General features: G+C 34.9%; 3 protein-coding genes, 1 long non-coding RNA gene and 2 pseudogenes across 11 annotated transcripts in view; 1 reads left to right on the plus strand and 5 right to left on the minus strand.

Annotated features, from left to right (window-relative positions):
• LOC132625104 (WPP domain-associated protein-like) overlaps positions 1-4,762 on the minus strand; it is a 6,802-nt gene extending 2,040 nt beyond the window's left edge. The window contains exons 1-5 of one of the 3 annotated variants that reach the window (XR_009576643.1): positions 4,493-4,760; positions 1,631-4,024; positions 886-1,012; positions 418-519; positions 81-214 (exon numbers count right to left, since the gene is read on the minus strand). Coding sequence is in view for 1 of the 3 variants with exons in the window: in XM_060339895.1 (XP_060195878.1) it covers positions 418-519; positions 886-1,012; positions 1,631-4,011 (2,610 nt within the window). In the remaining 2 variants the exon portion in view is untranslated. Of the gene's footprint in view, positions 1-80; positions 215-417; positions 520-885; positions 1,013-1,466; positions 1,538-1,630; positions 4,025-4,492 lie in introns of those variants that run through there. The other 2 variants (XR_009576644.1, XM_060339895.1) reach the window with 2 other exon arrangements.
• Positions 4,763-36,136: 31,374 nt separating this feature from the next.
• Positions 36,137-39,250, minus strand: LOC132623451 (WPP domain-associated protein-like). The gene is made up of 2 exons (XM_060338205.1): positions 38,965-39,250; positions 36,137-38,851 (listed from the first exon to the last, which is right to left on the minus strand). The coding sequence occupies exon 2, from the start codon at positions 38,836-38,838 to the stop codon at positions 36,295-36,297; it is 2,544 nt and encodes an 847-aa protein (XP_060194188.1). The 5' UTR covers positions 38,839-38,851; positions 38,965-39,250; the 3' UTR covers positions 36,137-36,294.
• Positions 39,251-41,920: 2,670 nt separating this feature from the next.
• On the minus strand, positions 41,921-45,689 carry LOC132622926 (uncharacterized). 3 transcript variants are annotated; one of them, XR_009576044.1, is made up of 3 exons: positions 45,446-45,653; positions 42,694-44,776; positions 41,921-42,175 (listed from the first exon to the last, which is right to left on the minus strand). It is a non-coding gene; the product is annotated as an uncharacterized LOC132622926 (long non-coding RNA). The 3 variants fall into 3 exon arrangements; XR_009576043.1 differs by having other exon boundaries at positions 42,694-42,771; positions 42,867-45,648; XR_009576042.1 differs by having other exon boundaries at positions 42,694-45,689.
• Positions 45,690-47,687: 1,998 nt separating this feature from the next.
• Positions 47,688-51,448, plus strand: LOC132624472 (2-succinylbenzoate--CoA ligase, chloroplastic/peroxisomal-like; annotated as a pseudogene).
• A 214-nt stretch (positions 51,449-51,662) lies between these two features.
• Positions 51,663-52,918, minus strand: LOC132621102 (caffeoylshikimate esterase-like; annotated as a pseudogene).
• Positions 52,919-54,626: 1,708 nt separating this feature from the next.
• Positions 54,627-61,780, minus strand: LOC132621101 (WPP domain-associated protein-like). Of its 4 annotated transcripts, XR_009575415.1 has the most exons (7): positions 61,611-61,780; positions 59,054-61,372; positions 58,439-58,565; positions 57,967-58,068; positions 57,436-57,514; positions 55,101-55,205; positions 54,627-54,987 (listed from the first exon to the last, which is right to left on the minus strand). XR_009575415.1 is itself a non-coding variant. In XM_060335252.1 (6 exons), exons 2-5 carry the CDS (start codon positions 61,315-61,317, stop codon positions 57,437-57,439), a joined length of 2,571 nt encoding a protein of 856 aa, XP_060191235.1. In that variant the 5' UTR covers positions 61,318-61,372; positions 61,611-61,780; the 3' UTR covers positions 54,627-54,987; position 57,436. The 4 variants fall into 4 exon arrangements, 2 of the variants coding, with proteins under 2 accessions (XP_060191235.1, XP_060191236.1); XM_060335252.1 differs by lacking the exon at positions 55,101-55,205; XM_060335253.1 differs by lacking the exons at positions 54,627-54,987; positions 55,101-55,205 and adding an exon at positions 55,212-55,667.
• Between the last annotated feature and the right edge of the window lie 10,309 nt (positions 61,781-72,089).

A 72,089-nucleotide genomic window follows, 5' to 3' on the forward strand; every position in this document is an offset into this window, starting at 1 on the left:
TTTGCCCGATAAATGCAATTGCATGCTTCAGAAGTGACAAGTTTATGTTGGAAGTAGCCTTCCCCCCCAGCCCGAAATACCCGATTATCTTCAATGGAAGAGCAAGAGCAGTAGGAATATAGTCTTTAATCTTTATCCCTCGTCGTTTGACCTTTAACCACTGCTTTGTAAAAGTTGCACATGCTAACAACTGGATACCCAGCTAACAAAAGTCCTACGACAGGAAGAAGTGAAAACTTTATGTTCAGAGGCGAAGGACAAATTCTCAATTTTGGAGCCTACCTTAACATACTTGAAGAATATTGGAACTTGGAGATGACTATTAAACACATATAGCTGAATCCTTAAAAGCCAGACTAACACTTGTCTCACAGGAAAATTGATACAATATATCTTTTAAGACATGAATCATCTTACCCCAGGATAATGCTGTAAAACTGGCGAGTAATGATCAAGTGCTATGTAAATCTTCTCAAGTAAGCCTAAAAGTGTATCCACCTCATCTCCCAAAAGATCAACCTGAATGTACAAGAAACCCCTTTGAAAAACTTCGTAAACCGTAGTAAAACATCAAGAAGTTAAAGCATGATGCAATTTTTGTAATAGGTTAGAACAGTGGTGGATGTAGCATTTGAGTTATGGGTTGATCTGAACCCAGAAAACAGACCTATATTTTAAATTTCAATAAAAATTAGATTATGAGCCCATAATTTCAAAAGTAGAGTGCGTTCAGTGCTAAGAACTTTAAAGGTCGAACCCATCAAGTTCAAATCACGGATCCGCCTCTGGGTTAAAAGCTTAAATTTCAATCAAAAATATTGCATAGTTAATTGCTATTTATCTGCAAAACAGAAATATAAAGAAAGATGCATTCTGTGTAATTGCCTCAGCCTCCGCCAATTGAAGGTCTGAACATCTTTTTTCAAGCCTTTCTTGGTACAGTAGCATTGTTCTTCTCAGTAAATTGGCCTTCTTAACAAGAGAATCCAATTGAGAATACGAGTGCTCAAACCTGAAAGTAGTACCAGCAAATTGCATTAGGTCTGAGTGCAGATAATTCAATGTAAACTTCGCAAAAGTCATGTCTTCTAAGCCGAAGAAGGTTTTGAGTGTATGTGTCTGTATGTACCAGTTAAACAAAAATGTTTACATAATATAATCCCACTTTTTTCCCTACTGAATGCTTACGCCAATTGCTACGAACAAAAAAGTATAACGGCTACCATAATAGTGTCCAACAACAACAACAACAACAACATACCCAGTGTAATCCCACAAGTGGGGTCTGGGGAGGGTAGAGTGTACGCAAACCTTACCTCTACCTTGGGAGGTAGAGAGGCTGTTTCCAATAGACACCATAATAGTGTCCTTTTAGTGTGTTTTTAGGTCCTCATGGCAAGAACAGAACAGTAGGCATTCTGAAAGCAAGTCATATTAGTGTTTGTATTGGTAAGTAGTTGTCTTACAAAAGTTATGTTCTTGGTGTAATTTGCAGTTCCTTTTGGATGTAAATTCTTTTGTCGACTTTCTGGATTCTCTGCATATTTGAAGGGACAAAATGTATTTTTTCTGTATATATTAGCGCAGTGATATTCCAATTACTTATCCAAAAAGAAAAGGTAGCACAAACCTCGCACTATTTGTTGTCAACCTTCCTGTCACCGAGCCATCAAAATCAGCAAGCATCTTTGACGATTCATGTAAATTACCAATTATTGTTTCCACCTGCTTCCTTAGCTCCATTTCTTTTGCTTCAAGCGAGGACAAAAGAGTTTGCCTCTCTTCAGAAATAGCACAGACCATATTTTCCCTGTGATTAGCTTCTTTTAACTCCTCCTCCTTCTCCTCAAGACTTTTATTTATTTGGGCTGCCTCCTCTTTCAATACTTCAATTTGCGCCAATGCTTCTGCCAACTGGCCCTTTACTACATTTACTTCTTTGTTGCACCCAGAAGCTAATGCTTCTTGTTGACTTGCAAATTCTTTCACAGCATTTAACTCTTGAAGCACCTGCTCAAATTGACCCATCTTTTTTGCTAGAGCAGCCGATGCCTCTGTTGCTAAATTCTCCTTTTCAGTCACACATATTTCCAGCTCAGAAACCAGTTGCTTTAGTCTGTCCTTCTCTTCAACCTCGAATTTTAATTTGTTTTCCATCTCAATAACTTTTGTTTCGAGAGAAATACGAATGTCTTTTTCATTCAAATACTCTGGATACAGTTCCTTAAGCATGTCTTTAGCCTCCTTGATGCCTTCACCGGAAATCACTCCACAAATTTCTTGCATAATGAGGCACTCTATCTCTAAATCTTCAATTTCAAATTTTGTAATTTCAGCATCAGTATCATTACTATCATTATGCATATCAAATCCCAAGTTTAATTCCTCCACTTCATTTCTTGTCCCCCCACTAAGATCCCTTAGAAAACAGGTATACACTTCTTCCCTTACAGAAGCTTCTATCAGTGAGTCTTCCATGGCTAAATGGAGATCTCCTATCTGTTTTAGCATGTCTGCTTCCACCAAAGAATGTTGCACCCTCTTCTCATTGGCGTCCGAAACTTGGGACAAAAGGGACTTAACTTCAACTTGCTTATGTTTAAGCAAGTCTCTAAGCTGGTGATTTTCAGAAAGAAGGCTATCAAGCCTATCCTTCAAGTTACCGAAACTTAGAGTCTCCTGGGTAAATGCAGGATGTTTTTCATTCTCTACAAGGATATCATCCAATTTGAATATAATTTCTGGGATCTTCTTCCTTAGAATGTCAGATTCACCCTTATCCTTCTTATGTGGCACAGCAGAGCCTCCTCTAAGCTTTAGATAATCTGCTCTTAGATGAAAATATTCATCGGTTCTCTTTTGCAAAATGGACTCATGGTGTCTCTTCATCTTTGTCATTATATTATTAAAATAGGTCACCATTTCCTCTTTTGACATGTGCTTCAACGTGGCAGCATCAAAGTTCTCAGGTATATCAGTCTTAGAATCTTCCATCTTTTCATTTCCATCCCAATTTGAAGAAGTCACATGCTCACTTGATGTCTTGCGTGTAAAGACATCTGCATCATGCGATCCATGGAAAGTCATATACCCTGTTTCTGAACTTGACAATGACTTCAAAACAGCATCCAACTCCGTCCGTAAACTAGAGATGTCATTCAACTTCCCATTTCGGTCACCACAAAATTTAGCATACTGATCACACAATTTGTACTCAAAGTCTTCTTGCACAGTCCGAATTACACTACGCATTACCATGGCCTCAATCTCCACTTGGGTAAGATGCTCCTCCTGCCACTGACCAAGTGATGTCTTGGACAACTGCAGCATATCATCCATTTGTTTAAAGACGGTATCCACCATCATTTTCAAGTTATTTACTGTTTTGTCCAACCGAACCCAAATTCCAGATTCTTTCTCCTGTAGAATACCTTCTAGTCCCACCATCTCAGAGCGAGAGCTGATGTTCCTGATAGACTTGGATCCTCTAAACTCATCAATACTCTTCTTCAGCTTCTTGAATTCATCTTTTGCCGAACTTCTTAGCTCATCAAGAAAGTCTCCCATCTTGCCATGCTCCATAAAAACATCTGATAAAGTCATATGTTCTCGAAAATTCATGCTTTCTAACTCATCCTGCGACATGGGTGACCCAAGAGATTCAGTTTTGCTAAGACCCCCATCATGAAATTGCAAATACTCCTTCAACTTGGCTAATTCCGTTTCCTTAGCCACTAGTCTCTCAGCTGCCTCTTGTTCCACCGCGCTCACTATTCCCTTAATCACCGAGTCACTTACCATTCTTGATACCATTAATCGGTCATTGACATCTTCCCAGTATGTATCGAAATCCTCCAAAATCTCATCACCCAAATTCTCATTTTCCTTTGAACCATTAACCATTTGCTCAAAGCTACCATTTGTCATTCCCTCGCGGTCATCCTCGCCACATGATTTTATACCATTATCATTTCTCGCCGCCCCATTCTCTAACACCTCTGAACTGCCCATAACAGAAGCATATCTGCATACATTTTTCCAGATATTAGAAAACCCACAATTGGAAAAAAAAAAAAAAGACTCCACTTAAACCCAAAATAGAAAATCATAAATTAAGCTGGAAAAAAAAAAAAGTTTCAACATTTCAACCATCAAACAGACATACCCATAAATAAAACGATTAAAACAAAGAAAATGAAAACGAAAAATCAAAGCAAAATGTGCTGAAAGAAATCCCTAAAATTTCTCAACCCAAAAATCAGAAAACTATAAAGATGGAACAAGTGAATACACTCCTAGCTAAATTAACACAAAGAAAACAACTTTCCAAGTAAACAAAAAAAAAAAAGGAAAAAAAGAGTAAGCATAATAAGGAACTGCCCATAATAGAAGCATATATTTTTCCCAATATTATTACAACTACTAAACAAACAATTTACTAAAGCAATACTTCTATAAGAAAAGAAAAAAAAGCTTAAATGTGTGAGCTTACAAGGAAAGAAATGGTTTTTCCCTTCAAGCAATAAAGTTACCAAATGGGTGTTTGGTAAATATCACAGCTAAATGCTAAGCTAAAGCAGCTCTTTAATTTTTCTCGGAACTAAGTTATTTAGTGTTAGTTTTAGGGTTTTCTGAGAGGGGAAGAATAAGCAAATATGAGCGGGAGTAATTACATAGTATAAAGAAATGAAGGCTTAAAATTAATATGATTTGCATATAACTACTGTCGTTTTCTTTTTTCTTTCTTTTTCGCTGATTGTTACTGGAACGTTGATTATGGACATTGATTCCAATAACCAAAAAAGTTTGATTCCGTGTCAAAGCACGTCAATTATGAAAACAATCTATTTATATCTATTAGCCATTTGCGCATCTCTCCGGATTAAAAAAAAAAATTCACTTAGTCATTTATACATTTAAAAATACTAATTGGACAAAAATAAATAATTTAATTAAATTGTTCCAAATTAAATAAGTATAGGAATTTGATCACAAATCACTTAATAGGGGCAAATCTAAAAAGATAAGATTAATTTTTTTTTAATTTCATAAATGGACACTCTTTTTGATCCAGAAAAAATATAAAGCTAAGCATATATAAGGTGATGATGTAACTTTCTAAGTCCACCATTCACATTTATCTTTTTTTTCTCCTTTTTTTTTCGCTTTTCACTATTTTTTATTTTTTATTTTTCCCACTACTTTTATGTATCTTTGTAACAACCTTTAACAGCTCAATAATAAATACTCCGGTTTTTCTTCTCTTAAAGTCCCACTAATGACATTAGCCCACTACACTCTTATCGGTTAAAGATTAATATCCAACCTTTCTATTTGCTTTCTCCACTCAAGGTCTGATTGTCTTCTTTTTCTAATTCCTAATTCCTAATTTTTAATTATTGCTATAATAAATTAGGATAATGAAGAATAATAAGAGCAATTATGAAGAGTTTACGAGAATGGACAAGGATCTATATATATCAAATAATTTGTACGTATCTATAATAAAGTTAGATATAGACAAGGTGATGTGACATTTGTATGACCAAGAATTCTATTTATCTTTTTTCTCATTTTTTTGGCTTTTTTCCCTACACTTTCCTTTAATCCTTGCTCCTTTTCTTCTTTCATGCATTGCATTCAATTAGCCTAAATGTTGTACTAAATTAAATAACATTTCAGAGCACAACCGTTTTGCAGAACAAACAATCTACACTCTTTATTACCACACTAATTCTCAAAATCCCAAGAATTACCTTCTTAAGAGTAATTGATTTGATTGATAACCGATAACTTTTGATGCAATATAATAGATGCTTTACCGTTACCCTCTCCATTTTCTGGCAAAAACTTTCTTATCAAGTTCATTTTTCTTGCCTAATGCTTGACAATCTCCATTTTCCTTTGTTATCTTTTTATTTATGTATTCATATTTATCTATATTCCATTCTTTACATATTTTTGCTACTCATTATTTTCTTTTTCCCGTGAAAGCAATGATGATAATCAGGTAAATTCTCCTTTCCTTTTCTTTTTTGTGTTGGAAATTTTGAAAATATTTTGTAACCATTGTATAATATTATTCTTCATCTTTGTCCCTTTTCCTGTATCTTAGTAGATCTTTATTGATATTTTCTTGCTTTCAAACTATCTTGATTTGTTGATGTGGCCAGCTTTGATTTAGAAAGCTAACTAGGCGATCTACGTTTATGGGACGCTCAGGAGTTGGTATATCATTAGATTTCTATAGTCAAAATTAAGTGTTGTTGGATACTCACTTTCTTTATTCTGTAGTAATGATCAAGATCTTTGTACTTTATAGTTATTTAAGCATTTTTCGGACACTCACTTTTCTTATTTTGTAGTTATGAATGTTAGTATGTTTTTCTAAGCCTTTGAATTTACAAGGTTTTCAAGTTGAGACAAAATGAAAGGCTTTATGAAGTGAGAATTGGACCACATGTTTGCACCGGATGAATTAATTATTCTATTTGAACATACAATTGGGTACTTTAACCCTTTTTTTTTTCTTTTCATTTTATACTATGTGCAGTTTATTTGTTGCAAGGTCTTGCATCCAAAAAAAAAAAGTAGAATTTTTAGATGGTGAGAGATGGAGCGTTTTTATTTAATTTTATATCATTACTATTTGACGAGAATTGAATCTTAATTAAAGCACATCTGTTTGTGATAATGATTACTCCTTGATACCAAATTGTTTTTTTTTTCTTTACGTGAACTATTTTTTGGTAGTTTCTTTTTTTTATTTCTCCACATTCTTTCTATTTACTTGCGTTAACAAATTCATAATCCATTGTTAGGAAGCAGCAATTTTCATGTATTAGAAAGCCCAAAGTTTGCTCGCACTAAGTGATATCTTTTCGCCTTCTATAAGTCGGTTAAATAACAATACGTTAATATGTATGTGCTGAAAGTAATTTTTTTTGTACTTAAACCTTTCATTTGCTGTTACTATACTTTGATGGAGAATGTGTTACTTTAAAAAAAAAATGCATTTATTATTGAAAACAGGGGCATTTGTAGCGATGGCTATACTAGGAAAGTATACTACCAAACATTGGCACCAAAAGTATTATTTACAAGTGTTGCTCATGAAATGTGAGGTATTTTCAACATAACCCGATCACAACGAGTTCATTCTTCTTATTTTTTTTGGTTTCTCACAGGTGTCTGATACCCGCATTGGAGCTCGAATATCAAAATTCGCGCTGCGTAGGGCCCCATTTGGGGGGAAGCACTCCCTATCAAGAATTTTTTCATACTCAGGACTCGAACCCAAGACCTCTCGTTAAAAGATGAGCTGTCTCATCCGCTGCACCACATCCTTTGATGGTTCATTCTTCTTATTTACTTGTTATTGCAATTACTCATCAATTTGGTCCTATATACAGTTGTCACATGAGCAATAAAAAGCTTAAGGGTCTTCACGTATAAATTGTTGTAATTAGTTCCGATGGATGTTCTTTTAAATCTTATGTTCATGCTCATGATCGTTAGTACATTTGCTTTCATTTAAGATTAGATGGAGTTTTTTCCCGTCTTTTTTTTTTTTTTGAAGTAATTATATTTTTTAATAGTCAACATTAGAAAACTAATAGTATTAGATTGTAAATTCAATGAAAATTTTCATGACCGTGCAAAGCGCGGATATATTCACTAGTTTAAGTATTAGTTATCGAAAAATACGTGGCACTGATTTAATAATTATAGAGAAAATGGTCTCCCATGGTTATTTACAATTTGAAATAAAAGAAAATGATCTTTGTAAATTTTACATCATTTGTGTGCTATTTTGAAAAAATTGTAAAAATAATATTTCTTGGAAAGACATAAACTTTAAATTAAATTTATAAAGACTAAAAGATCAATTGAATACTGTAATAATTATAATAGTAATAATAATAATTTTGTTTGGAGAAAAAAAAAAGTGGCTGAAGATATGGGAAGGCTAGAAGTCCGATCAAGTGGTTGACCACATATATAATTTGTTTGTATTTGAATGAAATAAATGGGGATAATACATGAATACCCCTCAAAATTCGTCTCTCTGTTTTCTTTTTGTTAAAACTACATAAGCAAGTTTAGCACTCCTAAACTAATTTAAAGTGGTTTACTGGTTTAATACTTTTTTTGCTGCGCTCATGTGAGCACTATTTGCAGTTTTACACGTTTAGAAAGCGCATGAGAGGAAAAAGTAAGTTAATTTTTTATAACTTTTTTTCATTATTTTTTTAAAACTTTTTTTACCTTAATTTTATTCTTTCGTTTTCTTTCTTTTTGTTTGTACATATTGGATCTTTTTCTTCTTCTCTACTCATTACTTATTTTTTGCCAAAAATATATCTGACCTACAGATTTTTTTTTCAAAGGATTGAGGAAAATGAATACAATTTCTAGTGCATACGATTTTTTATAACCAGATTGATTAGTACAAGTTTTTATCTGCATAACAATATTATCCTCTACACTTCTAAATTTATCTATTGCCACAAAAATTATCGTTACACCACCATGTTGAAATGATCTCTAACCCACCCTCTTCCCTACCCATCCTTACTCGAGTCATTCTCGCTTTAACTTCTACAATTTTGTGCATCCATGTGTAACATTTTTCTTCGCTTTTTTACGTGTTCAAACTAATATACAAATTTAAATTACTTGGCTTTGTATGCAAGTTAATTTTACACATCCGCCTGCAAATTTTCTAAATTAATAAACAATAATCAATCACGTACATAATCTTTTACAATGAGTATAACAAAATGAGGAATTTTTTGGCTAATATGAACGGTGTGTGGCAAGAGGAGGCCACCGACGATTCATGCGACCCAAACAAGAGTCATGTTGTGATTTTTTAAGGTTGTCATCAAAATTGTTTTGGGAAGAAGGAATAAGGGGGGTTAGTGGTGGATCTAATTTGGAGTTGTTGGATAGTTATTTATGAAGTGGAGAGAAAATGGTGAAAACAAGTAAAAAATACGTTTTTGCATTAGAAGAATGATTTGAAAAATTGAGGTAGTGTGTGGGTTGTACTACCTGCGTAAATATGAGTTTGTCTGATAATAAGTATGTTTCTAGCAAGTTTAGTAGGACCTCTGCAAAATTTATGTATATATAAAATAAGTTGGAAAGGAACTTGATGGAGCAGGAAAGAAATATAATTATGCGGTGGAGTATTGCCTTGACATGGTAGAAATCATTAATTCAAGCTTGATTTTTCTAATCCTTTTGAATTCAACTTTTATATTCTTGAAAGGTTGAATTTGACATGACCCTACTGCTAAGACATGCTCATGAAACCATTAACTAAAAGTAAAAAAAAATGAAAAAGAAAATAATCCAATACTAATTTTTGTCAAAAGAAGTTTTCTTAATTACGAAACAAACATATTACAAACTCATTTGTTGAGTTTAATCGAGTGTTGAACGAGAAGTAATCACATAATATTTTTTCTATTGCTGAAATTTAAACTTAAGACCCTCATAATTCAATCTACTAAATTAACCACTAATTTACGACCTTGAGTATTTGTTAGAAATTTTGCTTTTAACTATTTTCTGAAAAGTTTAAACTCAAAAAAATTGATCTCTTAAAAAAGTAAAAAATTTACTCTAAGCTTGAAAATCTTCAAAGGAGTTAATTTTGAAAGAAAAACATTTTTATATACAAAAGAGAATTGAGGGGTAGTTTTGGAAACTCAATAGTTCATTGAAACGCCCCTTGGTTTTTATATATCCCCTAAGGGTTTAAGAACGGCTAACTCTCTTTATGTATGCAGCCCCCTCTCCAACACAGGTATGTTGCTAGGGGCAATTAATTAAGGGTGATAAAAAGTCTCAAATTTGAGAATAGGTAACTTAAGTTTTTGGCTTAATACCTAGATGGATCCTTAAACTTGACATGTTTTGTAAGATAGGCATATAAACTTACAAGGTGACCAGATAGACACTTAAACTTACTCAAAGTGTATTTTTCAAGTTTTTCAGTTATTTTGAAAACAAAAACTATATTTTTCAAACACTCACAATTTTCATGGCCAAACAAGCCCTAAATATATCACAAAATATATTTTTTTTAAAATGCAAAAATAAGGCAATCGCATATACATGAGACTATAAATGTGCACTTAAACCAATAAATACTCGCTAATCGCAATTTTGCAGCTTTCAATTAACTCGGTTTTTTTTTACACTTGAATAATTAAAAAACAATAACTTTAACCAATAAAAATCCTTAAAAAAAGAAATTTCAAATTAAGAAATTTCTTTTTTTAAGGATTTTCTTCTCGGCTTTACAGTTTTCTTAATTTGAAATTTCTTTTACACTTGAAATACTGAACTTAGAAATTTCTTAATTTGAAATTTCTTTTTTTAAGGATTTTTATTGGTTAAATTTATTGTTTTTTAATTATTCAAGTGTAAAAAAAAAACCCGAGTTAATTGAAAGCTGCAAAATTGCGATTAGCGAGTATTTATTGGTTTAAGTGCACATTTATAGTCTCGTGTATATGCGTTTGCCTTATTTTTGCATTTTAAAAAAAATATTTTGTGATATATTTAGGGCTTGTTTGGCCATGAAAATTGTAAGTGTTTGAAAAATATAATTTTTGTTTTCAAAATAACTGGAAAACTTGAAAAATACACTTTGAGTAAGTTTAAGTGTCTATCTGGTCACCTTGTAAGTTTATATGTCTATCTTACAAAACATGCCAAGTCTAAGGATCCATCTGGATATTAAGCCTAAGTTTTTTAAATTAAGTGTAGGTGATAAATTTATGATTAGTGATTAAGGAGTTTTTGACTTGCCCCAAAATTTTATTTTTAACACTTTGACCCTAAACTTTATTTTTAACACTTTGCCTTCAAGTTTTATTTTTAACACTTTCACCCAACCAATATTAACCATAAATACCCCCACCCCCTCCCTGCACCCAGCTCCCCGCCCCCACCAAATTTTTTTTAAAAAAAAAAAAGATTTTGAAAAGTTTTTTTTGTACCACCCACGCCCCCACCACCCCCACCCTCACCAAAAAAATTAATGTTATTTTAAAAAAAAGTTTTGAAAAGTTTTTATTTTTTATTTTTGCACCACCCCAGCTCCCTATCCGCCCCCTGCCCTTGCCCCCACTCCCCATCCCCATCCCCAAACCCCACCGAAAAAAATGTTGTTTTAAAAAAGATTTTGATTTTTTTTTGATTTTTTTTTTGTTTTTTTGCACCATCCCCTACCCTCCCAAAAAAATTAATTTTATTTTTAAAAAAATGTTTTGAAAAGTTTTTGTTTTTGGTATTTTGCACCCCCCCCCCCCTTGAAAAGAATTTTTTTTCTTTGGTTTCTTACTCCACCCACCCACCCAAAAAAAAAAAAGTTTTGAAAAGTTTTTGTTTTTTGCACCACCCACCCCCTAAAAAAAATTCTTGAAAAGAAGTTTTGAATTAGAGAGAGATACCTCCTCCATATGTTGATCCTATCAAACCCGGGAGAAGGCGGACAAAGAGGAGGCGTGGAATCGGGGAATCATTGCGAACGAGGAAAAACAAATGCTCCTTATGCAAAACAGCTAGCACAAAAAACAACATGTCCAACCCGAAATGCTCCATAGTTGTTAATTGCGCTGTGTTGTAATAATAGTTATTTGTTGGAACTTTATGACATTTTCATTTTTTTTTAGAATGGTAATTTATGTTCTTGGTGTTTGTGAAGTTGGTTTATATGATATGTTGATCGTGTTCAAATCACAAATGTGTGTATTCTTGTTAATAAATTGCTGAACAGTTTCCAACAAGTAATGAATCTGTTGCAACAACTCTATAACTTGTTGGGTTTTATCCAACAAGTAACAGGACTTGTTGCAGCAATTAGTATCTTGTTGGGTTTTATCCAACTGCTAAAAGATTTCCAACAAGTAAGTAATCTGTTACAACAACTGACAGGCCTTGTTGCAGCAACTAAGTTACATGTTGGGGGTTTTCTAACAAGTGGAGTGACTTGTTGCAGAAACTGGGTAACTTGTTGTGTTTATCCAACAAGAGCAAGGACCTATTCAACAACTATGTCACTTGCTGCAACAGATACTACAATTGTTGCAACAGATACTACACTTGCTACAATAGATATTACAGTTGTTGCAACATATACTACTTGATTCACCCATATTTAGTGATCAACAAAGGGAATCAATGATATTTAGTAATAAACAAAGAAAATCAACGATATGTAATGATCAATATATAATACTTAATCAATTTAATGATATTTTGAGTCAAGAAAGATGATCTACTAAGTTAGTATGCACTAAATCCAATGATCATTGGAGTGAATTGATGTGAACTACTTGATTCACCTATATTTAGTGATAAACAAATGAAGTCAACGATATTTAGTGATTAATATATAACACTTAATCAATTTGATGGTATTTTGAGTCAGGAAAGATGATCTACTAAGTCAGTATGCACTGTGAACTACTTAATTCATCCATATTTAGTGATAAACAAAGGAAATCAACGATATTTAGTGATCAATGTATAATACTTAATCAATTTGATGTATTTTGAATCGGGAAAGATGATTTACTAAGTCAGTATGCACTAAATCGAGTGATCATTAGAGTGAATTGATGTGAACTACTTGATTCACCCATATTTAGTGATAAACAAAGGAAATCAACGATATTTACTGATCAATGTATAATACTTAATCAATTTGATGTATTTTGAGTCAGGAAAGATGATCTACTAAGTCAGTATGCACTAAATTGAGTGATCATTAGAGTGAATTGATGTGAATTACTTGATTCACCCCATATTTAGTGATAAACAAAGGAAATCAATAATAGTTAGTGATCAATGTATAATACTTAATCAATTTGAAGTATTTTGAGTCAAGAGAGATGATCTACTAAGTCAGTATGCACTAAATCGAGTGATCATTAGAGTGATTTGATGTGAACTACGTGATTCACACATATTTAGTGTTAAACAAAGGAAATAAATGGTATTTAGTGATGATATATATATCTACTAACATCCTTAATGGATTAGATAGTACTTTTATGTAATTTCATGGATTAGATGGGAAATTCTAAGTGTATTTTTCCTAAATCAAGTGATCATTAGCGTGATTTGATGTGAAGTACTTAATTCAACCATATTTAGTGATAAAAAAATGAATTCAATGTTATTTAGTACAAACAAACGAGTTCAATGTGATCAATATCGTGAATATGTTGCAACAATGGAGGAGTTGTTGCAACATATGAGATACCTGCTGCAACATATGAGTAAGTTATTGCAACATATGAGATACCTGCTGCAACATATGAGTAAGTTGTTGCAATACTTCAAATAAGGTGATTAATCTGTTGCAACAACTACGCAACTTGCTTAAACATCTGATCCATCTGTTGAAACAAATTAGTAACTTGTTGCAACTTCTTCAACAAGTGTATGATCTGTTGCAACAATTAACTCATCTGTTGCGACATATTTTTTTAGTTTTGCAATAATTTAAGCAATTGTTTGATTTTTTTCCAACAAGGTGAGTAATTTGTTGCAACAACTAAGAAACTTGTTTAAAAACTTCTTTTTGGTAATAAAATTCGTTAGTTGCCAAAAAAAAAAACTTGTTGAAACAAATTAGTAACTTGTTGCAACTTCTTCAACTACTGTATGCATCTGTTGCAACAATTAGTAAGCAAAATAAATAAGTTCATAAACAGAAATTGTTCAACAACCACCTTGGCTCCAAATACTACAACTAATCAAAATAAATAAGTTCATAAACATCATTCACAAATAACATAAAGGACAAAAAAAAAATTGTTAAACAGCCACCTTGGCTCCAAATACCACAACTTAAGTAATAATTTGTTCAGCAACTGCCTTCTGGGGTGTATCATTTCCTTGATCTACTCCATCTCCTTCATTTCCATCATCAGTTTCTTCATCTTCTAGTTCTTTTTCACTTTCTTCCTTTGTATCTACTGCTTCTTGGCTCTGTTCTTCATCTCTTTCTAAGGATTGATTGTTAGTTTGACTGTCAATTTGACTATATCTTTCCTCAACATTTACTGATTCATAAATAGATTGTCTACTTGTTGCAACAAGTGTAGAACTTATTGCAACAACTACAAATTTGTTGGATATCTTCTACAAACAGAACCAAATAACTGAAGCTATGTCCAACAGATTTGTATTTATTGCAACAGATTGTCTACTTGTTATAACAAGTGTAGAACTTGTTGCAACAACTACAAATCTGTTGGATATCTTCTACAAACAGAAGCAAATAACTGAAGCTATGTCCAACAGATTAGCGAGTCGTTGCAACAGATTGTCTACTTGTTGCAAAAAGTGTAGAACTTGTTGCAACAACTACAAATATGTTGGTTATCTAATCTTCTACAAACAGAACCAGATAAATACCAGGACAAGAACAAAAAAATATATGTTGGATATATTTTCCTAAACCCTGAACCATACCAGGACAACAACAGAAAAACCATCTATTTCACTACAAACACACAACAACAACAACCTGAATTTTATTCAAACTTTTCCTAAACCCCCCCCCCCCCCCCCCCAAAAAAAAAAAAAAACTTCCTTTCAAAACCAAAAATAAAAACTTTTCAAAACTTTTTTTTAAAACAATTTTTTTTTGGGGTGGGTGGGGGAAGTAAGAAACTAAAAAAAAAAAATTCAAAACTTCCTTTCAAGAATTTTTTTTTTGTTGGGGGGGGGGGGGGGGGGTGGCAAAATAACAAAAACAAAAACTTTGCAAAACTTCTTTTTTTAAAACAAAATGCTTTGTTATACTCAATGGACGAGGTAGTAGTAGATCCAGCCATTACTATAAAAGCTTTTTTTTTTTTGGAAGCGTGGGGGGTGCAAAAAAAATAAAAAGAAAACTTTTCAAAACTTTTTTTAAAAAAATAAATTTCTTTTTGGGGTGGGTGGAGGAGGAGTGGGGGCTGGTGAAAAAAAAATCAAAACTTTTAATTTTTTTTTTTTTTGGGGGGGGGGGGGGGGGGGGGTGAAAAAACAACAACAGCAACAACATACCAGTGAAATCCCACAATGTGGGGTCTGGGGAGGGTAAAGTGTACGCAGACCTTACCCCCACCTTAAGAGGTAGGGAGGCTGTTTCCGGAAGACCCTCAGCTCAAGAGAAAACAAGACACTTGAAACAAGACCCTGCACCAATACGATGAGTGACATCATTGTTGATATCCCCATTTCCTTGTATAATAGACCCAAGGTACTTGAAACTTTCTTTCTTTTGGACAACCTGGGTACCAAGCCTTACTTCCACGTCAGTCTCATTTGGTACGCCACTGAACCTGCAATTCATGTACTCCGTCTTGGTCCTACTCAGCTTGAATCCTTTAGACTCCAACGTCTACCTCCAACCCTACTCTAGCTTAGGGTTAACTCCGCTACGAGTCTCATCAATCAATACTATGTCATCCGCGAACAACATACACCATGGCACCTCACCTTAAATTTGTCGCGTCAATCCATCGATTACCAAGGCAAATAGAAACGAGCTAAGAGCTGATCCCTGATGCAAACCCATCAGACGTGGGAAGTGCTTCGAGTCTCCTCATACTGTCCTTACCATGGTCTTGGCTCCATCATACATGTCCTTGATCGCTCTAATGTATGCCACATGTACACCTTTAGCCTCCAAGCATCTCCATAAAATCTCTCTTGGCACTCTGTCGTAAGCCTTCTCTAGGTCGATGAATACCATGTGCAAGTCCATCTTCCACTCCCTATACTGCTCCACCAATCTCTTAACAATATGAATGGCTTCTGTAGTAGAGCGCCCTGGCATGAATCGGAACTGTTTCTCTGAAATAGACACGTCTCGCCTCACCCTCATCTCTACCACAAATAACAAATAAAGAAAATCAAAACTTTTTAATTTTTTTTAGGGGGGAGGGGTGGGAGGAGGAGGCGGGGGTGGCTGGTGAAAAAGCAAATAAAAAAAAAATATTTTTTTAAATATGTGGGGGGGAAGGGGAGGGGTGGGAGGAGGAGAAGGGGGGCTGGTGGATTTTTTGGAATTAAGTTGGGGTCTTTTTGTATTTTGTAAAATATTAAGAAGTTTTAAAAATATGTAACACCTCGTAGCTTCGGGCGAAAGTTTGACTCATAAGATGATAATATAATGGAACCAATATGAGGGTTATATGAAGTGTTTTGAAAACCAATTAAGTCATAAGAAATGGCTTTGGGCAAAGAAAAGTTGGAAGCCACTCTACGGGGCATGTTTGCAAGTGAGTTTATAAAAGGTCTTACTTCCAACGACCATAACCCCTTTATTATTTGGAATTTGGAAAAACTTCCTTGATGAAAGTTGTAGCCCTTTGAAATAGATTTCCAAAGGTATATTATGGGTCTTGAACAGAGGTGTGTACAAGAAGTTATGCCTATTTTACCGAACGCTGTTCAGAACCGACACCCGTCGCTTGTGCAGGCGCGTGCGGGCGCCTCGCGCCGCACGCCGATCACACAAAAACCCCTACTCTGATTAATGATCCGAGTATGGTCGTGCGCTGCATGTGCGTCGCGCGACCATCGCATAACAGGGTCAGTTTCGGGTCAAAAGTCGGATTTACGCGTTTTAAGCTATATTTAGGACTTGGGGTTTATTTCCCCAGCCTCCCCATTCACGAAAATTCTCTCCAAACTCATAGACACCAAGTCCCAAACCTCAATATCTTCCAAGGTAAGTTTTTATCATGATTCTAGGTTGAATTTAAGTCCCTAATCCCTTTCTAACTTGAGTAAACTCTTCTAATCCATAGAGTTAGGATTGGAACATTTTTTTGTTGGATGTGGAAACCCTAGAACCCGAATTCAAGAGGATTGGATTTCAAAAAGGTAATGTTTCTACTCTCTAATCATTTATAGTTGTGAATTGATGAGTTCTTGGGAGAATAGTAAATGAGTTTGATAAAGAGAATTATATGAGCTATGCTAGAGTTTTGGATTGTTGACTTGGGATTGTTGTATTCATGTGGGTGATGAAGAATGATGTTAATTACACCTAATTGAGATTGTAGAATCACCTAGAAGTAATAGAATGGGAATTGGGTGAAGAAATCACCATTAATGGAGACTGTGGAGCTTCATGCCCACTAAGTGTTTGATAAAATGCTTAGATGACCAAAGCATGAATATTATTGCTAATATAGAATTCCTTTGACTTGTATTGATATAGATCAAAGTTGAAAGGGTTGACGAACATTGTATTACGCTCAAAGCCTGGAATTAAGGTATGTGAGGCTAACTATCTACGTTAGGGAATATTCATGATTCTCCCTACGCCTCATTCTTCGTACTTGTCCGCAATTTGACTCAGAATATAGTTTAGCCCTAATTTCATGATATGATATAAAACTGTTATCTTTTAGGGTTGCAGTTACAGAATTCGTTCATGGTTGTCACTTTGAACATCATGAACTCAACACGTAATATTTATAGACTTATGCATTGTTATCACATGAGTCTTGTTGACACCCAATTTTGTCCCGCATCTCCTCCGAAATACCTATTTATACTTCTGGTATTTCGAGAAATTAAAAAAATATGCATTTAAGTTTTACTATAATTATTAGTCTTTTATTAACACCCACGTTTTATTTATTCTTCTGCAGTTTATTATTATCATTATTATTATTATTGTTATTATTATTATTATTATTCTTAAATTATCATCTTTTGTCATTAATTATTATTTCTTGTTATTTCCATTATCATTATCATTATCATTATTACCATTATCATTGTTATTTAGCAGTATTACTACCGTTATTTATTTGCTACTATTATTTAGTATTATTGAAACTTGCATTTCTCGACATTTCTACCAACTTCCTCACACACATCGCATTTATTTAGCACATTTAAATGATAGCGTTTGTTATTAAATATTATTGCACGGTCATTTGCAACATCATATAATTTTTTACCCGGGTCTTTTTATAATTACATATTTCCGTATTAGGTGATATTCTGGCACCCTTAATACATCGTTAATCAAAATGTGTCTCTTATTTAGAAGCCAAACTATTTCTTGCACTCGGTCCGTATTTTGACTTACCGGACCCCAAATCAAAGTCCGATTAACTCCTAATATCTTTTAGACTAAACCATATTTTTTATCTCAATTTTTTAGACCAGGCTATGTTTTTAATTCTAGACATTTCTTTCAATACTCAGTCCAAAATTTGACCCAGTCCACAAATGGACGGGGTCCGGCCCATTTTCACTCAAATTAAGGGAAAACCCTAAAGGGTTTCCCCCTTCACTCTTTCCTTTCCTTTTCCCTCCTTCTTTCCGCCTCCCACTCTCCTTTCCCATCTCACTCCGCTCCCTTCCACTCGCCGCCTCACGCCGCTCCCACTCACCCCCTTTCCCTCCTTCTTCTCCGCTCCCCACTCACCCCTGTCCCCCACTTGTCTCTCTCTCCCGCTCTTTTTTTTTCAGTATAAAAACAACGAAAACAAACTAAGAAAAGAAAAGGACGGATTGAGTTTGTTTGGGATACAACAAGAATCACCCAGAAATCTTTAGCATTTTTTAGGACTTTCATTTTGATTACGATTCTAACTTTAAGATTGGTAAATGTTCGTTCTGTCTTGGTGGACTTTGGCTGCGATAGAACTCTTCGAATCCATTTTTTGTCGATTCCTAATCTGTTAACGTTCGAGTGTAGATTCGACGACTTCGACACCCTAGTTCATTGCGCACAAAAAAGGTAAACTTCGATGCCTTATCACTCGTAAGCTTTAATTTCTGTTTTGGTTAAGATTTTTAGTTTATCCTGCTGTATGTTTAGTGATTATGTAGTTTCGTTGTTGTCGCATTATTTGTTTGATGTTTGGGAGCTGTTAGGATAGGATATTAATCGTTAGTCGAATTTGAAAGGTGTCTGTAGTAGTTTGGAGGCTTAGACTGAACTTTCCATGATTCATAATTTGTTCCAGAGTCAGATATACATATGATATACAGTAGGTTACCGGGATAAGAAGAAAATATACATTCAATATATATTCGATATACACATCACTGTGTGTATATCTTAGGTATACTCCGTATGTAATTAGAACAGGCCAGCATTGCCTTGCTTTTACTCTATTTTTTTCAGGTAATATACCCTATCATAAATGTAATCCGCTTAGATTTAAATACAATGAAAGATTACCTAACATGTCGGTATTGGTTGTTGAAATGTGTTTGTTTCCAAATCTGAATTCTATGTTTAGTTTCCTTAACAAGTCGTTTATCAAACCTTGTTCCATTTTCAGTTGGTTAGATTAAGTTCAGCATCTTAGTAGTATTACGCAGGCTACTGTTTACTTCTAACTAATTTAGTCTTGCCCTGGTCGTTAATGATTATCTCTCATTGCGTTTGTTTCTTGGAACTGAATTTGCATTTGAACTAATAGCTAAATATATCTACATTGTTTAATTTGTCCTGAATCAAGTTTAGTATCAGTCCACCATGTAGAATACTAATTCTTTATCTCCTTTTTCCTTGTAATGTATGTATGAACCTTCACTCCTGTGATAACACTGCATTCTGTTTTTCTCTTGATTTGTTGCTGGGCCTGGATGTGAACACCCTCTATCTATGCTTAAGTCAGTATCTCCTAGTATGTTTTGTATCTCTGTACTGTTTTCATGACTAGTTTGATCACAGAGTGCATGTTAATCTTAGTCAAATTCTGAAACTTTTGTGCACTAGTTGAGCTTTACCATGATCTGTGTAAAAATTTTGGGTATGCAACTGTGTTTAAATAGATTAGTAATTCCTTGACATGCTTCTGCTAGCTATAGGGTATATCAGGTATTTCATTTTTCATATTTGCCACTGTCCTATGCTTTCTTTTTGTGCCCTCATGTCTGAATGTCACCCTAATTATTCTTGCAATTGATAGGCTTCTCATCTTTTCCTCTGTGGCTACAAAATGAGACGCAACTTCTATGGACCAGATATTGATCTTATGTTGTATGTTGTCTCAGTCCTGAAACCTGAAACTCTTGGGAACACACACCTTTTCCTTCTGTTTTACATTATCTGAACTATTGGAAATTGTTCTAATTCTGTTATTCCATGGATTTTTTTTATTCGAGTGCTATGTTCGTTGTGCCCTCAATAACATTGGGCTGCTGTTTCTCCCATTTGTGACTTTATGCTTTGTTCCTTTCCTATACTTAAAAGAATAGAAATGCTTAACTGTTTTGTCTAGTTGAAGTCTGACTGTACACTATCATCCATGCTATTTTGAGTAATTTGCTTGGTTTAACACTCTTGCCTAGACCAGCTTAAGTCATGGACTTAATTTCTATGCTTAATATGTGTGTGTCATGCTAATAGGTCGTTTCCTCTTTCCTTTCTGGAAATCCTATATGCTCGATACTCTTTTGAATGTTGCTGTTATCATTTGAGTTGTTCTGAGTTTTGTTTCGAGTTCCCTGCGCTCCCTTGTCCCATTTTTGGACATGTTTGTTTTTTTTAGATGGACCATGACAGTTTGGGGTCATCCAAGCCTTTCCCGGTGTTAGCCATGCCTGGGATTCATGAAAATTCCTTGGAACTTGTGCGGCATCGGGAAGATGGAGAGGAAGTTTTCCAACCTTAACCTTTTACACATCCTTATGAATATGTATGCATGAGATATATTTAAATATACACAGAATACATACAACCTGCTGATCTGGTTTGAGTGTGTATTTTACATATTCGTTGATCATATACTAATCGTTTCCTCTCGTTTTATGCATGATCATCTCGCACACGAGTCCGAGAGACTCGTTTTCTTCCGTATTTTGGCGTTGGGCTAAAAGCCCAACATGATTCCATTCTCTATTCAGCCCAGCCTGCAGCACCAATAGAAGATAAAATTTGGGCCAAGCCCAACATCAGCAAACAGACCCGCAGCAGCGCATAAATCTGCTGGGCTTCAGCCCAGCAGTGGCCCAATAGCAAACAGCAACAACACGAAAATGGGCCTGAGCCCATTTGAATCATTTTGCCCCTTTTTTATGTGTATTTAATTTATAATTACCTGATTAACACTTTACTTATTTTATTTGCTTAGATTAGGTGAACCTTAGCGAAATCAGTGGGGTTTTGATTTTAGTAAAATAGGTAGAAAGAACCAATAATTAATTTCATAGTTTCATTTTTCATATTAAATTAGTTACAATACCTACAATATTTATCTATATTAGAACAATCGGTTTTTCAAGGACGTGAGGTCGTAAATATATATTTTGAATTAAGATCACGTTTCTAGTCTTACATCACGGATACACAAAAAATATAAACTCAAATACATTTTATGAACACACTTTTTAATCATGCATATTTTAGCGCAAATAATGTTAAATAAAGAGATAAAAATATAGAAAGAAATTCATGGACTTTTTATCATATTTAAGTCTAGGCGTTTTTATATTATCATATTCATGTAATATCATTTTTTACTTGAAGATCACTTTTGTCAAACTATCCTTTAAAAATGCTATTATTCATAAGCAAATCATCCCATTTTACAAATCTTATTTTTGAATGACATTATTATATTTTTATCTAATGCCTTAGCAATATCTTCCAGTCTCATTTAACATTTAAAATCTTCTTTTACGCAAATTATTATGTTTTTTTTTTTTATATAAGTATTACTTTAAACAACACTATTATACTTTTATTTAAAACTTTGACAATATTTATAAATTGTATTTCTAAACAGCATAAAAAATAGTCTTTTATACAAATTATTATTATTTTTACAAGTTCTATTTTAAATAGCATTCTGACATATCTATCTTTGGCCATACTTACAAACTGCTTTCCTTTTCCTATAATACTATATTTACACTCAGCCTAATTAATCATAAGTCCGGTCGGTTAACCATTGTTAATGGGTCTTAAAGGGTGCCTAATACCTTCCCTTTAGACTAATTGAACCCTTATCCAGAATCTTAAATTTCGCAGACCTTAAACAGAATTAACTTTAGACATAACTTTAATAAACTTCAGGTGTCCTAATTCACCGTAAATAATTAGGTGGCGACTCCTTAATAAAACAACAAAAAACAGGAATCACCAATATGTCGTACCTCTAACTTTTAACTCTCCGGGTTAAAATGGGGTGTGACAGCTTGGCGACTCCGCTGGGGAATCACTTAGGTTCTAACCATAACGGACTTAGTTTAAATAGGTTTTGTGTGCTTATTTTGATTACTTTATTTGTTTGTTAACTGTTTTTACATGCTATTAATTGTTTGCTTGATATAAACTGTTTGTTTGATATAAACTGTTTATGTGTTATTGCTTTGATAAACTGTCATTCCGTTCATATTTCCTCCACTTCTGGAAAACTCACACATATTCACACACTTAAAACGGCTTCGCGGTTCGCGCCCGTTCACTACTAAATTACCCCTTTAGTTGGATTGATCTTGTGGATTTAGTCGATCAGCGGTGCAGTCGACGGCCACGGACTTTCCACTCTCAAGTTGTCCGCTTGGGAGAACCTTGTGTCATAGGAAGCCAACTCTTAGTCAGCCTAAGATAGAGCTAAACCAACACCCTTTATTAAGAGCATACATTTTATAACCTAGGAGGTTTAATACCCTTGGTGTATTAAACCCATTAGACAACTTTACCCAAACGTCCAAGCGGGTTCACGACCCCAAGTGACACCAATCATACTTTATGTGCATGTTTGAAGGATAACTGTGCCTAAATATTGACTATTTGCTTTAATTAATTAAACTTTAGGAGGGAAGGATGATTAACGTTTCTATGACAGGTATGGATTTGCATTGGAGTACAATGAATGACGAAGATCAATGACATCACAAAAACGGAGCTGAGATTTAGACATAGGAAATTGTGTTCACTTCATTTAGATTAGGAAACACTTTATGTTTTATTCATTTGACATGTAATAAATATTACATTATTTTGTACTTTATTTTTGAGAAATAGAATCTGTTTAATTAATCAAAGCAACGGGATGACATATTATGGCACACTTTACCCTTCAAACCACGTTAGGCCCACCTCTGGCACAAAGAGGTCACATGCATATTAGGACGCGTTATTATATGATCGTTTACATTTGTTTGACAACTTGGTGACTCTACTTGATAAATTATTTGCTACATGCCTTACTTGACTTTACGTGATCATGACTTTACCTAGATATGTTCATGAAACTAACATCATTTATACTGTATGTTTATTTTATCTTATTCCCAAAAAAGAGAGTTGATTCGTGTTGACACTCAATGGCCGACCATCCTTACATCACGAGGTCAAAGACGTCATCGTTACCTGAACGTAGTTGGGCTGTCCAAGGAAATGAAATTACTATGTCTGATCCGGCCGCATCTGTTCCAACTAGTGTAGAAAACCTCGTGATCGCTAGCGATCCGCCTGAAACTTCCGAACATGGAACTGCTATTCAACGGGATGAACATATCGCCCGCCTGACTCAAGAAATTGAGAATCTACGTGGAGAACTAAATCGGGTTAGGGACTTGACCAATTTATCCATCACACTCCAAAATTCACCTTCTGAACCTAGCAATACTGCACCAGAACCACCTCGTTTCCCATCACTCGAATCCCCAGTTCCTGAGCATTTTTCTCCCCAAAACGATGCACCTACCAACAACAACTTACCTCCGATCACCCCCGCAAATCCACCAAATCCGTCATCCGCCTATACTCCTCCACAAAGTCAACCACCCACTTACACTAACTATACTCTTCCGCAAAGTCAACCGCCCACTTACACTAACTATACTCTCCCACAAAGTCAACCACCCACTTACACTAGCTATACTCTTCCACGAAATCAACCACCCACCTACACTACCTATGCTACTCATAATCCACCACCCGTCAACCCCCCAAGTCAATCGCCAGTTCGCACTCCCTATGCTCCTTTACCCACCAACACCAATCCACTACCCACAACCATTCATCTAAACCCACCAAATCAACCACCTATAAACACTACTTATAACACACCACCACCGGTCCAGAACACCCCCATCGCCCAAACTTATCCAACCCAGCATATACACGGGGCACACTTTGTCACCCCTAATGCACAATGCGTTCCTCCGGTATATGCCGCAGAAACACAAACCTTTACCAATCCAATAACGGTCAGGTTCCAACCCGAAGTAGATCAATACGAAGAAATGGAAAAAGATGCAAAGGCAGGGGCAGATAACATATTGCTAAAAGAGATCCACAGTCTCAAAGAAGCAATGAGGAACCTTCAAGTTGCTAGAGGAACTAAGAGTGTAGAATATGAGGATCTCTGTGTCCAACCTGACGTCGATTTACCCGTAGGCTACAAACCGCCAAAATTTGATACATTCAATGGAACAGGCGACCCTCATACACACTTAAGGGCTTATTGTGACAAACTGGTTGGAGTAGGTAGAGACCAGAACATAAGGATGAAGCTCTTCATAAGAAGCTTATCTGGCGAAGCACTTACTTGGTATACACAACAGGACGTCCGTAAATGGCGTGGTTGGAGTGACATGGCGCAAGACTTTATGGACAGGTTCAGTTTTAACACCGATATCACACCAGATAGAGTTTACATGACTAAGTTAACCAGGAAGTCAACTGAGACGTTCCGCGAATATGCGTTACGTTGGAGGTCAGAAGCAGCCAGGGTTCAACCTCCGATGAATGATAGAGAAATGACTGCTACCTTCATTGAATGCCAGGCTGGCATATTTTACGAGAAAATGATAGGTATGATGGGACAAAAATTCACAGAAGTTGTTCGAATGGGAGAAACACTGGAAGAAGGAATCAAATCGGGGAAAATTCAGGATCTTATTGCTTTACAAGCAATGAACAAAGCTATACAATCTGGTTCTATCAACGGGATTAAAAAGAAGAAGGAAGATGTCGCTGCAGTCATGAACGCTCAAGGACATGAGCCGAGCCAAGCCATTCCATACTTTAACCACCCACAACAAACTTTCCACCCTTACCACTACCCTGAACCCTACCAAGCTCCACTACCTCCTTACCCCGTTTACAACACCCAAGCAAACTACTACCAACCCCGAGCACCTCCGCATCAAAACCCACGCCCGTATCAACCCAACCAAGCTCCAACTTACCAAAATCGACCACATACTATACCTAGAGCTCGTCCAAACCCTGACACCAAAAACACCCGCAATTACACTCAGATCGCTGAACCCTTGGCTCAATTGTTCGAAAGAATGAAAGCAGCAGGCATAATACAACCGATTGAAGGAAAAATTCCCGAGCCTATCCCAAAATGGTTTGATGGTTCCAAAAGCTGCGCATACCACTCTGGAGTTGTTGGGCACGCCACTGAAGATTGCTATGGGCTTAAAAACAAAATCGAAGCCCTGATTAAGGAAGGAGTAATTCAGCTCGCTGAAGCTAAGCCCAATGTGGTCAACAATCCTTTGCCTGCTCACGGAAATACCAAGATTTAGAGGAGTCCAGTGCGGAAAGAGTCAGATCAACAACTTTGTCGCTCTCGTGGGAACAATCCAATACAACTACTCGCAACACCAAGGCACTGACAATATGGGGCGCCGAACCAGGAAAGACTCTGAAGAATTGGACTACTCCGTCCTCGATCCGTCGGGAGCCTTGGTAGCATGAACATGTAATGAACTTGTTTTCTTTTATTGATGCTTGAACCGTACTCAAAATTTTGTTTGTTTTGCTTCACCTTGTGGAAGCTTGAATTGCAAAACTATGAATGCATTTCTGATTTTTCTTAATCATCTATTTTCTACTTTATTTATCAAAACTGTCAACTCTACGATTGTGACATGAAATGTACGAATAGACAACACACATTCCGAGAGAGTAACAAAGAAACTAGGGGGACAAGACAAGATTCCACTCACAAGAATTGAAATAGCCGATAGGTGATAACATAAGCCTAAAAGCTAGCAATTCAAGAAGAAATCAAAGTACGACATTAGGTTAGACAACCTAGTTTGCAACCTTTTACCATTTATATGCGAACTACGCTTGACCTGATTCCTCGGTGGATACGTAGGCAGCCCACATAGAGACTCGGTCATACTAGGTTAGAATTTTTCCCATTGGCATGCATACGAACTACGCTGACCTGATTCCTTTGGTGGGATACGTAGGCAGCCCACAAAGGGTTCGGTTGCTTTTAAAAAAAAAAAAAAAAAAAAAAAAAAAAAAAAAAAAATATCTTATCCGTACGAACTACGCAGCCCACATAAGGTTCGGTTGCGCTATAACAGAAAATCCAAAAATCCTTACACAAAGAAAACCACATAGGGCCTGATTCCCCCGGAGGAATTCGTAGACTATCAACATACAGATCCGTCACACCTAGATAAAATCCAACAAACCCTTTACCATAGATATAGTAGAACTACGCCGACCTGATTCCCTTGGTGGGATACGTAGGCAATCCACATCGGGTTCGGTCCCTTTATTAGAAAACTTCAGACCATTTTTGTTATGAACTTACGAACTACGTTCTGACCTGATTCCTCGGCGGATACGTAGGCAACCTATATAAGGTTCGGTCACACCGCAACATAAATTTAGTACACCCCTCAGAACCAAAACTGGGGCATATTTTTTTTTAGAAAAAAAAATATAGGCAAAAGAATAATTGTGCATCGACAAGATTAAGACTACCAGACAGGAAGTATTATGAACCAATTACTTTAGAAGTGTCACAATCCGAAGTTGGCAGAATATTTTACAACTTACATACATAAATTTACATGTATATCTTTCCTTACGTACATACATTTACACATACATATTTCTCAACTTATCTACATATAGTTACCTTTCAAATGAAATACTTTCTTTCAATCATTTTCACTACTGTTCATCTACCGAGGCTTAAACGGAGATCACAAGATCCAAACGAACAAGACGAATGGAGCGCCAACAACGTCAAGCTTCGAGTCAACACGAATCAACTTCCCCCTCCCAAACTAAGAATTTTTCTTTGAGTGCAGGAACTTAAGACCGCGAGATCAACAGTCAAGTTTATCAATCATGGCAGAAAAGCATCATCTGGCTTAATATGGCCTTGCCTAAAAGGCCAAACGGCTTTATTTCTAACTCTATCTTTAATTTTTATTTTTATCACAATCACTTTATGACTTTATATACCTGTTTTGTAGGTTGACGAAGTTGGAGGCGAATTAAATCAGGATCGCACGTCATTAGTTCAGCCTGTCACAATACCGTCGACATCATCAGCCAAACGGCTATGCTATCACTTTACTCCATACTTTATTACCTTCTTTACCTGCTTTAACCACTTTGCCCTGAACTTAACAGGAATCAACATTAAGTCCCCGAAGACAACCGGAGACACAACATCAAGTCCCCGAAGACAACCGGAGACATAGCATCAAGTCCCCGAAGACAACCGGGGGCATCATTCGGCTATACAGCCTCACATGCATAAGCCAGACGGCTACACTATGACTTTACTCTCTACTTTATCATTCACTTTACCAACTTTAACGATTTTACCCTGAACTTTACAGGAATTATCATTGGAGCCTCCGAAGACAACCGGAGACATCGTCCACTTTACAACTTTATCCTGGACTTTACGGGAATCATCATCAAATCTCTGAAGACAACCGGAGAAGTATCATCAAGTCCCCGAAGACAACCGGAGACACGTCATCAAATCTCTGAAGACAACCGGAGATGTATCATCAAGTCCCCGAAGACAACCGGAGACGCATCATCAAATCTCTGAAGACAACCGGAGATGCATCATCAAGTCCCGAAGACAACCGGGCATCACTTGGCTATACTGCCTCATATGCATAAGCCAGACGGCTACACATCATCAACTTTAATGATTTACCTTGAACTTTACAGGAATATCATCAAGTCCCCGAAGACAACCGGAGACACATCATCAAGTCCCCGAAGACAACCGGAGACACATCATCAAGTCCCCGAAGACAACCGGAGACACAGCATCAAGTCCCCGAAGACAACCGGAGACACAACATCCAGTCCCCGAAGACAACCGGAGACACAACATCAAGTCCCCGAAGACAACCGGAGACACAACATCCAGTCCCCGAAGACAACCGGAGACACAACATCAAGTCCCCGAAGACAACCGGAGACACAGCATCAAGTCCCCGAAGACAACCGGAGACACAGCATCAAGTCCCCGAAGACAACCGGAGACATCGCATGGCTACACGGCCTCACTTGCATAAGCCAAACGGCTACACACTTATTTTTCTCCTTACTTCATTCCTTTATTTCATCATCTACCTTACCGCTTTAATGAATTTACCTTAAAATTCGCAGATATCATTTATCATCGAGTCCCGGAAGACAGCCGGAGACCTTATCACTATCATCTTCCAATGCAGCGGGAGATATTATTACATCCCTAGCATGCGCATCACACATTCATTCAAGTCCCTGAAGACAACCAGAGAGAACATTGGCCACACGGCTTCATTTTTCATTCCCCCAATCATATTTACGATCATTTACACTCTTTATAGTTTTACATTTTTTAACTTTATTACTAATTTTGACATGAATTTCAGTTTTGGCAGAAAATACAACCTGCAGCGACACAGCACAACGTGGAACTTTATCTTACGCAGTGAACTGGGGCAAATTTGCTAAAGAGGAATACCAAACTCACAAGCAAAGGTCACGAATCTACTCTCGAAGTCAATTCCGCCTATGTCCACAAACACGTGATACGTAGGTTAATTTCTCTTTCACATCCTCCGCTAAAACTCTACTAAATCTACTCTTCTCACCATCTCATATTCCTTTCTACATCCCCAGTGTTTCCATAACTCAACACTGGGGCATCTTTGACGAATTTACACCGTGTCTAGTAGAGTCCTACTTATGGGTGTGTTGTGCATCACATTTATAATTAGGAGGCTATAAACACGTGTTACATTCTTGAACGTCTCGTCACTTGTCTACAACCCCCTGCAAGATTGTGAATCCACAAAAACTTTCGAACTACACATGGCCTGATTCTCGTGCAACCCGAGATATGTAGGCAACTCGAAACTGAGATTCGGCCATAATTTTTCATAATTCCTTCGGCCCTCATAATATTTTCAATCAATTTTTCCTAAATCATACTTTCTTACAAACTCATACTCGTCGGTCCAAACAAAATTGGCTACTACGTCAACTTCTTCGCCCGAAGATTCTTACATCACCTCCGGTCGAAGAGGGGCATCTGTTGACACCCAATTTTGTCCCGCATCTCCTCCGAAATACCTATTTATACTTCTGGTATTTCGAGAAATTAAAAAAATATGCATTTAAGTTTTACTATAATTATTAGTCTTTTATTAACACCCACGTTTTATTTATTCTTCTGCAGTTTATTATTATCATTATTATTATTATTGTTATTATTATTATTATTATTCTTAAATTATCATCTTTTGTCATTAATTATTATTTCTTGTTATTTCCATTATCATTATCATTATCATTATTACCATTATCATTGTTATTTAGCAGTATTACTACCGTTATTTATTTGCTACTATTATTTAGTATTATTGAAACTTGCATTTCTCGACATTTCTACCAACTTCCTCACACACATCGCATTTATTTAGCACATTTAAATGATAGCGTTTGTTATTAAATATTATTGCACGGTCATTTGCAACATCATATAATTTTTTACCCGGGTCTTTTTATAATTACATATTTCCGTATTAGGTGATATTCTGGCACCCTTAATACATCGTTAATCAAAATGTGTCTCTTATTTAGAAGCCAAACTATTTCTTGCACTCGGTCCGTATTTTGACTTACCGGACCCCAAATCAAAGTCCGATTAACTCCTAATATCTTTTAGACTAAACCATATTTTTTATCTCAATTTTTTAGACCAGGCTATGTTTTTAATTCTAGACATTTCTTTCAATACTCAGTCCAAAATTTGACCCAGTCCACAAATGGACGGGGTCCGGCCCATTTTCACTCAAATTAAGGGAAAACCCTAAAGGGTTTCCCCCTTCACTCTTTCCTTTCCTTTTCCCTCCTTCTTTCCGCCTCCCACTCTCCTTTCCCATCTCACTCCGCTCCCTTCCACTCGCCGCCTCACGCCGCTCCCACTCACCCCCTTTCCCTCCTTCTTCTCCGCTCCCCACTCACCCCTGTCCCCCACTTGTCTCTCTCTCCCGCTCTTTTTTTTTCAGTATAAAAACAACGAAAACAAACTAAGAAAAGAAAAGGACGGATTGAGTTTGTTTGGGATACAACAAGAATCACCCAGAAATCTTTAGCATTTTTTAGGACTTTCATTTTGATTACGATTCTAACTTTAAGATTGGTAAATGTTCGTTCTGTCTTGGTGGACTTTGGCTGCGATAGAACTCTTCGAATCCATTTTTTGTCGATTCCTAATCTGTTAACGTTCGAGTGTAGATTCGACGACTTCGACACCCTAGTTCATTGCGCACAAAAAAGGTAAACTTCGATGCCTTATCACTCGTAAGCTTTAATTTCTGTTTTGGTTAAGATTTTTAGTTTATCCTGCTGTATGTTTAGTGATTATGTAGTTTCGTTGTTGTCGCATTATTTGTTTGATGTTTGGGAGCTGTTAGGATAGGATATTAATCGTTAGTCGAATTTGAAAGGTGTCTGTAGTAGTTTGGAGGCTTAGACTGAACTTTCCATGATTCATAATTTGTTCCAGAGTCAGATATACATATGATATACAGTAGGTTACCGGGATAAGAAGAAAATATACATTCAATATATATTCGATATACACATCACTGTGTGTATATCTTAGGTATACTCCGTATGTAATTAGAACAGGCCAGCATTGCCTTGCTTTTACTCTATTTTTTTCAGGTAATATACCCTATCATAAATGTAATCCGCTTAGATTTAAATACAATGAAAGATTACCTAACATGTCGGTATTGGTTGTTGAAATGTGTTTGTTTCCAAATCTGAATTCTATGTTTAGTTTCCTTAACAAGTCGTTTATCAAACCTTGTTCCATTTTCAGTTGGTTAGATTAAGTTCAGCATCTTAGTAGTATTACGCAGGCTACTGTTTACTTCTAACTAATTTAGTCTTGCCCTGGTCGTTAATGATTATCTCTCATTGCGTTTGTTTCTTGGAACTGAATTTGCATTTGAACTAATAGCTAAATATATCTACATTGTTTAATTTGTCCTGAATCAAGTTTAGTATCAGTCCACCATGTAGAATACTAATTCTTTATCTCCTTTTTCCTTGTAATGTATGTATGAACCTTCACTCCTGTGATAACACTGCATTCTGTTTTTCTCTTGATTTGTTGCTGGGCCTGGATGTGAACACCCTCTATCTATGCTTAAGTCAGTATCTCCTAGTATGTTTTGTATCTCTGTACTGTTTTCATGACTAGTTTGATCACAGAGTGCATGTTAATCTTAGTCAAATTCTGAAACTTTTGTGCACTAGTTGAGCTTTACCATGATCTGTGTAAAAATTTTGGGTATGCAACTGTGTTTAAATAGATTAGTAATTCCTTGACATGCTTCTGCTAGCTATAGGGTATATCAGGTATTTCATTTTTCATATTTGCCACTGTCCTATGCTTTCTTTTTGTGCCCTCATGTCTGAATGTCACCCTAATTATTCTTGCAATTGATAGGCTTCTCATCTTTTCCTCTGTGGCTACAAAATGAGACGCAACTTCTATGGACCAGATATTGATCTTATGTTGTATGTTGTCTCAGTCCTGAAACCTGAAACTCTTGGGAACACACACCTTTTCCTTCTGTTTTACATTATCTGAACTATTGGAAATTGTTCTAATTCTGTTATTCCATGGATTTTTTTTATTCGAGTGCTATGTTCGTTGTGCCCTCAATAACATTGGGCTGCTGTTTCTCCCATTTGTGACTTTATGCTTTGTTCCTTTCCTATACTTAAAAGAATAGAAATGCTTAACTGTTTTGTCTAGTTGAAGTCTGACTGTACACTATCATCCATGCTATTTTGAGTAATTTGCTTGGTTTAACACTCTTGCCTAGACCAGCTTAAGTCATGGACTTAATTTCTATGCTTAATATGTGTGTGTCATGCTAATAGGTCGTTTCCTCTTTCCTTTCTGGAAATCCTATATGCTCGATACTCTTTTGAATGTTGCTGTTATCATTTGAGTTGTTCTGAGTTTTGTTTCGAGTTCCCTGCGCTCCCTTGTCCCATTTTTGGACATGTTTGTTTTTTTTAGATGGACCATGACAGTTTGGGGTCATCCAAGCCTTTCCCGGTGTTAGCCATGCCTGGGATTCATGAAAATTCCTTGGAACTTGTGCGGCATCGGGAAGATGGAGAGGAAGTTTTCCAACCTTAACCTTTTACACATCCTTATGAATATGTATGCATGAGATATATTTAAATATACACAGAATACATACAACCTGCTGATCTGGTTTGAGTGTGTATTTTACATATTCGTTGATCATATACTAATCGTTTCCTCTCGTTTTATGCATGATCATCTCGCACACGAGTCCGAGAGACTCGTTTTCTTCCGTATTTTGGCGTTGGGCTAAAAGCCCAACATGATTCCATTCTCTATTCAGCCCAGCCTGCAGCACCAATAGAAGATAAAATTTGGGCCAAGCCCAACATCAGCAAACAGACCCGCAGCAGCGCATAAATCTGCTGGGCTTCAGCCCAGCAGTGGCCCAATAGCAAACAGCAACAACACGAAAATGGGCCTGAGCCCATTTGAATCATTTTGCCCCTTTTTTATGTGTATTTAATTTATAATTACCTGATTAACACTTTACTTATTTTATTTGCTTAGATTAGGTGAACCTTAGCGAAATCAGTGGGGTTTTGATTTTAGTAAAATAGGTAGAAAGAACCAATAATTAATTTCATAGTTTCATTTTTCATATTAAATTAGTTACAATACCTACAATATTTATCTATATTAGAACAATCGGTTTTTCAAGGACGTGAGGTCGTAAATATATATTTTGAATTAAGATCACGTTTCTAGTCTTACATCACGGATACACAAAAAATATAAACTCAAATACATTTTATGAACACACTTTTTAATCATGCATATTTTAGCGCAAATAATGTTAAATAAAGAGATAAAAATATAGAAAGAAATTCATGGACTTTTTATCATATTTAAGTCTAGGCGTTTTTATATTATCATATTCATGTAATATCATTTTTTACTTGAAGATCACTTTTGTCAAACTATCCTTTAAAAATGCTATTATTCATAAGCAAATCATCCCATTTTACAAATCTTATTTTTGAATGACATTATTATATTTTTATCTAATGCCTTAGCAATATCTTCCAGTCTCATTTAACATTTAAAATCTTCTTTTACGCAAATTATTATGTTTTTTTTTTTTATATAAGTATTACTTTAAACAACACTATTATACTTTTATTTAAAACTTTGACAATATTTATAAATTGTATTTCTAAACAGCATAAAAAATAGTCTTTTATACAAATTATTATTATTTTTACAAGTTCTATTTTAAATAGCATTCTGACATATCTATCTTTGGCCATACTTACAAACTGCTTTCCTTTTCCTATAATACTATATTTACACTCAGCCTAATTAATCATAAGTCCGGTCGGTTAACCATTGTTAATGGGTCTTAAAGGGTGCCTAATACCTTCCCTTTAGACTAATTGAACCCTTATCCAGAATCTTAAATTTCGCAGACCTTAAACAGAATTAACTTTAGACATAACTTTAATAAACTTCAGGTGTCCTAATTCACCGTAAATAATTAGGTGGCGACTCCTTAATAAAACAACAAAAAACAGGAATCACCAATATGTCGTACCTCTAACTTTTAACTCTCCGGGTTAAAATGGGGTGTGACAAGTCTCCGTCAGTGTATAACCAGTTATTTGCATGAGTCCCATAATCAGAAATAGTTATCATGCTATCAGCTATAGCCAATCTCAGTCTTGTAAATTGTTAATGTTGAACACATGTATCTGTATTTTTGGGCCCTAGGCCACAGTTTATGCATACGTATTGCTTGGGCCAGAGGCCACAGTTTTTGTGCACATTATTTGGGCCCTAGGCCACAGTTATATTTACAGTTTTACAGGTGATTCTTCATCCAGAACAGGGAGTACTTCAGCTTCTTGCTTTCCTATTTAGTACAGTCTCAGTTTCAGTTCCAGTATTTTATTGCTTCAGTTGCTTTACATACCAGTACAATTCAAATGTACTGATGTCCCTTTTTATTGCTTGGGGGCCTGCATCTCGCGATGCAGGCAACGATATGCAGGTTAACGACTCAGCTATTTAGGAGTGCACATATCAGCTACTGGTGAGCCCCAAATTCCTTCGGGGCGTTGTCAGCTATCCAGTTATTTCAGTTTATAGACAACTCTATTATTCAGTACTCTTAGAGGCTTCATAGACACAGTTCAGATAGTCAGATATTTATTATGTTAGCCTTGTTGGCAGTTGTTCCATCGTTTTGGTTTAGCCATGTTGGCTACTGTCAGATATATTTCAGATTGTCTAAGTATTTCCGCATTATGATTTCAGTCAGATCTTTAGTATATCAGCATGTGTTTAGTTGTTTCCACATTCAGTTATGTTTTGATATCACATGTTGATTCAGTCAGCCAGTTGGTTCGCTCGGTCACATGCAGTCAGGCACCGGGTGCCGTGTTACGTCCAGGCCCAGGTTCGGGGCGTGACAAAATACATTTTGAATCCCAATTTCCTTAATATCAAATTTAATTGGGTTTTGAATTGGAGTGGTCCCCACATGTCACCTAGAGTAATTTCAAGACTTATTAGTCACCCCAAGTTAATTCTTCGATATTGCTACTCATACTTCGCTTCTACTTGTTGAAAGTTGAATTTATTTTGCTGATTGAAATCCAATTTATCTGCTCAAGCTGTGTTTCTTTCTACCTTTTTAATAAGGAAACTCGTTAATTGTTGTGAATCACAGTGTTTACTGGTAAAGAAAAACATAGGCGGATCTAGGATTTGGAGGTTACCGGTGCCATACCGTTTGTTTTAAATACATGTGTTGATAAAAAATTTACCCTATTTTCGACCTTGTAAAAACAAAGTTACTATTTACAAGGTCGAAAATAAGGTAAATTTGTTATCAACACATATATAATTTGTCAATTTATAAAGACAAATGGATCGAACAAAAAATGAAATAATTATGATACTTTGGCGCAATGGAAAAAAATTAGAATAATATTAGTAATTGCATAACATATTTATACATCACTCATTTATAATTGCACTCGATGAGTTATCATATTCTAAAACACTCACTGATGGCATAATTATTTAAAAAGACCTTATAATTTCACATACATAATTTCAATAACAGAGACGAAGTCTTATGTGAAAGTCTCGACTCACAATAATAGAAAATTTTAAAAAAAAAGCCAAAGACATCAAATTAGATTTCAATATAGTTCTCACATCATCCTTTGTCGCAACATGCATTTTATTTTGTAAATTAAAATTTTTAACAGGATTTAAATCATTTCATTAAGAGTAAAAGGAGAATTTAAAAGTTAAGTTATTTCTAATTATTAGAAAGATGATATTCTTTTTTAGATAAAATAAAAAAGAAAAGTGCGTCACATAAATTGAGATGAAGAGACTAATATTTAGTGCTTAAAATAAAAAAGAAGAAAAAGAAAGTCAGCAAAAATTAAAACTAAAAAATGTAAACAAAAATTCAAGTTAAAAACTTCAACTTGGCATCAGATATGTGTAATGAAAACATATATAGTAATGTGAAAGGTTATTATGGCGCTTGTGGCCTAATGGATAAGGCATTTGGATTTTAATAATGAGGCAGGTTATGTGTTTGAGTCTGGGCGTGATCCCTCTTTTTGCAAAAGAAAATAAAAACGCAGCATAAAAAAGTCAGTACAAAGCGAGCCAAAGGATTTGAACTCGCGTCCCTGTAACAGAAAGCTTAACCCTTCACCATTGGCATCATGCCCTTCGTTCTTATGTGGGTGGCAAGTTTAATATTTTAAGATATCTTATAAATATTACAGATATATACACAAAACTTATACCGAGGTGTCTGGGTGCCGTGGCATCCCCACCATAGTGCATAGATCCGCCCCTGAAGAAAAATATCAATCTATATGGAAGAACTTACTTTAGTTTATACTTATTTCTCCTCAGCATTTTTCTTAAATAGTTTGTACTTTGTTGTAGCTGCCCAAGTTACAAATTCTCTTTTTTTCCTTTTTAGGCTGAAACCCTTTTTCTCCTCAGAATTATTAGCTTCTTTTAAGTCCTCCACAAGACTTTTATTTATTTGGGCTGCCTCCTCTTTCAATACTTCAATTTGCCCCAATGCTTCTGCCAACTGGCCCTTTACTACATTCACTACTTTGTTGCACCCAGAAGCTAATGCTTGTTGTTGACTTGCAAATTCTTTCACAGCATTTAACTCTTGAAGCACCTGCTCAAATTGACCCATCTTTTTTGCTAGAGCAGCTGATCCCACTGTTGCTAAATTCTCCTTTTCAGTCACACATATTTCCAGCTCAGAAACCAGTTGCTTTAGTCTATCCTTCTCTTCAACCTCGAATTTTAATTTGTTTTCCATCTCAATAACTTTTGTTTCGAGAGAAATACGAATGTCTTTTTCATTCAAATATTCCGAATACAGTTCTTTAAGCATGTCTTTAGCCTCCTTGATACCTTCACCGGAAATCACTCCACAAATTTCTTGTAAAATGAGGCACTCTATCTCTAAATCTTCAATTTCAAATTTTGTACTTTCAGCATCTGTATCATTACTATCATTAAGCAACTCGAATCCCAAGTTTAATTCCTCAGCTTCATTCCTTGTCCCCCCACTGAGATCCCTTAGAAAACAGGTATACACTTCTTCCCTTACAGAAGCTTCTATCAGTGAGTCTTCCATGGCTAAATGGAGATCTCCTATCTGTTTTAGCATGTCTGCTTCCGCCAAAGAATGTTGCAGCCTCTTCTCATTGGCATCCGAAACTTGGGACAAAAGGGACTGAACTTCAACTTGCGTATCTTTAAGCAAGTCTCTAAGCTGGTGATTTTCAGAAAGAAGGCTATCAAGCCTCTTCTCATTGGCGTCCGAAACTTGGGACAAAAGAGACTTAACTTCAACTTGCGTATCTTTAAGCAAGTCTCTAAGCTGGTGATTTTCAGAAAGAAGGCTATCAAGCCCCTTCTCATTGGCGTCTGAAACTTGGGACAAAAGGGACTTAACTTCAACTTGCATATCTTTAAGCAAGTCTCTAAACTGGAGATTTTCAGAAAGAAGGCTATCAAGCCTCTTCTCAGTGGCGTCCGAAACTTGGGACAAAAGGGACTTAACTTCTACTTGCTTATGTTTAAGCAAGTCTCTAAGCTGGTGATTTTCAGAAAGAAGGCTATCAAGCCTATCCTTCAAGTTACCGAAACTTAGAGTCTCTGGGGTAGATGCAGGATGTTTTTCATTCTCTACAAGGATATCATCCAATCTGAATATAATTTCTGGGATCTTCTTCCTTAGAATGTCAGATTCACCCTTATCCTTCTTATGTGGCACAACAGATCCTCCTCTAAGCTTTAGATAATCTGCTCTTCGATGAAAATATTCATCGGTTTTCTTTTGCAGAATGGACTCATGGTGTCTCTTCATTTTTGTCATTATATTACTAAAATAGGTCACCGTTTCCTCTTCTGACATGTGCTTCAACGTGGCAGCATCAAAGTTCTCAGGTATATCAGTCTTGGAATCCTCCATCTTTTCATTTCCATCCCGATTTGAAGAAGTCACATGCTCACTTGATGTCTTGCGTGTAAAGACATCTGCATCATGCGATCCATGGGAAGTCATATACCCTGTTTCTGAACTTGACAATGACTTCAAAACAGCATCCAACTCCGTCCGTAAACTAGAGATGTCATTCAACTTCTCATTTCGGTCACCACACAATTTAGCATACTGGTGCCACAATTTGTACTCAAAGTCTTCTTGCACAGTCCGAATTACACTACGCATTACCATGGCCTCAATCTCCACTTGGGTAAGATGCTCCTCCTGCCACTGACCAAGTGATGTCTTGGACCACTGTAGCATATCATCCATTCGTTTAAAGACGGTATCCACCATCATTTTCAAGTTATTTACTGTGTTGTCCAACTGAACCCAAATTCCAGATTCTTTCTCCTGTATACTCTTCCTCAGCTTCTTGAATTCATCTTTTGCCGAACTTCTTAGCCGATCAAGAAAGTCTCCCATCTTGCCATGCTCCATAAAAACATCTGACAGTGTCATATGTTTCCGAAAATTCATGCTTTCTAGCTCATCCTGCGACATGGGTGACCCAAAAGATTCAATTTTGCTAAGACCCCCATCATGAGATTGCAAATAATCCTTCAACTTGGCTAATTCCGTTTCCTTAGCCACCAGTCTCTCAGCTGCCTCTAGTTCCACCGCACTCACTATTCCCTTAATCATCGAGTCACTTACCATTCTTGATACCATTAATCGGTCATTGACATCTTCCCAGTATGTATCGAAATCCTCCAAAATCTCATCACCCAAATTCTCATTTTCCTTTGAACCATTAACCATTTTCTCAAACCCACCATTTGTCGTTCCCTCAATATCATCCTCACCTCGTGATTTTATACCATTCCCATTTCTCGCCCCATTCTCTAACACCTCTGAACTGCGCATAATAGAAGCATATCTGCATATATTTTTCCCAATATTATTACAACTACTAAACAAACAATTAAATAAAGCAATACTTCTATAAGAAAAAAGAAAAAAAAAAAAAGAAGTTTAGGCGTGTGAACATACAAGGAAAGAAATGATATTCTCCTTCAAAGCAATAAAGTTACCAAAAAGTATAATAGCTTAAATGGGTATTTGGTAAATATCACAGCTAAATGCTAAGCTAAAACAGCTCTTTAATTTTTCTCAGAGAGAGGAAGAATAAGCAAAAGAAGGTTAGGGAGTGAGCGGGAGTGATTACATAGTAGTATAAATAAATGAATGCTTAAAATTAAGATGATTTGCATAAACTACTTTCGTTTTCTTTTTTCTTGCTTTTAGGCTGATTGTTATGTTATTGGAACGTTAATTATGGAGTTTTATTCCACTAACAAAAAAAAGTTGATTCCGTACGAAGATGATCAAAGTACGTCAATTATGAAAACAATCTATCTATATCTATATATATAATACTCCATGCGGATAAAAAAGAGTGTCTACTTAGCTATTTATACACCACTTAAATGATTAAGTGAACACTCTTTTTATACATAGCCATTTGGATCAAAAAGGCTAAATGGACACTTTTTTTTATCCGAAAGAGTATAAGACTGACATATATAAGGTGACGTGACACCTTTCGAAGACTATCATTCACATTTATCTTTTTTTTCTCCTTTTTTTTTTGACTTTTCTCTATTTTTTTATTTTTTATTTTTCCGACTACTTTTATGTATCTGTGTAACAACCTTTAATAGCTCATTAATAAATACTTCACTTTTTCTTCTCCTAAAGTCTCACTAATGATATTAGCCCACTACACTCGGTCGGTTAAAGGTTAATATCTAACCTTCTATTTGCTTTCTCCACTCAAGGTCTGATTGTCTTATTTTTCTAATTCCTAACTACATAAGCAATTTTCGCACTCCTAAACTAATTTAAAGTGGTTTACTGGTTTAATACTTTTTTTTATTGTGCTCATGTGAGCAATATTTGCAGTTTTACACGTTTAGAAAGCGCATGAGAGGAAAAAGTAAGTTAATTTTTTATACCTTTTTTTCATTATTTTTTAAAAACTTTTTTTTGCCTTAATTTTATTCTTTCATTTTCTTTCTTTTTGTTTGTACATATTGGATCTTTTCTTTTTCTTCTTCTCCACTTATTACTTATTTTTTACCAAAAATATATCTGACCTGCCGAATATTTTTTTTTCAAAGGACTGAGGAAAATGAATACAATTTCAAGTGCATCCGATTTTTTTATAACCAGATTGATTAGTACATGTTTTTATCTACATAACAATATTATCCTCTATAGTTCTAAATTTATTTATTGCCACAAAAATTATCGTTACACCACCATGCTGAAATGATCACTAACCCACCCTCTTCCCAACCCATCCTTACTCTCGTCCTCCTCGCTTTAACTTCAACAAATTTGTGCATCCACGTGTAACGACTTTTAGTTAATCGCTTATTTATTTTTCTACCCTTTTTTACTTGTTCAAACTAATATACAAATTTAAATTACTTGGCTTTGTATGTAAGTTAATTTTACACATACGCCTGCAAATTTTCTAAATTAATAAACAATAATCAATCACGTACATAATATTTTGCAATGAGTATAACAAAATGAGGACTTTTTTTGGCTAATATGAAGGTTGTGTGGCAAGAGGAGGTAACCGACGATTCATGCGATCCAACCAAGAGTCATGTTGTGATTTTTTAAGGTTGTCGTCAAAATTGTTTTGGGAAGAAGGAATAAGGGGGGTTAGTGGTGGATCTAATTTGGAGTTGTTGGGTAGTTATTTATGAAGTGGGGAGAAAATGGTGAAAACAAGTAAAAATTACGTTTTTGAATTAGAAGAATGATGTGAAAATTTGAGGTAGTGTGTGGGTTGTACTACTTGCTTAAATTTGGGTTTGTTTGATAATAAGTATGTTTCTAACAAGTTTAATACGACCTTTGCAGAATTAAAATGTATCATATATGTATATATAAAATAAGTTGGAAAGGAACTTGATGGAGCAGGAAAGAAATATAATTCTGCGGTGGAGTATTACCTTGACATGGTAGAAATCATTAATTCAAGCTTGATCTTTCTAATCCTTTTGAATTCAACTTTTATATTCGTGCAAGGTTGAATTTGACATGACCTACTGCAAGACATGCTCATGAAAACAATAAACTACAAGTTAAAAAAAATGAAAAAAATAATAATCCAATACTAATTTTTACAAAAAGAAGTTTTCTTAATTACAAAGCAAACATATTGCTGACTCATTTGTTGAGTTATAATTCAATCTACTAAATTGACCACTAATTTCCGACCTTGAGTATTTGTTAGAAATTTTGCTTTTAACTATTTTCTGAAAAGTTTATACTCACTTAAAAAAGTAAAAAAAATACTAAGCTTGAAAATCCCAACTATTCTTTTTGCATTTACACACCCTTGCTTCTCAGGTAAGCATGATTATTTATTTATTTTAATAATAGAAGCCAAAGGTAAGTTATGCCTTTAGCACCTTTTTTGTAAAGCTACGGAGAGTGCGTTGAGCACTAATTTTTAAAGGTTACAAACCTACGGAAAGGCATTAATTGCTCCTGAAGAGCAATATGTAACACTACAAGAAAAAAGGCCTTCAGTGAAGGAAATTCGGTCGCAATATATCAATAACAATTGGAAAAAATTCGGTCGTCATCGGTCACTAAAAGCCCTGTCATTAAAAGTTAACGACCGGATTTGAGATCCGGTCGTTAAGATCCTTTAGCGACAGCAAAGATTCGGGTCGTTAATCTTGCTTTTAACAACAGAATTTTCCTTTCGCTAATATATCATCCGGTCGTTAAAATATTGAATGACAACACCTAATTTGGTTGTTATTAGTGCTTTTAATGACAGAAGTTTCTTTCGTTAGTTATCCATTACTTTCAACTACTGGACAACAAAATTTTCTTTCGCAAATGGGAAATTCTATTAAATATAATTACAAAAATTTCAGAAAGGAATCATTACTTCATATGCTTCCACACATCCAAATATACCAAATAATAAAATAACTATATCAAATTTCACAGCCAATACAAATAACTAAAGCATTACATTGCCAAAATTGTATCCATCCAAATTGTATGACACTATTTTTATCAACTCCTAGAAAGAGAGGATAGAATTCCAGTATATGTACATAAGACATCTTTAAACCACCCCTAACAAAACTTAATCAACTTCTTGTACTTTAACTTGCTTTGCACTTTCTTCGAGGATAGGCTATTCAGGCTTCATATTCATGATCTGTTTAAAGAACAAGTTCATGTCAGTGTGATAATAAAACTCTTACTAACAAATAAAAAGTAACAAATCATATGGAACAAGTGAGATTAATAGCTTACAAATAAGATTAGTCGGTACAAGATATTAAAGTACAATAACGGTATAAAGTTTCATGATCGAAATTGACTTATGATGAATAAATCTTACACAAGAAATGTAAACATCGTCCAAAAAAGGATGATTTTTTAAACGATCCTACCAAAAGCAAAATAAAAAGGATGACCATGAAAAAGATGTGCTTTTGAATGAACCTCATATCCTCTATGTGAGCAAACGAAAAATAATAAGCAAAGCAAATTTATATTAAATGATGGGGGTACTCACATTGTTAGGCTAATAAAAGAAGCATGCGAATAAAGATTCTTTTAACAATCATATTAAATAAACAACTAGAGAAAATAGCTTCAGTTTTCAATCACAAAATGTTGAATGAATGGGCTAACAATCAGGAGTTCTAGTAGATGAAAAGAAAATATTACCAGAATAATAGTAACAGTTGTGTATAGGTCATTTCTTTCTCTCTGTATCCGGACATGAGGAGCTGTGCGAATGCAGAACTATACAAAGATATAATAAAGACAGAATACAAGTCACAGGAAAATCATACATAATAATGAAGTCCATTTTGTGTAGCATGGGATAAAAGTCAAACCTTCAGGTCTCCAGGTCACCATCTATCTCAGGCTCACCATCTTCATAAAATACTACTTCCTCACAAAAGAAATATCTTATTGATTCAAAAAAATGTTCAAAAGGCTTACTGAAAGGAGAAAGACAATCAACAATCAAGAGTAGTTTAATGATGTTCTGGCTTTGATGTAGGATGACATGACAACAGAAAAAACATTTTGAATTAGCTACTGCAACTCAACACTCCTCAAGACTTATGAAAATTAAGAAATAGTAACATCTATAATTCTGAAACCTCTTTACAATGAAAGAACATCTATCACCAACAAGTGTTGATGATTGCAAAGCCGTCAACCCAAAAAACTAGAAAGACCTTTGATAGTTAAATAAGTCAGAGATAACATTAAAAAAGTATACAGGTCAATTCAAGCAAAATATTATCTGAAACAGTGAAATGTATGTCATAACAAACAGCTCATCAGAGTAACTCTAAGAAAACAATATTTAAAGGCATTAGTCGTTCTTACATTTTGTTGCGCATAGTTCTACACTCAAGAAAGAAATGAATAATTGACCAACTTTTGATGTTTCCTACATTTCTGCTATATTTATCAAGTCCTTGCAGAAAAAGGTCTACTATATACTGCCATAAGGCCATTTAGGCTGACCTAAAGCTGCACCTCAAATCAACGACAAATTCACTAGTATTGAGTAGAAATTGCAGAAATGAAGTTTTATATTTATCAACATTAGGACGACCGTGAGGAGCATCTCAAATAAAAAATCTAGCAATGGATAATATCAAGGTATTCATATCAAACCTTTTTTTAATTCAATGGTTACCTAATCTAATTATGCTTACTAATTCGCTAGTCACAGAACAATTTATCGAACTTTTGCAGTTGAAATTTGATGCCATCGAGCTACAATCTCCTCAGATTCTTGTGAATCACGCTAGAGATCAAATAGATGGAATAGTATGATGAAACTAGTTAGCGTGGCCTTAACAAATTGACAAATATAAGGGACAGATTTTAGAAAGATGCAGCAATGTAAAATCTAGCAAAGAGAATATAATAAGAGATATGCAGAAGGTGATGATACCACATTATGAACGGATCCCGACCTTTCCAGGTAAACCATATAATTCGTTCAAAAAATCAGAGGGTGCAGAATTTAGATCTAAAATTTAGGCTCCAGACAGTTATCTCAGGGGATTATATACAAAGTAAAGATCTTTCGTTTTTCTTTTGATACGAAATAATGAATCTGAACAAAGAAAAGATCTTTCCTTGATTTAAGAAATTCCCAAGTTTGAGATAAAAATCAAGGAACAATATAATCCATCGTTGTAGGGGCACACTGAAAGAATTGAGCCATTCACTTCAAAGGTAGACAAAGCAAGATAGATAGAAAGTTTAGAAGTTCAAACATCTAAAAGTGTTCCCCTTTCCTATGTTACTACCAATTTCATTGATTTCTTCCTTGTAGGTACTGTAAATAGCTGATGGAGTAAAAAGCAAATACACATTTTATATTTAGCCCAATTATGACATTGAAAAATGCTAATTCTATTTAACTTTAACTTGTCCGCATAGACAAAAAGACAGGAGGAAAAAGAACCTATAGCATGTAAGTTTTTCATAAGTCTTGACTACTAAACAAAAGATCTCCAAAACAAATTGTACAAAACAAATTAAACAAAGCATAAGAAACCATCAAACAATTTGTTCCAACAAATTGTTGGAAACACAATAATTTGGTGATACAAAAACTCAAACACACTGTTTTTTTTTTCTGAGTTGAGGATCTATAGGAAACAACCTCCCTACCTTTGAAGGTAGAAACTTGTTTGCGTACACTCTACTCTTCCCAGACTCCACTTGTAGATTTCACTGGGTATGTTGTTGTTGTTGTATAAAAACTCGAACCCTCCAAGCAAATACTTAAAACTCAATAGATATATTTTATATGGTAGCACCCAACACTATGCAAATTACTATGAAACTTCCACCTTCAGCACCACTATACAACTTTCAGGCAAAGAGATTTCTTCGCCTAACTTTTTAGAAACTAATTGGAAAATAAATGAATTTTGTAAACCAAGTTATTAATAGCTAATTTGCGTATTAGGAAAACAAAGATATCCCAAATTTGATATTTATAAAATTCTGAAAGTGTAATTTAACAATGATAAAAGAAAATAAAAGAAGGGATGACATTTTCAAGGATAAATACCAAAGGCAAATTAATAGAAACTCTAGTAAGATTCGTATCACTTACAAATTACAATACTCATTGTTTGATTTTATAATTCTTATCCTAATTAAGCTTATTAATTAGTGTCACATTAAAATTTGCACACAAGCTTTGTTTTTGAAGCAGTTAAAACTCTTTCAGTTTCTTTGGTTGCTCGTACTTTAAGATTTGAGAAGCAAATATTTTCGCTGTATTTTTTTGGCTGTGATGGAGAATGAGTAGGGTATTATTCTGATTCTTCTTCAACAAAGCAAATCCAACATCCATTTAGTTACAAGTGCAATCACAACCCTACTAATTTGACCAAAATTAACATGTAAAAAGATCATTTTTTAACCTTACCTTGATGAGAAGGAACTCTAAGATGAGAAATTGATGCCGACGAGGGTGACGATCAGTTATTTCTTCTACCAAAAATTTACTCTTGATAGCAATTGCAAGTTCTGGATGAGAGCAGACGGTAGTTTCTAGGGAAGAAGTGTTTTTTGAAAGAAGGGTAATGTTTCTTTTTTAGAGGAGGTAGTGGGGGTTGGGGGAAAAGCTACCGCCAATTAATTTATTAAACGACGGGATTTGTATTTTTTTTAACGACCAAATATTATCTCCTCGTTATTTTGGAGCTAAAAATTAGCTTTAACCACCGGAAAAAAATATTTGTCGTTAGAAATACATTTATAACGATCGGATTCATGTCCCTTCGTTAAGAAGTGGTCGTTAAAGATTAAGTTTCTTGTAGCGTAATAAGACATCAAAAATATAATTGATGCGATTTTGATAACTGTCTATTAATATGTAGAATTTATTCTACAATAATTTTATGAATTGGATATTTCACGGTGCTTCATATTAGCTCCTAAAGCATTAATTGCTATGAAATCAGGTATACTCTGAAAGATATGTTAGAGAAAAATTGTCTACATTATATGTATGCCTCGATTTAATCATGAAGTAAGAAACGTGAATTTGTTGCCCTGGATATATATCAGGCAAAAGCTCGTCTTGAGGACTTGATGTTGAAATTTATCTTGATATAACGGGTCTGGCAGACATCATCAAAGATAAAAATAAGGCATCAAATCAAGACCGTGCCAAAGCAATGATATTCCTTTGCCCCTTGATGAGGGCTTGAAATTGGAATATCTCACCGTTAAAGATCCTCTGATACTGTGGAATAATTTGAAAGATAGTTATATGTCACGCCCTGAACCATGGCCTGGACGTAACACGGCACTCGATGCCTGACTGCATGTGCCCGAACGAACCACACGGCTTGCTGACTCAACAACTGACACAGAATAACCGATGAACATGCATAATAAAAGTAAAGCGTGGGACCATTATGATATAATACATTATATTATAATGTATTATATTATATAATTAGGTGCTAATGTCCTTGTGATATTAGAATAAGTTTCAAGTGTGATGGCCAGATTTATATTTTGTATATGAGTGTTAATTCAACTGACCAACGTAGAAATAAATTTATTCCGCATATAGGTTAGTTTTGAAGAATAATATGCTAATCATAATTCTAATAAATTTGAATACTTCAAATCGCAAAACGCATGGTCACAAATTTGTAATGTTGGACTACATAATGTCGATGATATGTTTTCTTAAATGACTAATGATATATTGAACTTTTAAGATGAATATTCAATGTCGTCGGACTTTTGTCAGTATAGCTGTATAGGTCATTGAATGGCGACAAAAAGGAACATACACCAAAAGCATCATCTATGAAGAGATATTAGGATAGATATGCAACTATTATAACATATTATTATTTCATGTCATAAATAATGTATAATTAAAAATATTATATATCTGATTTAACTGAATTATTTTTCTTTGCAGATTTTGAAGGCACCCATTTTTTTTCCCAACTATTGCATTTAGTAATACTTTTTTACCCTTTGAATGTATGTTATATTTGTTTTAACACCAATTTTTATTTTATATAGTTTAATCTTCTCGTGCACAATTTTTTTTATTAATACTCAATTGGTCTTAGTGTGAAAAAGAAGGAGTTTCAGACTTAGACATAAAGTAGTCAAAGCGATAGAAGAAAATATATCAATAATATCGTTTATAAAGAGATGTTATGTGTGACACAACATAATATATTGGTACGTCATGTTATACTTATTTTCGTCATTTAAATAAATATTGCATTTATTTTAAAGCCAATTGTTGTTTCTAACTTTTTATATTTTTTAATTGAAGCGATACACACGTGCAACGCACGTGCGCTGAAACTAGTATGTATATATATGTACTTTACCCTTAAAAATAAGGATAATTTAGGCCCAATAGATTGACGACAAGAACATTTTAGAGCGTAAAGGTAAACGGAGAGCGTAAAGCGTTTTTGTATCGAATTCCAATTTAGGCCCTTTTCCTATTTGTCTTTTATCCGTCCCTTTCTCTAATATTTGAACAATCTCCTCTTAAAGTAAAACAAGAAACAAAAATACTTTAATATTTCTTAATATTATCAGTTTACTTCGATATTTAACCAAATTGACTCTTCAAAGCTATAAATGGCCAATATTTTTCTATGATCAATGGAGTATTTCGGTATAGACAAAATGGCTATCCAATTACTGTAGTTCAATGACAACCAACCGATACTGTAACTGCAAATGAAACTCTTATCATTCATTCTCAAACGTCACATGCAAAACTAAATACAAAGCTAAAAAAATAAGTAGCTGTTTCATTTGCTCAAACACAAAGTAAATTTAAAATTTTCCAATTTATCCTCTAGAGAAATGGCTAATTACTGTAAGGCTCACGTTTGCCAGTGCTTAAGCCGGCGGTTGACGGTTCGCCGTAGTTCAATGGTAATGATAATGGGAGAAAGAAGAAAGACCGGTATGGAAGTAAATGAGGGAGTTTTGGGCCTGGCCCATGGGCTTATTCAACTGGGCCTTAAGCCCGGTAATGTTGTCGCCATTTCCGCTCTTAACAGGTTCTTATATTACTTACCCACTTATCTGCTGCCATTTTAATACTAGCCGCAGATGTACCACGTTCATCGCATTAATAGCCCGTTTGATCAAATTTTTAAAATCCAACTTATTTTTAAAATCAAAAGATTATTTCAGAAAGGAGATTCTGTGTGGCCAAATAATTTTAAAAATATTTTTAAATAACAATTAATATTTGACTAAGCTTTTAAAAAATATTTTTTTCTTAAAATATTTTTTGAAAAGTGTTTTTGGACAATGCCACTGGACAATCCTTAAAATAAGAAGTCTTTTTCATTTTGTTGCAGTGATGTGTACTTGGAGTGGTTACTGGCAGTTGCATATGTAGGAGGAATTACTGCACCTTTCAATTACCGTTGGGAAAATATACAAGCACTCTGTCTCTAATCTTCCACTTGCTTCTGGAAGACTATTTTGCATATTTCCTCCTTTTCATTCATCAATCTGATTCAAGATAATTGAAGTTGCCAAATCATTCTAGCGAAAATTAATGCTGATTATAGCTGGATATTTTGTGTTAAAAAAGCACAGATATCCAGCTACTGTCATCATTAATTTTCTTTAGGATGACACCTGATTAAACAAATATTTGTGCTTGTTTCTTTTTTGTTGGCTTTTTATGTTTAAGCTTGTGATTTTCTTGATTAATGGGTGACTAGTTGCTTCATATTTCAATATCAGTGACGGTTTATTTCTCTCTTGGTCTGTGTTACATGGAGTTCCCTTGAAGTATCACACGAATTACCAATATTTACCTGTAGGACATTTATATTTACTCAATGTGAGAAGTCCATGTAACATAGCTCTTTGCTGCAAAGAGTTTAAACATATGTAAACTTAATTTATTGGTGTATTCTGTGAAGTTAGGCTTCAAGAATATTGATCTACACTTCCCTAAAAACAGCATTCTGTCTCAGTCGTGCTTTCCTGATAAGTACTCTTTAAATATTTTGTAGGAATGACAGAGGCATGTTCTTCTCTGACGTTCATGACTCTTTATGACCCTACCAAAGAAAGTTGTATGTAGCATTTGAAAGAGTGAACAAGAGAAAAATATTTGTGGAAAATACCCCACTTCGAGTATTGCGCTATCTTCTTCAAAATCCAAATTTGGGGCTTTTGATGGCTTCTTCCCCCTCTTTTGAAATATTAGCTTTTTGTGACTCCGATTGGGGTCGTTGTCCAGATTCACGCCGCTCCGTTTCTGTTTTTTACATCTCTCTGGGCACCTCTCCGATCAGTTGGAAATCTAAAAAGCAAACCAGTGTTTCCTTAAGCTCTGCCGAAGCTGAGTACCGTTCTATGCGTCGTGTGGTCGCCGAGATCACTTGGTTGGTCTGTTTACTCGACGATCTTACTGTGCCCATCTCTCTTCCGGTCCCTTTACATTCCGATAGCCAGGCTGCCATTCATATCGCAAAGAACCCAGTATTTCATGAGCGGACGAAGCATGTTGACATTGATTGTCACTTCGTCCGTCAACAATTTCTTGCTGGTCTCATCTCCCTTAACTTTGTCCGATCTGCTTCTCAGTTGGCTGATTTATTCACGAAATCGCTTCTTGGCCCTTTACATCATTCAACTTTGGGCAAGTTGGGTGTACTCACCGCACCCTCCAACTTGAGGGAGGGGTGTTGGTGACTCTACATCTCAATCACCATTAAAGAAAGACACTTCATCAACATTGAACAAAGAAGAGAAGATGAAGGCTGCAATATGTTTTGATTTAGGAATTAATACAAACAAAGAGAAAAGACTATTCTAATTGCTACGTGGAAAGGTTTCAAGACATTAGCTGAGAACATTCTAGTAGCAGTCATGTGCACATCATGTGCCAGCTATTTAGTAATTAAATTTTATTTACTTTGTCACATATGTAAATAAGATTCCTTCTACAATGTTTGTTACAGTTAGGCCAATAGGAATAGGACAGCTATGTACTATTGTTAAGCAGATTTTCATTCTATTTTTGTATAAATCTTGTACAGTCCCAAGCAATAACACCGAAAGAAATTTTCCACAAATATTTTTCTCTTGTTCACTCTTTCAGCATTCTTATGCCAACAGCTCCAATTTGGCACATAAACCAGTCGGTATCTGTGTTGGAAAACCAGCTCCACATATTGAAATAAGAATTGCTTGTGATGATTTTCTTGTATAGGGAGGCTCTTGACACGAGGTCCCCATGTAATGCTTGGATACCAGGTCAAATGCCAAGCAATAATTCTTCTCCAACTGATGAATGTTGGCTTGACACTGGTGATATAGGGCATATAGATGATTGTGGAAATATCTGGCTCATTGGGTGCTTGAAGGGTCGAATAAAGAGTGGGGGCGAAAATGTTTATCCTGAAGAGGTAAGCATCCAAGACTTTAATGCTTTTGTTCTCTTCGATCAGGCGAGCAATCAACACAAACAAGAGCAACCTACTTGATATCTTTTAAGTTGATGAGCAAATGATAGTTATGTGTTACGTAGTTAATTTTTTGTAACGGAACACCATGATTTCTTTTTGCATTGGTAATGATTCAGTGAGTTTTGTTTGTGGCTCAGGTGGAAGCTGTCTTAACGCAACATCCAGGGATTTCTGCTAGTGTTGTTCTTGGGCTTCCCCACTCTCGCTTGACCGAGATGGTCGTTGCCTGTATCAGGCTGAAAGACAATTGGCAGTGGACTGATTCAAGTCCGAATCATCCGGATAACAAGAACGAGCATTGTTTGTCTAGCACTGTCCTCCAGAACTTCTGCAGAGCGAGAGATTTGACAGGGTATTTTCTTTTTTCCTTAGCTGTTCAAGTGAATTCGATTGCAGCAAGTCTATCTCATGTTCCATCCCCAACCTCACCCTTCTTGATGCTTGGCATGATCTGATTCATATCGATGACATGAAGTATTTTGCAGGTTCAAAATACCCAAGAATTTTGTGTTGTGGAAAAATCAATTTCCAGTGACAACAACAGGGAAATTAAGAAGAGATCTTATGTCTTATGGGCAGTTACAACCCAGCAGACTATGACTCCACTATATTATTTTCTTGCATTTGGTTTGAGAGGCTAACTACATGGTAAGAGAATCATTAGAAAGAAACAAATACTGGAAATTTTATGACATGGTGCTCGGAGAATATGCAGCTGTTCCTCACAGCAGATTATCCATTTAATTCTGTATCTCAGGTTTATTTGATGTATTAGTTATTTCCCCATTAAGTTGTAACTTACAAGATACTTTTTTATTTCATTACTCATATATACTCGTACAAATTCTTCTTTGTTCTCTATGTAACATCAAGTTGAACAACATCCTGATTCATTGAAACTGAATGATCGTGAAGTTGAATATTTTGGTGCATCTCTTTCCCAATTTGTGTTATTTCTTGCTTATTAGGCATTGCTAATCAAAATAAAAGCTCACTATTGTTGCAGGAGTCTATGAAATAACTGAACCATGTGCTGAACTCTTAAAGAGGGATCCATGTTGCTTCAGAACCTTATATCTGATTAGTAGTTACTTTTGAAAATTATCATGCCAAGACTCCATCATTTAAGCATATGGAACATCATCATGAAATGAATAATACTTTACTAGGATTTTTGGAAACTGCTCTGACAATATCAGTAATTACAGTAGCTTTTATTATCTATTACCATTATTGTTAGATGAAAAGAGAATTTGCCGAGGCCCTATCGGAAACGACCTCTCTTCTCCCAAGGTAGGAGTAAGGTCTGCGTACACTCTACCCTACCCAGACCCCACTTGTGGGACTACACTGGGTATGCTGTTGTACATGAAAAGAGAATTTCTGTGTCTAAACATCCGAATAACTTTAGATCATCTCTTCGATTTTTGTCAAGTTTGCTCTCACCTCAATCCATGACCGCGTAGTACTGAAAACAAGCTCCACACTTTCATTTGGTTCACCTATCAATTGGTGCCCCATTCCCGGGTAAATTTTCATAGTCTTATCGTTACTTCCTGCCGATTTATACACAAATTTTGCAGCTTCAGGATCACATACCTTATCATCCCCACCTCGAAGAATCAGCAAAGGGACTTCTAGTTCATGACAGTTCCTCTGTATATACTCACAGACTTTCAGAAGCTCTAGTGCAGTGGCAGCTGGTAGCTTCTGGGAAGCCAGGCGATTTGGACTTTTTAAGACAACTTTTTTCTTCCACTCCTCCTTGAATGATTTAGATGCAGGTGGTTTGGTGATCACAATCCTCCAAGATGGTGCTATGAAGGAGGCCAATGGTAGTAGCTTCTCCAATGGCCAAACAGGTTTGTATTTCAGTGACACTCCAAACATCGGTCCACTTAATATCAGACCATTCCATACAGTCTTGCCTTAGACATATGAGTGTAGCAATTGCACCACCTAATGACTCACCATACAGGAAAGCCGGGAGCTTCGGGTGATCAACACGAGCAGAGTCAAAGTACTGTATGCAATCTTGGATTACGGGTTGAATATTTGGTATGCAACCGGGTGAGCCTTCTGAGTAACCGTGACCTTGTAGGTCGAGAGCACAGGCGAAAAAACCAGCTTTCGCCATGGCCACTGCATTTAGCTCGAAAAGCCAGCTGCTTTCGGATGTATAGCCATGAATCATGCCCACAAGGCCTCTTAACTGATTACTTGATTCAGGCTGCCAAGATTGTGTGAATATCTTCATGTTTTGTTTGTTTAACATGAAACTTTGTTTGTGAATTATTTTGTGCTGCTTGTAAAATTCTTCTCTTGTCATGTCTCCATAAGGGCTGTTCTCATTGGATTGGAAATTTGGGTGAGACATTGTGTACTAGTGAGTATGTCTGTTTGTGTGTTTAGCTGAGGTTTGTGTCTTTTTCAAGAATTTTGAAGGTACTGAATGTGACGACTTTGCCTTGATATATATACACACATATGAATTATGCATGATATGTCTGTGTTGGTCAAGACTCAAGAGTACAGATCAGTTGGGAGTTTAGCCTGCCAACTGTTTCATGCTGGGGCAATAAATGGAAATATGAGACATGAAATCATTTACTTAAAATTAGATATGATTTTATCTGACCAAAAAAAAAAAAAAAAAAAAGATGATTTTATTTCCGTACCAAATTTGTCTTCCTTTTAGTTGAGGAATAAATTTCTGGTCTTTTTTTTATTGCATTTTTTAGTGTTAAATTGGCAACTTTTTAATGTAGTAATTAAGAGGCTGGTGATTTCTTTCATAGTTATGCTACATGTACATGTTCTAGTGATAAGATTAAGGGCTAATTAGCTATGTCCTTAGACATGCCATGTAGCGTTGCCAACTTATAAATTAAAAGTGAAACTTATTAAATTTTAGACAGGATACATCGTTACTCCTAAACTTGACACGGTTTATTCAGTGCACACGTCACTCAACAATCAACATTGCCATCAAAGAGCTGAGGCAACAAATTATCACAATGCAACTTCAGTTCAGGTTCCACAACAAGTAGTTGCAACATGTAACACAAACATCCTTGAATAGATTTTTTAAGTCTAAAATCAACTCAAACTCTGATATTCAAAACAACACGTCAGGAAGAAAAAAGAAAAAAAAAAGACTTCTTCTAGAAGTAAATACTATATATTACCGTTACAACAAAACAAAAACAAAAATCTTAAATGCCAATGATGCTACTCGCCTACTCCTTCAAAGCAAGTGGATTCAATGGAGACATCAGGCCTTCTCACAATATGTGCTAGATTTGTTTTTCTTTTCTTTTTATAGATCATGACTTCTTACTAATAATTTTGAAGTATTTTTTTTATAAAATGTTTGGGATCTGTTGTCTTTTTCTTTTATGATGGGTAGGTGGAGATTTATATTTATATGAAGCTTACAAATTAATGAATTGAGTATTAAAGTTCTGATACAATTTTATCTAACATCGTGGGAAAATACATATCGATTAACTATATAAAAGCATAAGAGATTTGTGTAAAAAAAGCATTTATCATACGGCTAATTCTTTCTTCACCGGATATATCGTGCATTTAATGATTTAGTGCAAATAATTGGGAAATCAAAGCAAAGCGAGAGAAGAAGACAAAGAGAAGAAGAACGGTAATACTAATGGATAAGCAAAAAGAGGCAAATTTTCATTGGATGAATAAGTTCACAAGAATCAGACAAGATTTAAACAGTTAAACTGATTTTGAATTTTTGGAAATTGTGAAAATCATATAAAATAAAATTAACACTAAAATGGTACTATCATATAAAATAAAATTAACACTAAAATGGTAATATCTAAAATTATGAAACGTCTCAAAGTGAAAACGTTTAAATTAAAGTCTTCCTTTTACTCTTGGCTCTTCAGTAACCAAATTCCTCAAGAGGGTGCAAATTACTCATTTCTCCCAATCCAGGAAAACATTAGACCAAGTACAAAGCTCAAAAGAATATTCTAAATCATTGTCAATGGACAGCAAGGAAGAATCCAACTAATTTATGGAGAGAAACAATGCCAGTTCCTGAATTGGAATATCTAATTAGGGGAAAAGACGATCAAAAAAAGATGACAAACACATGGACTTCCGTAAAATTAAAACTAGCCAAAGTAGTCCATACATTTTGCTTCGTTACATACAAGAAAGCTGACAAATGTACCTAAATTACCTAAAATTTCACAGCTGCAACTATAGTTCTTGGGTTTTCCCTGCTTGATGATACAAAATATACAGAACAACTAGGATCCCCCTCTACAAGCCAGGTCAGTTGAACTTCGAAAACTTTTCCCTATTTTAAGTTGCTACAAATTAATACTACACGTCTGTCACGCTAACTAAAATATGTTTTTCTAGCTTCGTGTTGAACTTCAAAATGGTACTAGCCAGGATGGAGGAACACAAAAATCCAGGAACTGTCTATTATCTGTTCAACAAAAGAAACAAGAATCAATAAAAGGTTGATTTATGAAAGAAACAGTTAGGACAACCTAAGATATGTTGAATGTCTTGCAACAGGCGTGATTACAAGCTACTTGCCTGTTATTTGTATACTTCTGTTTTTTGTGGTGTTTACCAATTTACCCGGTGAAAGTAGTTCATTTCCTCCTCCAAATATTCAATGTATTCTCTATATTGTTCCAACTGCCATGAAAAATCATCAGCATGACATTTTTTTTATCAACAGCCATTTTGTGTTTAGCTTCTAGAAGATTCTTTTGCTCTATGGCTTTAGCCAATGCCAAATCTGCACGTCTTTTCTCTTATGTGTTTCCTCTTTCTGCCACAGCTGCTTCAATATTCACGATTTCACCAACTCCACCTTTGATTTTTCTTTTCTTTTTTGATTCCTATTTGAAATTTTCTAAAGCAGCCTATTTTTCCTCTGCCCTTTTCCTTTCAAGATCACTCCTTTCTACATCAGCCCTAGTTTTCTCAACCTATAATTTTTTTGTTAACTCAGCTGTTTTCCTCTTATTCAGTTCCCTTTTTTTACAACCCAGAAATCCCTGAGGACTAATGGTGCACAGTTACAAAAAACAGTTAATTTACTTTGGTTCTTTTCTTTTTCTTGAGTAGGAGACGACACATGAAGAATATTAGTCACTGCAGATACAACAAAATGAATAGCTCAGGCAAAAGTTTAATTTTTCAGCAAATGTTTTTATTACTCGCTCCGTTAATTTTATACGGCGACATTTGACTGGACACGGAATTTAAGAAACAAAGAAAGACCTTTAATTCATGGTTATCTATTCAAAAGAAAGACCTTAGGTACATACCAAAGGTATTGTTACAACTTGTGGGGACTTAAACATGCCTTTGACATTTATATGGGTATAAGAGCATGTCATTAGAGGTAAAATGATAAGCAGGTATAGAAAGGTGTCATTCTCTTTATAACAAACTAAAAAGGAAAGAGAACTACTTAAATTGGAATATAGACAACATTGTTTTAAAAGGCAGTGTCAGGACTCGCCCCGAGGCTCGCCTCGGGGCAGGGCAGTGGCAAAACGCCCTGGGGCTAACGTGCGGGGCTTAGTTCCTGTGAGGCTTACGCCCTAAGCGCCTAACCGTACGCCCTAAACACGCCTAACACGCCTAACGCCTAACGCTCGGGGCTCGCTTAATAGTTCTTACACAAATTATATTTTAAATTCCTTAATTAAAATCATTCACCCTCATAATTGTTTAACAAAATAATGATATTTAATAGTTTTTCGTCTATAGAAATAGAAGATTGGGTGTAACTCATATAACAAGTCGTAGTATTGGATATTTATTATTTGAGAACGTCGTGAGGGTGAATATCACTTAATTTTTTAAAAAAAACACATAGCGGAATTGTACATTTTCACTTGTCATTGGTCATAAGTCCTATGTATCAGAATTATCATATAATTTTATTTTTTGTTTATGAAGAAGTTATGTTTTAATTGTAATATTGATAAATTTTATTGATTATTTGCTTATAGGGAGATAAAATGAATAGTATGATAGTAATAGTGTTTTAAGAAACTGTGTTTTTTTCCGTGTTTGAAAGTTAAAATGTTAGAATTGTTTTGCATTTCATAATAGCTTTTATTTCATTGTATTGTTTATACTTGTAAAATTATGTTATATATAATTACAAGTTATAAGCGGTGTATAATGGATTGCTTTGATCATTTTTTTGTGAGGATCAAGCGCGCGCACGCACGCTCACACACACACATATACATACATACATACATACATACATATATAGAGCCTGTTTGGATGGGCTTATGCCTATAAGCTGCAAACAGCTTATAAGCTAAAAAAAATAAGTTGGGGTAGACCAACTTATTTTTTTTGGCTTATAAGCTGAAAATTTCAGCTTATAAGCTGCTTTAGATAAGCTAAGTCAAATGGGCCCAATTATTTTTTTGAGTTTATTTTAAGCACAAAATGACTTTAAGCTGGCCAGCCAAACACTCAAAAAAACTAAAAACAGCTTATAAGCAACTTATAAGCAACTTATAAGCCAATCCAAACGGGCTCATATATATATATTTTCATTTATTTACAGTTTTCTTTTATTTTTTTTTAATGTAATTTTACCTATTTATTGTAATTATATTATTTTAAGAAATACTAAAAATTAAATACCCATGGGGCTTACGCCCCGTGCCTCGAGGCTTACACCTCATCGAGGCGTATGTAAAACGCCCCGCCTTTTAAAACACTGATAGACAGTAACAGAGCAACTTAGTGTTCAGGAAAAATATCAATTACTAGACATTCTCATAGAGTTTGTCTTAGAGGCTGATCTAGCTAACAACAATGGAACCAAATGTTATGCATATCACCTACTGAAAAGTGAAAAACTATACTTTAGCAGAAGAAAAATTACCTCAAGCAGGAGATGATTTTACTAGCTTGGTAGACTCTCCAGTTAATTCCTTTTTGATCACCTTAAGAATCTCCATAATCTGCATTAAAGTAAGCGACATGTAAACAAGATATAATATTTGCCCGATAAGTGCAATTGCATGCTTCAGAAGTGACACAAGTTTATATTGGAAGTAGCTTCCCTCCCTAGCCCGAAATACCCGAATATCTTCAATGGAAGACAAAAAGCAGTAGGACTATAGTCTTTATCCCTCGTCGTTTGACCTTTAACCACTGCATTGTAAAAGTTGCACATGCTAACAACTGGATACCCAGCTAACAACTTATCCTTCGATTGGAAGAAGTGAAAAATTTATGTTCAGATGCAAAGGACAAATTCTCAATTTTGGAGCCTACCTGAACATACTTGAAGAATATTGGAACTTGGAGATGACTATTAAACACATACAGCTGAATCCTTAAAAGCCAGACTAACACTTGTCTCACAAGAAAATTTGATATAATATATCTTTTAAGACGTGAATCATCTTACCCCAGGATAATGCTGTAAAACTGGCGAGTAATGATCAAGTGCTATGTAAATCTTCTCATGTAGGCTTAAAAGTGTATCCACCTCATCTCCCAAAAGATCAACCTGAATGTACAAGAAACCCCTTTGAAAAACTTCATAAACCGTACTAAAACATCAAAAAGTAATAGCAGGATGCAATTTTTTGTAATAGGTAGATAGAACAGTGGCCAATGCAGCATTTGAGTTATGGGTTGAACTGAACCCAGAACACGGACCTTTATTTTAAATTTCAATAAAAATTAGATTTTGAACCCATAATTTCAAAAGTAGAGTGCGCTCAGTACTAAGAACTTCAAAGGTTGAACCCATCAGTTTCAAATCATGGATCCGCCTCTGGGTTAAAAGCTTAAATTTTAATTAAAAATATTGCATAGTTAATTGCTATTTATCTGCAAAATCAGAATATAAAGAAAGATGCATTCTGTGTAATTGCCTCAGCCTCGGCCAATTGAAGGTCTGAGCATTTTTTTTCAAGCCTTTGTTGGTTCAGTTGCATTGTTCTTCTCAGCAAATTGGCCTTCTTAACAAGAGAATCCAATTGAGAATTGGAGTGCTCAAGCCTGAAAGTAGTACCAGCAAATTGCATTAGGTCTGAGTGCAGATAATTCAATGTAAACTTCGTAAAAGTCAAGTCTTCTAAGCAGAAGAAGGTTTTGAGTGTATGTGTATGTATACACCAGTTAAACAAAAATGTTTACATAATATAAAACCACTTTTTCCCCTACAAGAACTGAATGCTTACGCCAATTGCTACAAAGAAAAAAGTATAACGGCTACCAGAATAGTGTCCCCGTAAGTGTATTTTTAGGTCCTTATGGCAAGAATAGAACAGTAGGCATTCTGAAAGCAAGTCCATATTGGTGTTTGTATTAGAAAGTAGTTGTACAAAAGTTATGTTCTTGGTGTAATTTGCAGTTCCTTTTGGATGTAAATTCATTTGTCGATTTCTGGATTCTCTGCGCATTTGAAGGGATAAAATATTTTTTTTCTGTATATATTAGCACTATGATTTCCAATTATTTATCCAAAAAGAAAAGGTAGCACAAACCTTGTATTATTTGTTCTCAAACTTCCTGTCACTGTGCACTCAAAATCAGCAAGCATCTTTGACGATTTATGTATATTACCAATTATTGTTTCCACCTGCTTCCTTAACTCCATTTCTTTTGCTTCAAGCGAGTACAAAAGAGTTTGCCTCTCTTCAGAAATAGCACAGGCCTTATTTTCCCTGTGATTAGCTTCTTTTAACTCCTCCTCTTTCTCCTCAAGACTTTTATTTATTTGGGCTGCCTCCTCTTCCAATACTTCAATTTGCGCAAATGCTTCTGCCAACTGGCCCTTTACCACATTTACTTCTTTGTAGCACCCAGAAGCTAATGTTTGTTGTTGATTTGCAAATTCTTTCACAGCATCTAACTCTTGATGCACCTGCTCAAACTGACCCATCTGTTTTGCTAGAGCAGCTGATGCCTCTGTTGCTAAATTCTCCTTTTCAGTCACACGTATTTCCAGCTCAGAAACCAGTTGCTTCAGTCTGTCCTTCTCTTCAACCTCGAATTTTAATTTGTTTTCCATCTCAATAACTTTTGTTTCGAGAGAAATACGAATGTGTTTTTCATTCAAATACTCCGGATACAGTTCATTAAGCATGTCTTTAGCCTCCTTGATGCCTTCGCCGGAAATCACTCCACAAATTTCTTGCATAATGAGGCACTCTATCTCTAAATCTTCAATTTCAAATTTTGTAATTTCAGCATCAGTATCATTACTATCATTATGCTTATCAAATCCCAAGTTTAATTCCTCAACTTCATTTCTTGTCCCCCCACTAAGATCCCTTAGAAAACAAGTATACACTTCTTCCCTTACAGAAGCTTCTATCAGTGAGTCTTCCATGGCTAAATTGAGATCTCCTATCTGTTTTAGCATGTCTGCTTCCGCCAAAGAATGTTGCAGCGTCTTCTCATTGGCATCCGAAACTTGGGACAAAAGGGACTTATCTTCACCTCGCTCATCTTTAAGCAAGTCTCTACGCTGGTGATTTTCAGAAAGAAGGCTATCAAGCCTCTTCTCATTGGCGTCCGAAACTTGGGGCAAAAGGGACTTAACTTCAAGTTGCATATCTTTAAGCAAGTCTCTAAGCTGGTGATTTTCAGAAAGAAGGCTATCAAGCCTCTTCTCATTGGCATCCGAAACTTGGGACAAAAGGGACTTAACTTCAACTTGCATATCTTTAAGCAAGTCTCTAAGCAGGTGATTTTCAGAAAGAAGGCTATCAAGCCTCTTCTCATTGGCATCCGAAACTTGGAACAAGAGGGACTTAACTTCAACTTGCGTATCTTTAAGCAAGTCTCTAAGCTGGTGATTTTCAGAAAGAAGGCTATCAAGCCTATCCTTCAAGTTACCGAAACTTAGAGTCTCCGGGGTAGATGCAGGATGTTTTTCATTCTCTACAAGGATATCATCCAATCTGAATATAATTTCTGGGATCTTCTTCCTTAGAATGTCAGATTCACCCTTATCCTTCTTTTGTGGCACAACAGATCCTCCTCTAAGCTTTAGATAATCTGCTCTTCGATGAAAATATTCATCGGTTTTCTTTTGCAGAATGGACTCATGGTGTCTCTTCATTTTTGTCATTATATTACTAAAATAGGTCACCATTTCCTCTTCTGACATGTGCTTCAACGTGGCAGCATCAAAGTTCTCAGGTATATCAGTCTTGGAATCCTCCATCTTTTCATTTCCATCCCGATTTGAAGAAGTCACATGTTCACTTGATGTCTTGCGTGTAAAGACATCTGCATCATGCGATCCATGGGAAGTCATATACCCTGTTTCTGAACTTGACAATGACTTCAAAACAGCATCCAACTCCGTCCGTAAACTAGAGATGTCATTCAACTTCTCATTTCGGTCACCACACAATTTAGCATACTGGTCCCACAATTTGAACTCAAAGTCTTCTTGCACAGTCCGAATTACACTACGCATTACCATGGCCTCAATCTCCACTTGGGTAATATGCTCCTCCTGCCACTGACCAAGTGATGTCTTGGACAACTGTAGCATATCATCCATTTGTTTAAAGACGGTATCCACCATCATTTTCAAGTAATTTACTGTGTTGTCCAACTGAACCCAAATTCCAGATTCTTTCTCCTGTATACTCTTCCTCAGCTTCTTGAACTCATCTTTTGCCGAACTTCTTAGCCGATCAAGAAAGTCTCCCATCTTGCCATGCTCCATAAAAACATCTGATAAAGTCATATGTTCTCGAAAATTCATGCTTTCTAGCTCATCCTGCGACATGGGCGATCCAAAAGATTCAATTTTGCTAAAACAAAATTCCACTCAAACCCAAAAACTGAAATGATGAATCAAGCGGAAAAAAATATCATTTTCAACATATCAATCATCAAGCAGACATACCCATGATGAAATATACACAGAAATAAAATGATTAAAACAAAGAAAATGAAAACGAAAAATCAAAGCAAAAATCCACTTCACAAAACAATTATTACAGCTACTAAACAAACAATTAACTAAAGCAATACTTCTGTAAGAAAAAACAAAAAAAAAGCTTAAGTGTGTGAACTTACAAGGAAAGAAATGATATTCTCCTTCAAAGCAATAAAGTTACCAAAAAGTATAATAGCTCAAATGAGTATTTGGTAAAATATCACAGCTCAATGCTAAGCTAACACAGCTCTTTAATTTTTCTCAGAGAGAGGAAGAATAAGCAAAAGAAGGTTAGGGAGTGAGCGGGAGTGATTACATTGTAGTATAAATAAATGAATGCTTAAAATTAAGATGATTTGCATGCAACTACTTTCGTTTTCTTTTTTCTTGCTTTTTGGAACGTTGATGATGGAGTTTGATTCCAATGACAAAAAAAGTTGATTCCGTACGAAGATGATAAAAGTACGTCAATTATGAAAGTACGTCAATTATGAAAACAATCTATCTATATCTATATATAATACATCCGGATAAAAAAGAGTGTTCAATTAGCCATTTATACACCCTTTAAAAAAATATTATTTTTTTTTAAAAAATAAGTAATTTAACTAAACTAATCTTAATTAAACAGGTATAGAAATTTGATCATAAATCACTTAATAGGCCAAATCTGAAAAGATAAGATTCATTCTTTCTTAATTTCATAAGTGGACATTCTTTTTTATTCAATAAAAAAAAATTAATTGACACTTTTTTTTTTTATCGAGAAGAGTATAAGGTTGGCATATATAAGGTCACATGATAACTTTCTAAGTCCACTATTTACATTTATCTTTTTTCACCCTTTTTTTTTTTTTTACTTTTCTCTTTTTTTTCTTTTTTTCTTTTTATTTTATTTTTCCTACTACCTTTATGTATCTGTGTAAGAACCTTTAATAGCTCAATAATAAGTACTCAACACTTTTTTTCTCTTAAAGTCTCACTAATGACATTAGCCCACTACACTCTGTCGGTTAAAGATGAATATCCAACCTTTTTATTTGCTTTCTCCGCTCAAGGTCTGATTGTCTTCTTTATCTAATTACTAATTATAAATTTTAATTATTGCTATAATAAAGTAGGATAATGAAGAATAATAAGAGCAATTATGAAGAGCATACGAAGAACGGACAAGGGTCTATATATATCAAATAATCTATATGTATCTATAATAAAAGCTAGGCATAGACAAGGTAATGTGACATCTCTCTATGATCAAGAATCCTATTTATCTTTTTTCTCATTTTTTTGGCTTTTTTTCTTACACTTTCATTTATTTCTTGCTTTTTTCTCCTTTCAAGCATTGCATTCAATTAGCCTAAATGTTGTACTAAATTAAATAACATTTCATAGCACAACCATTTGGCAGAACAAACAATCTACACTCTTTATTACCACATTAATTCTCAAAATCCCAAGAGTTACCTTCTCAAGAGTAATTGATTTGATTAATTTGATTGATAATGGTAACTTTTGATGCAATATAATAGATGCTTTAGAGTTATCCTCTCCATTTTCTGGCAAAAACTTTCTTCTCTTGCCTGATGCTTCACAATCTCCATTTTCCTTTATTATCTTTTTATTTATGTATTTATATTTATCTATATTCCATTCTTTACATATTTTTGCTACTCATTATTTTCTTTTTTTCGTTAAAGCAATGATGATAGTCAGGTAAATTCTCCTTTCCTTTCCCTTTTTTTTTTTTTGTGTGTGTGCGTTGGAAACTTGAAATTTTTTGTAACCATTGTATAATATTATTCTTTATATTCGTCCTTTTTCCAGTATCTTAGTACATCTTTATTGATATTTTCTTGCTTTCAAACTATTTTGATTTGTAGATGTGGACAGCTTTGATTTAGAAAGCTAACGAGGGGATCTACGTTTATGGGATGCTCAGGAGCCGGTATATCATTAGGTTTCTATAGTCAAAATTAAGTGTTTTTGGATACTCACTTTCTTTATTTTGTAATATTGATCAAGATCTTTGTACTTTTTAGCTATTTAAGCATTTTTCGGACACTCACTTTTCTTATTTTGTAGTTATGATTTTTTCCTTTTATTTTATAAGTTACGTATGATTTTCTGAGCCTTTGAATTTACAAGGTTCTCAAGTTGATACAAAATGAAAGGTTTTATAGAGTGAGAATTGGACCACATGTTTGCACCAAATGAATTAATTATTCTATTTGAACATACAATTGGATACTTTAACACTTTTTTTCCTTTCATTTTATATTTATGTGCAATTTATTTATTGCGAGGTCTTGCTTCAGAAAGAAAGTAGAATTTTTAGATGGTGAGAGATGGAGTGTTTTTATTTAATTTTATATCATTACTATTTGACAAGAATTGAATGTTAATAGAGTACATCTGTTTGCGATAATGATTACTCCTTGATACCCAAGTTAGTTACTGAAAAATACTTGGCACTGATTTAATAATTATAGAGAAAACGGTCTCCCATGGTTATTTACAATTTGAAATAAAAGAAAATGATCTTTGTAAATTTTACATCATTTGTGTGCTATTTTGAAAAAATTGTAAAAATAATATTTCTTAGAAAGACATAAATTTTTAAATAAATTTATAAAGACTAAAAGATCAATTGAATACTAGTAATAATTATAATAGCAACAATAATAATTTTATTTTATTTTGGAGAAAAAAAAAAGCGGCTGAGGATATGGGAAGGCTAGAAGTCCTATCAAGTGGTTGACCACATATATAATTTGTTTGTATTTGAATTTGAATGAAATAAATGAGGATAATACATGAATACCCCTCCAAATTCGTCTCTCTGTTTTTTTTTTATAAAAAGAACTATACGAGCAATTTTAGAACTCCTAAACTAATTTAAAGTGGTTTACTGGTTTAATACCTTTTTTTGCTCTCATGTGAGCAATATTTGCTCTTTTACACGTTTAGAAAGCGCATGACAAGAAAAAGTAAGTTAATTTTTTATAACTTTTTTTCATTATTTTCTTAAAAAAAAATTGCCTTAATTTTATTCTTTCATTTTCGTTCTTTTTGTTTTTACATATTGGATCTTTTTCTTCTTCTCTACTCATTACTTATTTTTTGCCAAAAATATATCTGACCTGCAAAATATATTGTTTTTTCAATGGACTGAGGAAAATGAATACAATTTCAAGTGCATAGATTTTATAACCAGATTGATTAGTACATGTTTTTATCTGCATAACAATATTATCCTCTACACTTCTAAATTTATCTATTGCCACAAAAAATTATCGTTACACCACCACGTTGAAATGATCACTAACCCACCCTCTTCCCTGCCCATCTTTACTCAAGTCATCCTCGCTTAACTTCAACAATTTTTTGCATCCATGTGTAACGATTTTTAGATTTTCTAAATTAGTAAACAATAATCAATCACGTACATAATCTTTTGCAATGAGTATAATAAAATAAGGATTTTTTTGGCTAATATGAAGGGTGTGTGGCAAGAGGAGGTAACCGACGATTCATGTGACCCAAAGAAGAGTCATGTTGTGATTTTTTAAGGTTGTCGTCAAAATTGTTTTGGGAAGAAGGAATAAGGGGGGTTAGTGGTGGATCTAATTTGGAGTTGTTGGATAGTTATTTATGAAGTGGGGAGAAAATGGTGAAAACAGGTAAAAATTACGTTTTTGAATTAGAAGAATGATGTGAAAAATTGAGGTAGTGTGTGGGTTGTACCGCCTGCTTATATATGGGTTTGTCTGATAATAAGTATGTTTCTAACAAGTTTAATAGGACCTCTGCAGAATTAAAGTGTGTTATATATGTATATATAAAATGAGTTGAAAAGGAACTTAATGGAGCTGGAAAGAAATATAATTCTGTGGTGGAGTATTGCCTTAACATGGAAGAAATCATTCGAGCTTGATTTTCTAATCCTTTTGAATTCAACTTTTAGATTCTTGAAAGGTTAAATTTGACATGACCCTATAGCAAGACATGCTCATGAAACCATTAACTAAAAGTTTTAAAAAAAAAATGAAAAAGAAAATAATTCAATACTAATTTTTACAAAAGAAGTTTTCTTAATTACGAAGCAAACATATTGCAAACTCATTTTTTGAGTTATAATTCAATCTACTAAATTGATCACTAATTTACGACTTTGAGTATTTGTTAGAAATTTTGCTTTTAACTATTTTCTGACAAGTTTATACAAAAATTTTGATCTCTTAAAAAGTAAAATAAAAAAAAAATACTAAGCTTGAAAATCTCCAAAGTGATATAAATACACCATATTATAGATGTCCATTCAAATACACAGTCAACTGGATAAACTTACAATCAAGCAGGCAGCTTGCAAGTAGCTCAAGCAGGCAGCTTGCCAGCAGCTCCCTGAAAAAACTTGCAACAACTTCTTCAGGCTTACAATCAAACAGGCAGCTTACAAGTAGCTCAAGCAGGCAGCTTGTCAGCAGCTTCTGAAAAGCCTCGCAACTACTTCTATTCTTGTATAAATAGGAAGTCAATTCAGTTCATTTGTCTATCAATTGAAAGAACAATAAAATATCTCTCTCCCCCAGCTTCTTTGGCTATATCTTTTGTTGTAGTGTACTTTTAATATTATTTCATAACACGTTATTAGCACGAGATTCTACCTAACTAAGTTAAAAATTTCCAGGTTCGGAGCTTGATAGCCTGTGCATGAATATATTTGCTACTTAAATTGACCGAGCTGATTATCAAAATGACAAAGCTGTGAGCTTAAGGTATTGATTCACTACGTTGATTTGAGAAGTCATTCAATTGTTTGAATTCAACACCACCTATTCTTTTTGCATTCACACACCCTTGCTTCTCAGGTAAGCATGATTCTTTATTAATTAATAATAGAGGCCAAAGGTAAGTTATGCCTTTAGCACCTTTTTTTTTAAAAAAAAAAAACTTTTTGGTAAAGCTACGGAGAGTGCGTTGAGCACTAATTTTTAAAAGGTTACAAACCTACAGAGAACGCATTAGTTGCTCCTGAAGAGCAATATGTAATAAGACATCAAAAATATAATTGATGTGATTTTGATTATTGTCTATTAATATGTAGAAGTTATTCTATAGTAATTTTAGGCTTAATATCTAGATGGACCTTTAAACTTGGCATGTTTTGTAAGATGGGCATATAAACTTACAAAGTGACCAGATAGACACTTAAACTTGCTCAAAGTGTATTTTTTAAACACATTTCTCCATCTGGCAACTCACGTGTCATGACTTTTATCCTAAGCGCGTGAAGGTTTTTAAAATTGCAGAGTCAGAATACAAGGCAATAAAAAAAACAACTTTATATAACTTATACCCATTAAAAAAAAGCCCCAGTTCCATTCTCCTTCCTGCTAAGGACACCATTAAAGCCAGAAGATTCAGAGGTCATCCCATGTGCTTTCTTCAACCGCTCTCTCACATTAGTGTAAAAAACTCTAAGTCGATACCCCACTGTCGAACCCCTAACTCCCCTTCGTATTTGGGAAATCCTGTCTCGGTTACTTTTCCCCCATGGTGAAATCTGACATTTATAAAGCTATCCATGTGGAATTGCAGCAGAATATACAAATATGAATATTCCCCAAATTCCTTGACAAAAGCCCTAACTTTTAACCCAAAATAACGACAAAGCCCTAACTCATGAAAACCACAAATTCGTACCGAAAAGATTACCTTTTACTGCTATTTATTAGTGAAAGGATGAAATCAACGGAAATCTCCGAAAATATTCATCAAAATCCTTGACTATGAATGCAGCAATGAACCCTTCAATCCCCGATCAAAAGACGAAATTTTCACCTTTTCATGATTTTTGTAGAAGTTTAGATGAGTTTTGACTTTAGAATTAGAGGGATGTGGTTTCAAACTCAAGGAATTTGATAAGGATTGGGAGAGGAATGCCGTAGTTCTCAAGTTGGAGGTACGAAAAAAAAAAAGCGCGGTTGAACAAATGAGGGGTACTATAGCTTCAGACGCTTATTTGCTTACATGGAAATAAAATTACACGTGGTTGGACTATATTTTCTTACATGGAAAATTATTTATTTATTTGCTACATAATTGACGTTTGGACCTCACGCAGGGTACTATAGCTTCAGACGCTTATTTGCTTACATGGAAATAAAATTACACGTGGTTGGACTATATTTTCTTACATGGAAAATTATTTATTTATTTGCTACATAATTGGCGTTTGGACCTCACGCACAGGTCTTCCATACAAATGTGTTTGAAAAATACACTTTGAGCAAGTTTAAGTGTCTATCTGGTCACCTTATAAGTTTATATGTCCATCTTACAAAACATGCCAAGTTTAAGGGTCTATCTAGGTATTAAACCGTAATTTTATGAATTGGATATTTCACGGTGCTTCATATTAGCTCCTAAATCATTAATTGCTATGAAATCAGGTATACTCTGAAAGATCTGTTAGAGAAAAACTCTCTACATTATATGTATGCCTCGATTTAATCAGGAAGTAATAAATGTGAATTTGTTGCCCTGAATATATATCAGGCAAAAGCTCGTCTTGAGGACTTGATGCTGAAATTTATCTTGATATAATGGGTCTGGCAGACAACATCAAAGATAAAAGTCAGGCATCAAATCAGGATCGTGTCAAGGCAAATAAAAATCAGGCATCAAATCAAGATCGTGCCAAAACAGTGATATTCCTCTATCCCTTGATAAGGGCTTGAAATTGGAATATCTCACTTTTAAAGATCCTCGTATGCTGTGAAATAATTTGAAAGATAGATATAACTACCTGAAGATAGTTATTCTTCCACATGCACGTTTTGATTGGATCTAGAGAACCTATTTGGTTTAGGACCATTTATGCCTCAAAGTTGTTCCTGAAGAACAATGTTGTTAAGAGGGATTATGATGTTAATTTCATAACTCTTAATGGCTAAATAAGAGTTTGCAAGAAATATGTGGTCACCAGAAGTGACAATATTTCCTACTCCTTGTTATGGCTAATATGCCCGTAATTACCTGGAGTGGTAATATTTACATAGGCTTGTTGTGATTACAACTAATGATGTGTTAGAGGAAAATTCTCTACATCACATGTATGCCTCAATTTGCTCCTGAAGTAGCAATAACTTAAAAGAGGTTCTAAGCTATCACGATTTGATATGCTTAAGGCACGTTTAGTTGATTTTGTTCCATCCTGAGGAGTGAGAACTTTTGATAAAAGCTACAAATATAGATATATTCCTTGAAGTGAATGTGATAAGATTTAGTAAAGCTTATCAATACAGACGTGCACTTGGTTGTGAAAATGTCACGACCCACCGCCCGAAGAGGCAAAATATTTGAGAAGAAATATTCTGAATATTTTATGTTTTACTCCTAAAGTAGTAAGGTAGTGAAATTTACTCCTAAAGTAGTAAATACTCTGCATTTTACTCCAGAAGTACTAAAATGCTGCAACTTACTCTCAAAGAAGTAAGAATCTGAATTCTACTCCGAAGCAGTAGAACTCTTGAAATCTACTCCGAAAGTAGTAGATATCTGAAATTGAAGTCTCTCAAAGAGGTTATATATGATAACACCATTTATCCTAGACTGTATTTGTTACGATTGAAAAATAAATTGTAATAAACCTGAAGTTTAATATCGAAAAAAATGGTTATCATATTGAGACCACAAATAATTGGAAGATTGAATATCTCTAAGTTATTACGGGTAGAAAACACGTGTGTGAAACGTTACCCGAACATGATGGGATCACATATCACAATAAACCAGAAGTTTATTAACATAAAATCTCATGCAATAGTAAACCAGAAATGTACTAAAGCAAATAGCACTCGTTGTGGTAAACTTGACGTTTACTAGTACAGATAAGTTTATCAATTGACATGACTGTTTTGGCCGTCTTGATTTAAATTTGATGTGCTAATTGAGAATTCAAAATATATTGAAGAACTAGAAGATTCTTCAAGAATTTGTTTGTGTTGTTTGTTCTTATGATAAGTTGATTACACCAGCTAATTTTGGGACTGAATCCCCAATATTTTGCAAAATATAGAAGGCGAATATAGGCCCCTTCACCTGCAATGTGATGTCTTAAATAGATGCATCAATGAGACGGTCACATGTAAGTTTATTGTCAACTGGCAGTTTTACATTTATGAAGTTACTTGCTCAAAATAATTAAGTTGGAAGCACAATTTTCAGAATATGTAATGAAGACAATTCATCTTGATAATGCTGGTTTAAATCTAAGCTGGTTTTGCATTGTATGCCTTCATAATATCGCTAAACCATTGCTTATGAGTACAAAGCTTCATATGTTGGTATGAGATATGATATATTACATACAACGACACTTGTATGCTTCATACCAATAAATTATGATAAATTCTCCACTCATAATTGGTTCAGGGTTAGGAACTAGATATTTCCATCTTATAGCTTTTGATGTGTGGTATATGATTAATAGATATACCATGATACACACAGATGGATTTCCTAAAGAAAATAGGGATATGTGTTAGTTTTTCAAACATAAAGGGGGGGTGAGGGGGGCAAGAATATGCAGCTAAGAAATATGTTGTGAATTATCATCAATATGATCTTCAGATAATTCAAGTCAAATTCTAGAAGCATTAGCTAACCCAATTATTTCATATTTCATCTGCAAAATGCTCACAATGTCCCTGAAAGACAGAGTCTACAGCATGCATGGAGCATGGTAGACCAATCAGTTCCAAATGTAATAATCCTTGAAAAGGGGAGGAGCAAATGATCAAATTGATCATAATAAGGAGGCAATGTGCTCTTGAAGAGCCTATGATATAACATTTTATGAAACCTTATGTGAGGTTCAGGTACCTGAAAATAATGAAGTGATGAGATCTCAGTAAGTTATGTCGAAATGTGAACCAATACAAAATGATATCTCATCGACGATATCTTTGATACAATATGGCCCGCAATATTGTATAAGATTGTGAGGATCTGAGTTCTACGTCTCTTAAAGCATGCCGACGTAGAATAATTACCAAGTGAGATGATACATCTTGGTAACCGTAAAGCTTATTAGACCTGTAGTCCAGACATCAGAAGATGTCACGCTATTTAACTACTAAATGGATGTTGTCACAGTCTGTATGTCTTATTGATAAAATTCAAAAATTTCTGAATGATCCAAAATGTCTTAAGCATATACAAGTTCTTGAGGAACTTGTTCATAATCCTTATATGGATTAAATCAGGTAAGATATTCATTGATGAAGGGTACAAAGATGACCATGACCCTTGTCTCTTTATGATAATCAGAACTTTTCATATTATTGTGCAAGTTGGTGAGTTGAATATTTTTGAAGCTCTTAAAGAGTTTCCAAAAGTAGTAGATTATCTACTAAAAGAAGTTGAGTGAGAAAATAATATTGGTCCCGACGTACCATATATTTTTGCAAATGATGCACTTATTTATCTTGCTATAACTATGAGCATGATATAATTTCTCTCATTCATAAAGATATTGAAATACGATTAATTGCATACTGTCAATGAAAACCCTGACATGAATGTGTTTATCCTAACAAATGTTGTCAAATGTTTTGAATATACAGGGCATTCATCTGATCGACATAAGAGTTTGATCCAGATATATTATCTATTTGCATGAAGGATTACTTCCCCTCCATGCTGTTTTATGTGATAGTCAAATCAAAGAAGGATAACAACAATCTATGAAGCAAATCGAGAATGTACTTGCCGTGATTCCAACAATATTATATGGTGATGATGCAACGTGATTCCAACAATATTATATGGTGATGATGCAACTCTATCTAAGTAGTGAACATGCAAATGGTCAACCAGCTCGTTAAATGATCATTTGACAGATCAGATCGCAAAGGCTCTACTAAACTGAATATATGATAAGTTGGTATACAAGTTCGGAGTGTATCGTCTTCAAGAGCTATATCGTCTTCAAGAGCTATGTAATGCTTTAATCAGGGGAAGTAAAATACGCGTTGTACTCTTTTTTCCTTAGTCAAGGTTTTGTCCCATTTGGATTTTCCTGGTAAGGTTTTTAATGAGATAACTAGCAATGCGTCTTACTAGATACGTGCACTCTTTTTTCTTCGCTAGGATTTTTCACACTGGGTTTTTTCGTAGTAAGTTTTTAACAAGGCACAAATCTATTAATGAACATCCAGGGGGGAGTATTATAAATACACCGTATAATGGAAGTCTATTCAAATACACAGTCAACTAGATAAGCTTACAATCAAGCAGGCAGCTTGCAAGTAGCTCAAGCAGATAGCTTGCAAGTAGCTCAAGCAGGCAGCTTGCCAGCAGCTTCCTCAGGCTTGCAATCAAACAGGTAGCTTGCAAGTAGCTCAAGCAGGCAGGTTCTGAAAAGCCTCGCAACAGCTTCCTGAAAAGCCTCGCAGTTGCTTCTATTCTTCTATAAATAGGAAGATTCAATTCATTTGTACATCAATTGAAAGAGCAATAAAATCTCTCCCTCTCCCCCAGTTTCTTTGGCTATATCTTTTGTTGTCGTGTACTTTTAATAGTATTTCATAACACAGAGAAGTTAATTTTGAAAG

The sequence above is a fragment of the Lycium barbarum genome, chromosome 12, assembly GCF_019175385.1.
Source record: "Lycium barbarum isolate Lr01 chromosome 12, ASM1917538v2, whole genome shotgun sequence".
Classification (NCBI taxonomy): Eukaryota; Viridiplantae; Streptophyta; class Magnoliopsida; order Solanales; family Solanaceae; genus Lycium; species Lycium barbarum.

Excerpts from the sequence above, each read along its gene's own strand:
- LOC132623451 (XM_060338205.1), bottom strand. The coding sequence starts at position 38,838 with ATGCGCAGTTCAGAGGTGTTAGAGAATGGGGCGAGAAATGGGAATGGT.
- LOC132621101 (XM_060335252.1), bottom strand. The coding sequence starts at position 61,317 with ATGTCGCAGGATGAGCTAGAAAGCATGAATTTTCGAGAACATATGACT. Across the intron at positions 58,069-58,438 it reads TTCAATTGGCCGAGGCTGAG|GTTGATCTTTTGGGAGATGA; the intron begins GCAATTACACAG and ends TTGTACATTCAG. Across the intron at positions 57,515-57,966 it reads TTTTACAGCATTATCCTGGG|ATTATGGAGATTCTTAAGGT; the intron begins GTAAGATGATTC and ends ACTTTAATGCAG.